This window comes from Dromiciops gliroides, chromosome 1 (genome assembly GCF_019393635.1).
Source record: "Dromiciops gliroides isolate mDroGli1 chromosome 1, mDroGli1.pri, whole genome shotgun sequence".
Classification (NCBI taxonomy): Eukaryota; Metazoa; Chordata; class Mammalia; order Microbiotheria; family Microbiotheriidae; genus Dromiciops; species Dromiciops gliroides.
The window spans coordinates 601,043,538-601,115,626 of NC_057861.1; the positions used below are offsets into that span (position 1 = coordinate 601,043,538).

The 72,089-nt window shown below is 42.6% G+C and overlaps 2 protein-coding genes and 1 pseudogene across 5 annotated transcripts in view; 1 reads left to right on the plus strand and 2 right to left on the minus strand.

The window, feature by feature from the left end:
* The window catches only part of DNAJB5 (DnaJ heat shock protein family (Hsp40) member B5), an 11,271-nt gene extending 10,099 nt beyond the window's left edge, over positions 1-1,172 (minus strand). The window contains exon 1 of one of the 3 annotated variants that reach the window (XM_043975917.1): positions 1,038-1,172. The gene's annotated coding sequence lies outside the window, so the exon portion shown is untranslated. The other 2 variants (XM_043975918.1, XM_043975916.1) reach the window with 2 other exon arrangements.
* A 22,497-nt stretch (positions 1,173-23,669) lies between these two features.
* PHF24 (PHD finger protein 24) lies at positions 23,670-52,614 on the minus strand. Of its 2 annotated transcripts, XM_044002714.1 has the most exons (9): positions 52,151-52,614; positions 40,919-40,973; positions 37,909-38,290; positions 37,136-37,321; positions 32,293-32,371; positions 31,618-31,823; positions 30,939-31,099; positions 30,485-30,586; positions 23,670-28,104 (listed from the first exon to the last, which is right to left on the minus strand). In XM_044002714.1, exons 3-9 carry the CDS (start codon positions 38,284-38,286, stop codon positions 28,008-28,010), a joined length of 1,209 nt encoding a protein of 402 aa, XP_043858649.1. In that variant the 5' UTR covers positions 38,287-38,290; positions 40,919-40,973; positions 52,151-52,614; the 3' UTR covers positions 23,670-28,007. The 2 variants fall into 2 exon arrangements, with proteins under 2 accessions (XP_043858649.1, XP_043858656.1); XM_044002721.1 differs by lacking the exon at positions 40,919-40,973.
* A 15,475-nt stretch (positions 52,615-68,089) lies between these two features.
* LOC122752559 overlaps positions 68,090-72,089 on the plus strand; it is a 17,574-nt pseudogene continuing 13,574 nt past the window's right edge.

Here is a 72,089-nt window from a genome sequence, read left to right on the forward strand (position 1 = left end):
TGAGACTATCACTGTGCTTGAGAATGGGTTAGTGTGTGTGCCCGTATATGATTATGAGTGACTGCCTGTGAGTGTGAGATGGAGAGGAGCGCGTGGAGCTCCTCAGTCACCGGGGAGAGCCTGACCCCAAATCACCAAGAACCTGCTCAATGAAGTCACTTGACGTGCAGTGTCTCCTCCTTAATTGGTCTCGGGGTGGGGCCAGCCTCAGACAAAAGGCGCTTCGGGAAGGGTGGAGGGAGGGGGTACCCTGGTCGAGAAAAGGAGGGGGGGATATAGGGTTCTCCCTAGATCTCTAAGTCCAACAGCCAGGGTGGGGGCACTGAATGGCTCAGTTCAGAGTGGTGATGTCACTAGGGGATGGGGGGGGTGGAGGAAGAAGGCGGGGCTGGAGGGGGAGGGGATGCTGGGGGGTTCTGTCAGTGAGGTGACCGCTCCCAGTCACCCCCCAGCCCAGGGCCAGTCCCTGGTTCTACCGCACCCCTCTTCGCCCTGCCTGCCCCTTATTCCCACCCCCATCGGGACCCCAGGGAAGGGCAGTGGGGCCATTTGGTGGGGCATATCTAGTCTTCAGTCCTCTAGGTCCTCCTCCCCCTCTCCTCCTTTCCAGCCGTCCCAGACCCCAGGCAACTGGACACTTCAAGGTGCAACCCGGGGTCAGCGATCAGCTGCCTGGCCTGAGAGGGAGCGTCCTCGGGGCTTTCCGTCCCTGGATGGACTCGGTAGGTCTTGGAACCCGAGATCCCCGCGGCTACGGCGCGGCGCGGCCCCCGGCCCCCGACCCTCCAGCAGCTCCCCGCGGCAGTGTGTGGCGGCGACGGTCCCCAGCCCCCCAGCAGCTCCCCGCGGCGCAGGTGCTTGGCCTCCCACCCAGCGTCAGGTCGGGTCTCTAGGCCCCCAGGCACAAGACCACTAATAGATACCCCCAGACCTCCTCGGCTCCCGTATCCAGCGGCGCCTCCGGCTCCTCTTTAGCCCAGACACCCTGGCCCTGGGACACCCCCGGCCCCCGCCCGGCCCCGACGCGGCGCCCTCACCGGTGAGAAGCTGCGGGCGCCGCCGCGGTCGGTCAGACTGAGCCGCTGTCCCGTCCCGTCCTGTCCCCTCCCCCCGGATTCACCGCTTCCACCCGGGACCGAAGCCACCGGCCGCTGACGGAGTGGGGAAGGGTGGGTGGACAGGAGGGAGACCCGCCCCCAGAGCCCCGCCCCCGCGCCGGCCATTGCGCGGCACGCCCGCCACTCAGCATGGTTCTTGACATGATTGGACGGTGCTGAGCGAGAAGGGGGCATAGGGAGGCGTAGGGGAACGGACGCCTACTTTCAACGGCGGTCTGCGAACGACCCCTCGTCTGCACAAGGCTCGCATTTCAGGCTTATGACTGGCGCTCTCAGTAGTCAATCAACCACGCCTCCTAGCTTACTACTCACGTTCATTGGTGAAGGAAGCTGAAGGTGGGATCCTCATCTGCCCTTATATTGCATTGGTCCAAATGAAGGGTTTGGCCCTACCTCAGGTTAGTGCTGGCATTTCTCCACCAGCCCAATTGACAGGCCTTTGAGGTGGAACAAGCCGGCTACCCTACTAGTCCCTAGAGAAGCTTCTGGAAGTCTTGCAACGTCACAGGAAGGACTTAAAGGGAACGCGGCTACCCCTGCCCTACGAGAGCGCCCCAGACCAAACTTTGGGGGGTGTTTTTGCCTCCTCCCCTCAAAAGAAACAGTAGCCTCTCCGGGGAATGGGGAAATGGGGGAAGGTCGCAGTGCATCCTGGGAACTGTAGTCCTTTGGGAGGGTTCAAGAGGTCGCCGATGGGAGGAGAGGAAATGAGGGAACTCCCCATTGGCTCCGCCCACAAATCCAGCCTCAAGTTCTCCCGCCCCCCCCAGCAGATGTCCAGGAAACCATGAGCTTCTTGAGGGCAGAATCTGTTTCCTTCCCCACCCCCCCTTCCCATCTCCAGAATATAGCATAGCGCCTGTCGCATAGTGGGCACTAAATAAATGTGTGATGAATTGAATTGATTGGGTGACCTGCCTGGGGACTCGAGGAACCCATAAAGAATGAGCTTATGATTAGAGACCTAAGAAGAGGGTGGGGGTGAGGGTACCCCTGACTTCCACTGATGGAGTCGGCAGCTCCTCTTAGCCTGTCTCCCTAAACTCCATCAAGAACCCAGCCTAGACCTACCACATCCCCAGTCAAAACCTGCCCCTACTCCGCCGACCCCCGCCTCCCCCGCCCCCGACCATGACCCAGTTTCAGATCCTCGATTCTGATCTTGACCCAAATGCAGACCCCAAACCCCACGTCCAATCCTGATCCCTATCCACAACCTAGTCCCGGATCCCCTATCTTGACCAAGGCTCAACCCCAGATCCCTCACTGACTCTAACCCAGTCCCTTAGATCCCTCTGAACTCGGACCCTGATCTTGTCCCACTCACTCCCTGGCTGTTACCCAGATTCAGTAGAGTTCTGTTATAGGAGTCATAGGAACTGGATTTAAATCGTGGCTTCGTAATTTACTACCTTTGTGATCTTGGGCAAAGCATTTAATTTTTTCTGGGTCTAATTTTTATTGTCTCTAATATCCTATGGCCCTCCACCCCTACCCAGACCTAGATTCTCTACCCTGACTCAAACCTAGATCCCCTACCCAGGTTCAAATGTAGATACCAAATCCTGACCCTGACGTTGCCTCAGATTCCCCCATTCCCACCTAGTCCCAGTCTCAACCTTGACTGTGATCCAGATCAGATGCATCATTATTGACCTTTACCCTCATCCTGTCTCCTTTCCCTCTGTCTCAGTCGGCCTTCCTCCAACCCTGTTTCAACCCTGCTTTCCTCCATCACCTCATTGCCCCCCAATCTCCCATCCTCCTGTTTCCTGTCTTCCTGTCTCTCGTCCTCCTGTCTACACCCCCCCCAAGCCCTGGGGCTTGGGGGAGTAGAGCTGCGGGGGTGGCTGCCATCGGAAGCTGCCTGAGCAGACACAGTGCCTGGCGCACACGTCACTGTCTCCCAGGGCCCATCTGTGCCAGCGGGAGATGGGGGCGTGGGAGGGGGTGGGGAGGTGAAGAGGGGGATGGAGGTACCTTGGGAGACAGAAGGGTCTTTAGGCAGACCAGGGAGATGGGATAGGGTCTTACTCCCCAAAGGTAGGGCCCTCTTCATTCTTTTTCCATCCTTTTCTTTCTTCCAGGGGCAGGAAATTCAGGCAAAAAATATGTCCATTAGACTGAGCTGAAACCTGAGATCTTAAAAGTACCCAGTGTTAGATTATATTGTAGAGATGGAATTAGGACCTGAATCCCAGGAGGTTTCTTCATTTGACCTTCCCTCATTCACCACCACCTATATCTCTGGGGTGGGGGGGAATTGGGGAGTGTGATGAAATGGTGCAGGTGGGGGGAAATTGAGGGGAAAGGGAAGATGGGGTGAGGGAACAAACACAGAATAGGGTAAGATCAAGTGAAAGGGAAGAGGAAATGAGGAAGGTAATGGGGTAAAAGGGGTGATGTGGCCAGAGGTGGAGGATGGGGAGGGAGACAAGACCTGGTACCAGTCTCTAGCTGTGGGTAAAGGTGATAACGAGTTGTGCTTGAATTGCCCATCCCAGCTGCTTCCTCTTTTGCTTGTCTCTCAGCCCCCAAATCTTGTAACCCTACTGCTCAACCTTTCTGATTTGGGGGCTTAATACTTGTGCGTGTGTGTATGTGTGTATGTGCATACCTTGACCATGTATGTGTGTCTGTGCTGGTGTGCTCTAGCCACCTTATATACATATATATGACATATACATATGTCAGTGTGTAATTACAGAGTAGGTCTCTTTATACCTGTGAGTATCTGGAAATGCTAATGTATAGGCTGCCCTGCCCTGGGCATTCTTCTTTGACAATCTGGGCAAGGGGCTTAGGTATAGACCTCGATAGGAGCTTTGGGAGAAAAAGGGCACAGGAGATGGGCTAGTAGTGTGGTATAAGATCAGGGCAGAAAGGTCAACTTCTAACTTGTTTGTTTGGCACACACTTGTCATTTGGCTGTTTATAGATAGGGCTAGGGGTTGAGAAAGAGGGCAAGTGAAAGAAGATGGGAACACAGGGATGATGGAGTGAAGGGGCAATGTGAGAGCAGGATTTGTGTGAACTTGTGTCTTTTTCATCTTTTTCCCTGATGAATTGGGTCTCTGGTTACCAACCCCACTTGACTCTGATCCTGTGTATGTGATTAAATAAATCTGCCTATGAGTATGTCTTTGTGTACCAGAGTGTGTGATTTGTTTGTGATTGTGTGATTATATCACTTTGTAATTATATGATTTTCTGTGCCTGTGTGGAGATTATCATCTCAGAGCCATCTGTGCTTGTGTGTGATTTGTATGATGTGATATATCAATTGATATATATCTATTGTGTCCCTGCCTGCTTATTTGGTGGTTTGCCTGTGATTTACTTGTTGGTGATTCTGTATGATTGTATGTGCATGAGCATGCAACTTTTATGTACAGTTATAGATCTATGTGAAAGGAGGTATGTGAATATGTAAACATGTGGCAACGATTACATGCCTGCTTTGACTATGTGATTGTGTGTGCAACTGAGTAGATATGTTATTATGTGTGATTCTACATATATGATATTTGTGATGCTGTATGTAATTGTAAGGGATGTCACCACTTCAGATCTCTGGGCACCCATTCCTAACCCCTTTAGAACTAGAAATGTTGGAGGTCTGAAGATAGGAGCAGAGGGAAAGCTTGAGCTTGGGACAAAGGACCAGGTCCATCTTTCTTCCCACTGCTTCCCCACGGCTTCCTGAGTCCACCCCACATTTGTCAGGGGGGGTCTGAGGGGGTGCCCAAGGGCTGCATCACCCAGCCTGTACTCAGCTTCCTATCCTGTTGCCATGGCAGCAGTTGCTGGGGGCTCCCACGGTTCCTAAGTTCTGGGGGCGGGTAGAGCAGCTGCCAAGGCCCTGGTTGCCAAGGGAGATGAAGCAACCATAGGAGGAGGGAGAGTTGCCTGTGGCATTTTCCTCCACCCATTTTTCTCTTAGCACTGGCTGAGGGACTATCTGTCCCTCCTATCTGTCCTTTTCCCCAGCCTGAGTTCCCATACACTGTCCTTACCTGCCCACTCTAAAAGAGGAATGAGGCCCAACTCCTTCAAAAGGAAAAGGGAAGAACTAGGGAGGAGGAAAAAAGTCAAGGGAATTCCTTTCCATCATTGAAGGGGCCATTACCTCCTCTGTCTTATATCTGACCTCCTTTCCAGTTCCTTCTTGTTTTCCTGTCTTCTCTTGCCCAAACTCTTCCATATCCCTCTCCCTTCCCATCCCTTTCTTTCCCACATCTGTCCTTCACAACCTACCTTACTCCCCCTCTCAATGCCTCCTGATCTTTTTCTAATGTCCCCAAGTTTCTTGGACTTCCTGGTAGATAGAGGGCTGAGATGTCAAGCCTGGATGGACTTGGAGATGTGAAGTCCTTGGGTTCAAATCCTGCCTCAGATATTAGCTGTGTGACCTTGCACAAGTAACTTAAGCTAAATGGGTCTCAGTTTCATCATCTGTAAAACAAGGGAGTTAAACTCCATGATCTTTTCTATCCCTTTTGCCTCTAAATCAAAGAACCCATAATCCTTTGGCTTCCCCCTCCCAACCTCCTCAGCCCTTAGTTTTATGTTTTTGGTTGTTGTTGTTTTGCTGCTACAGTGTTATAAGGAGCTCTATCTGGGGGTTTATGGGAGGGGCAGAGATATCTGTTAGATAGATAATAACATAAATAATGTTAATATGTGGTTTTCTAAGTCAGTATGTGCCCTCGTGTACATTTAGTGGCCCTCTGTTTCTATTTGAATTTGACATTGACATTCAGAGGAATGCAAAGGAGTGATGGGGTCCCAACTCAGTCCTGACCCAAGGTGTGATTGGGAAGCTCTGGTTAGGAAAGTTAAGGAGAAAAAGCTCTATTCTACCCAATTTGGTTCCCCTCCCCAAAAAGGAGTTAAGCATTAGGATTCTTGGATGCTGTACATGCCCCTGGCATTGGCTGAATCCCATTGCCAGCTGTTTTCGGTCTGTAATATGTCCCGTCTCCCTCCACCACCTATTCTGTTGCCACCTTCCTTTTCCCTCCTCCAATTTACCAACAGAGACTACATTGGGAAGGTTATAGGCTGACCCCTAACTCTGGCTTTAGGCTGATTTATAACCCCAGCCATAAATTGACCCCTCATCCTAGCTAACTCCTAATTTATGAATTTCTTCTTATCCTTTAGCCCCAGTCACAGAATAATTACTGAACCTACACAATATACTTCTAATTGTGACCAATCTAACTTGACCCAAAATTAGCCACCTAACATTATCTACACCCTAAGTCAACTCTAGGGACTAACTCCAAGCCTTGGCTACAAAGTGACCCATAAATTCAGCCCTAAACTGATTTTTGAGCCTATCATATCCCTGATCCTGGTAAGAGATTGACCCCTGAATCTGGCTACAACTTTATCCACTATCCCCATCTACAGATGAACTAAGCCATTTATTCAAGTCTAGGCACTATGCTAGGCACTGTGGATTTAAAGCAAAAATGAAAGTCATTTGCTTCCTGAAGGAGGGATCTGGGGGGTGGGGGGAGGGAGAAGGAGAGGAAGAGGGGAAGGAGGACGAAGGAATAACATGTATATACAACAAAATATATACCAAACAAGACACTAACACCAGGAGTATAATAGCATCCAAGACTTCAAACACTCAGCTACTTTTCAGGGAGAAGGAATGGGGAAGGGTGGGGGGCAAATTGGGTAGAAACTGGGGATATATCAGGATAGGCTTCCTCTAGTACAGGGCTCTTGAACTGAGCTTTGAAGGATTCAATGAGATAAGGAAGGAGTGTGTTCCGTGCATGGAAGACAGCCCATGCAAAGGGACAGGGAAGGGAGGAGGAATGTTGTTTACAGGAAATGGCCAGCAGACCCATTTGGCTGGAATGTTGAGTGAGGGAAGGAGAGCAATGGGAAATAAGTCTGGAAAGGTAGGCCAGAAGCAGATCGTGAAGGGCTTGAAAGGCCAAATGGAAAAGCTTGCATTTGATTCTACAGAGAAGAGGCAGCTACAAGAGCTTTTTGAGCAAGGGGAGGACTTGGTCAGACCTGTGCTTTAGGCAGCTGTGTGGAGGATGGAATGGAGGGTGGGAGAGACCCTCCCAATCACAGGGAGATCTGTTGGGCTATTGCAGTGGTGAGGGTGAAAGGTGATAAGGGTCTGAACCAGAAATTGTGACCATGTGAATGGGGAGAAGAGTGATATGAGCTATGTTGTATGGGTAGCATTGACAAGGTTTGGCAACTAATTGCCCTCATCTATCAGTCCAAAGATCATAAACAGGGAGCAGCTAGGTGGCACAGTGGATAAAGCACCGCCCTAGATTCAGGAGGAGTTCAAATGTGACCTCAGAAACTCGACACTTACTAGCTGTGTGACCCTGGGCAAGTCACTTAACCCCCATTGCCCTGCAAAAAAACCCCCACAAAACAAAACAACAAAACAACAAAGATCATAAACATCTGGATTTTTAGAGCCCAGATCTCAGTCATTTGAAGTGCGTTCAGACCCTGATGCTTTCAAATCAGAACAAGAAGATGCACAGTTACAGCTATAATATATCACACCCAATCATACAAATCATGCACTGTCCAGAGACAACTCAAAGACAATAACGCTTACACACAAACACATAAAATCATGCCCATTAATTACACTGAGGCACAGCCACACAAGCAGACATATTCTTTCTCCAAAACAATTGGTTGTCTTTCCAAAGTCCAGTGGAAAGCAGCATCTGAGCTGTTGCCATGAATTGCTTTGCAACTGAAAATTTGATCTCTAACCCTGGGCTCAGAGTAATCCCTAAGCTCACATACTGACTACTAGCCCCATTCACACTAATCCTTATATCTGGCCAGATGTCATGGTATTGGTCATAAAGGAACATAGCCAGAGATGTCTCAGCACAAATCTATTCCCAATTTTGAAAAAAACAAACAAAAAACCTAAATAATAACCATACTGTAATGGAACTCACTGCCCATAATTGCCTAGACACAATATTGATTCACAAAAATTAAATGTTGGCCCAGGATGAGATATACATTTTCCTAGAGGCAGCTAGGTGATACAGTGGATAGAGTGTTGGTCTTGAGAAGACCTGAGTTCAAAGATGGTCTCAGAGACTTAAGAGCTGTGTGACCCTGGGCAATTTCTTAACCCCTGTCTGCCTCAGTTTTCTCAACTGTAAAATGGGGATAATAATTGTGGCATCTACCTCCCAGGGTTGTTGTCAGGTTCAAATGAGATAATATTGGTAAAGTGCTTAGCCCAGTGTCTGGCACATAGTAGGCACTTAAGAAATGTTTATTCCATCTGTCCTTCATTCCCATTATCCTATCTGTTCCTGGAGTTATTCAGAAGATGCTTTCAGTGAACTTACAGAAAATGAACTCACATGCCACAACTTCATGTACCCAAAACAGCCATTGTGTCCACCTGTGCAATAGTCGGAACTCTAAATAAAAAAGAATAGCCTTGGGACAATGATTTGTGCCCAGGCCATTTTTTCTGAATTGTATTGAAAAAGATGAGGATGAGATGCATAATAATGATATCAATAGTACTTCAAGCACCTGTGATTTCATTGGTGTGAGCATTCTATCCCTTCACTAACACCACTACCTCTTCACACCCACATAAATGGTCTTCTTGACTTTCTGTGGCCAAAACAATTCACCACTTCATAAAGATCTTTGAGGAAATTTTTTTTTGCAGTAAATCCCTCAGCCTTTTGAAATAGGGCAGAAATTCATCCATGGAAGCTATGAGTATGTTAGCAGCATGTATTCCTTTTATGTCTCAAATTGGCCTCCCTACCCCCAACACTGACCCCTAGACATCCTCTGTCCTCCTTACCAATACCATCTGCAAAAAAAGGAACCGAAAGGAGTTCAAAATTCATTATGATCCTCATGGTAAGTCAGCTTTTTGAACTCAAGAGAGCAAGTGGAATCTAATGATGGAATCTAGTCGTGCTGAGAGTAGAAATAACAAGAGTCCAGGAGCAGAGTGGCCTACACCATGAGAAGAAGCAGAGGAACAAAGGACAAGAAGAACTTGAAGGTCATAAGGGTGCCTTTCAGGGGGAAATTATAAACTTTTCAGATGTATATTTATCAGTCTCCCAAAAAGATATACAATGAGCCCATATTTTTTTTCAACTCACATTTCTTTTTTGTTTATTTAAAATTTTCAGTTCCAAATTCTATCCCTCTCTCATTCCTTCCCCCCCTCCCTGAGGTGGTGAGCAATCAGATATAGGTTATACATGTGCAATCATGACCATATTAGTAATTTTACACAAAAAAAGAGAAAGCACAAAATAACCTGCTTCAGTCTGTGTTCCATCAATATCAGTTCTTTCTCTGGAGGTGGATACTATGCTTCATCATTAGTCCTGTGGGATTGTCTTGGATCATTGCATGGCTGAGAATAGTTAAGTCATTCACAATTACTCATAGAACAATAATGCTGTCACTGTGCACAATGTTTTCCTGGTTCTGCTCACTTCACATCAGTTCATATGAGTCTTTCCAGGTTTTTCTGAAATCATCCCACTTGTCATTTCTTATAGCACAATAATATTACATTACAATCATATACCACAGCTTGTTTCCCCAATTGATGGGCATTGCTTCAATTTCCAATTCTTAGCCACCACAAAGAGTTGCTATAAATATTTTTTGTACATTTTTTCTTTTCTCTTTTTCACAGTTACTTTTGTTAACTGTTTCCCTCCATCTTATTCCCTTCCCCATGATATTTACTCTATTATCTATCTTCTTTCACCCTATTCCTCCTCAAAAGGGATTTGCTTCTGACTGCCCCCTCCCCCAATCTGCCCTCCCTTCTTTCACCTTCCCCTTCCCCTCCTACTTTCTTGCAGGGTTAGATAGATTACTCCACCCAATTGAGTATGTATGTTATTCCCTTCTTGAGCCATCTCTGATGAGATTAAGGTCTTTGAGCCAATTCTGATGAGTGTGAGGCTCATTCACTGCCTCACTCCTCCCCTATCTCTCCCCTACTCCATAAGCCCTTTCCTGTTTCTTTCATGTGGGATTTCACCCCATTCTACCTCTCCCCTTCTTTCCCCTCCAATGCAATCCTCTCCCCCCTCAATTTTACCCTAAAGATGTCATCATAGGGCAGCTAGGTGACACAGTGGACAAAGCACCCAGCCTGGACCCAGGAGGACCTGAGCCCAAATCCAGCCCCTGTCACAAGACACTCACCCACTGCTTGACCCTGGGCATGTCACCCAACTCCAACCACCAAAAAATAAATGCTTTACAGATATCATGCCTTCATAATCAATTCCCACCTGTGCCATTTGTCTAAATTTATTTCTATCATCTGTCCTAATACTGAGAAGTTTCTTATGAGTTAGACATATCATCTTCCCATGTAGGAATGTAAGCAGTTTAACCATTTAACATCCCTCTTAATTTCTATTTCCTGTTTACCTTTTTATGCTTCTCTAGGGTCTTGTATTTGAAAGTAAAATTTTCTATTTAGTTCAGGTCTTTTCATCATGAATACCTGAATGTCCTCTTTTTCATTGAAGTCCCATTTCCCCCTGAAAGACAATGATCTCATATTAATCAACTGAATCTTGCCATCACCCCTGCTGCTGTGATGCTTTCTGGAACTCCATGCCTTGCTATCCATTCTGCAGTTCACCTTCTGCCCTGCAGTTGAATCCTCTTCCTCATTAGGATGTAAGCTCCTTAATGAGAAGGATTATCTCAATTTTGTGTTTGTTTCCCTAAAGCTCAACACAGTGCTCTGTACAAAGTAGGCACTTAATGCAAACCTTTTTCATTCATTCATGCATGCATTCATCAATCCATTCATTCATTCATTCATCTCTTGGTGGGAAATCTTTTGATGATGAGAATCTCTAGACATAGCTAGTCTGGCACTTAGATGACAGACATATAGAGTCCACTGCCATTGCTGCATCCATATTTGAAGTCTTTTCAGCTTGATTGGACCAAGATTTTGTGCTCTGCTGGCACAACCTCTGAGAACCCAGGACCACCTCCACTGACAGCATAAGGCATCAGAACTGGGCTTTGGTAGAACAAAATAATAACAACACACATCTTTTAGTTAGATGGTTTCCAAAGCATTTCAAGACACATTATTGAATGAATGTACTTCTCATTTTGAATATGCATTTCATTTTATTTCATGTCAATCCTGTGAAGAAAGCAGTATAATTATTATCCCTGTTTTACAAATGAGGAAACAGCCTCAGAGAGGTAAGTAATTTGCCCAACTAACACAGGATTCAAACCCAGGTCTTTTGGCTGAAAGTCCATTGCCTTTTCCACTCTAGCACTCAATGCCCTGCAGTCAAGCCATTCTTCCTCTTCAAAAGTCTCTTCTCCTCCAAGAAGTCTCTCCAGATTAATTTGAAGATGATCCAAATGTTCATTCATTCATTCATTGATTCATTCATTCAAGAAATAGTGATGTAATACCTACCTTGTGTGCTGAATATGCTATCATCACCCACTCTGTGTGTGTGTGTGTGTGTGTGTGTGTGTGTGTGTGTGTGTGTGTGTGTGTGTGTAGGTGTCTGCCTGTAAGTCTGCATCTGCTGGAGGTTTTACTCTCCCAAGCTTGTTACAGGGACGGTGGTTATTTTGGCAGCTCTGGACAAATCACCAAAGCACAGAACTCCTTGTGGCACTCCATTGTTTTGAACTCCACCAAAGCCCAGTTCTGATGCCTTATGTGGTCAGTGGAGGTTGTCCTAGCTTCTGCCCTATTTCAATCAAACAGAGAAGGATAAGACGAGGATTACTATTGGGGGAGGTCAGAATTGAAATGGGATGGTGTAGGGTGTACAATTAGTACTGACTTCAGAGATGGGTACTCTTTAATATGGGACGTGGAAAACTGAGAAGGTTCAGGATTACTGTCCACAGAAAGGGGATGGAATGGACTTTTCTCTCAAATCCTAGAAATGCAGATTTCTTATCTCCAGCCTCAGTCTCTTCCATGATACACACACATATACATGCATGCACAATACATGTATATCTGTATAAGTAAATGTGTGTACACACACATTCATGTGTGTCTATATAGGTGTGTATACATATACATATATGCATATATAATATGTGTATGTGTATAGATGGATATAGAGATATCCATCTCTATCTATCTCTATTTATATATATATATCTATCTCTATCTAATCTAGACCTATAGATCTCGATCTCTATCTAATCTAGATCTAGATCTCTAGATCTTTATCTATCTATGGAATTCAACCTACCTCAAGCTTATGATTTTCTTCCAGGCACATTCCCCTAAGTCTGCTTAGGTTGATGGAACTGCTATTCTCCCAGTTACCCAGGCTCGATATCTTAGATCCATTCTTGACTAGCCCTTCATGTTCACTTTCTACTCCATCTAATTAGTCACCAAATCTATTGATTCTCCCTCAAAACCATCTTCCTTTTCATCTCTTTCTCTCTACTCTTTTTTTTTTGCAGGGCAATGAGGGTTAAGTGATTTGCCCAGGGTCACACAGCTAATAAGTGTCAAGTGTCTGAAGCCAGATTTGAACTCAGATACTCCTGAATCCAGGACCGGTGCTTTATCCACTGTGCCAACTAGCTGCCCTCTCTCTCTACTCTTAATGGGACTTCCTCACTCTAATATCTCCCTTCTCAAACCTACCTTCCACACAGTTGCCAAAAGAATCTTTCTAATACCTGCTTGACCACGTGCTCTCTCTGCTCAGAAACTTTCAGTGGCTCACTATTGCCAACTAGGGTAAGAGGTTGAGATCTAGGAAGAGAACATTCTTTAGACTGGCCTTCAGAAATTTTCACTTCTGTCCCCAACCTATCTTTTCAGCCTTATGTCACTCTCCTCCCCTTCTGCATTCAACACTGCAGACACATTGGACTATGTGTTCATCCTTTATATTTCCCCGCCCACTTCCATGTCTATGTTTTTGTGTATGTCATCTCCCATGCCTGAACTGCACTGCCTCTTTTCACCCTCCACCCATTAGAATGTAAGTTCTTTGAGGGCAGGGACTGTCTTTTTTTGGCTTGTATTTGTATTCCAGTGTCTAGCACATATTAAGCATTTAATAAATGCTTGTTGACTTGTCTTGGTCTGAAGACCTCTAGGTCTTTCTTTTTCACCTATTTTACACAAGTGCTTTTGAAACTTGTATCACTTGTAAGTACACCTTTACCATTTTACTAGAATTTAAGGTAGGACAAAGACTATATAATATCTATTGTCAGTGCCCAACACAGTTCCTTGCATATAGTAAGTAAATGCCTAATAAATACCTGCCTTTAATTGATACTAGAACTGGGGTCAATGACAGTGCCTCCTTAAAATTTAAAGGTGGTCATTTCAGGACAAATAACAGCAAGACCTTTCTTTTTTCTTCCTTCCTTCCTTCCTTCCTTCCTTCCTTCCTTCCTTCCTTCCTTCCTTCCTTCCTTCCTTCCTTCCTTCCTTCCTTCCTTCCTTCCTTCTTTCTTCTTTCCTTTCTTTCTAGCAGTTACTTCATTTACTCATGCCTGAACAACTGTAATTTACTCATACCTGAGTTACTGTAATAGGTTTCCTCATCTCCAGTTTTTTTTTCATCTGCAATCCATACTCTATACTGCCACCAAATTAATTTTCCTAATTCAGATGTTAAAAGACAGCATAGCATCACAGATAGAGAGGTGGCTTAGAGTTAGGAAGTCCTGGATCCATATTCTACCTCTGAAACATACTGACTGTATATTCCTAGTAAAGTCATCTAACCTGTCAGGGACTCAGGTAATTCTCAAAGACTATACATTGGAGAGCAGGTAGAGAGAGCTTCCTCAAATGGAGGAAATCGAGTGAAATTACAGGTTTGGTTTACAAATGCATGCCACGGGGGCAGCTAGGTGGCACAGTGAATAAAGCACTGGCCCTGGATTCAGGAGGACCTGAGTTCAAATCCAGCTTCAGTCACTTGACACTAGCTGTGTGACCCTGGGCAAGTCACTTAACCCTCATTGCCTTGCCCTCCCCCCCAAAATGCATGCTAGTCCCTTGCTCAGAAACCTTCAGTGGCTTCATATTACCTAGAGGAAAAGACTAGTCAGGCCCCAAACTAACTTTCCATTCTTATCTCCTACTGTTTCCTAATGTAGACCCTCCACTTCAGTCAACATGGCATATTCCCTAAATAAATCTTGTGTTCTCTTTATGAGCTCTTCCCCCATGCTGTGCCTATAGCTGAAGTAGCCTTTCTCCTTTCCTTTCTCTATTGACCCCAATGCTGCCCATTCTTCAAGGTCCTATTGAAGTCCCTGATCACTCCAGCCAATACCACTCTCTTCCTCTGAAGTATTCTCTCTGTACCATTCATTAGCACTTACCATACATGGCTCTGTATTGGTATTTTACTTTCTGGGATTTTCTGTGCCTTGCCTCCCCTTCCCTACTAGACTGCAGACCTCCTGAGGGCAAGAGGGAGCTAGAAGGCCCAGTAGACAGAGTCCTGGGTTTGAAGTCAGGAAGTCCTGAGTTCAGATATGACCTCAGACACTTACTGGCTTGTGATCCTGGGCAAATCTCTTGGACTCTGTCTTTTTTAGTTTTTTTCAACTATAAAATTAGGATAATACTTAGCACAGTACCTGGCATATACTAGATGTAAATAAATGCATGTTTCCTTCTTTTTTAGTTCACATATTGCCAAGCTCAGTGCTTTGCCCACAGTAGGTGCTCCCTTTTTTTGGGGGGGGGGATGTCTTTGGGAAAACCCTCTATGTTCTTGGTAGGTTGGGTTTTTTTTGCAGGACAATGAGGGTTAAGTGACTTGCCCAGGGTCATACAGCTAGTAAGTGTCTAGTGTCTGAGACTGAATTTAAACTCATGTCCTCCTGAATCCAGGGCTGGTGCTTTATCCACTGTGCCACCTAGGTGCCCCCCCCAGTAGGTGCTCAGCAAATAACAGACTTAATGGATAAGATAGTGAAACAGTCTGAAAATACAAACATTTAAAGATATATCTGCTTAAATTAACAGATGCTGTTAGATACTCAATAGGTAATAGTCCAGGGAATATTGGGATTCTTATGAAAATAATATCATTGAGGGAAGCCACCACCCTTCCATATAAAATACCCTTGTCAAAAATCGGACTACTAGACTGGAAGGAACCCAAATCCCAACGTAGTGATAGTGAAGACAGTACCAAAGCTTGTCACCAGAGGGCACCCAGAGCCCAGCCCATAAATGGCTCTCTTCTGTTCTGAGGATTGGATGAATGATGAATTCTGCAAAGCCCCTTCTCTCTTATTTTTAAGTGAGGCAATTGTGGTTAAGAGACTTGCCCCAGGTCACACAGCTAGTAAGTGTCAAGTGTCTGAGGCTGGATTTGAACTCAGGTCCTCCTGAATCCAGGGCCAGTGCTCTATCCACTGTGCCACCTAGCTGCTCCTGAAGCCCCTCTCTTCTCTGGGACTGAGTCCTCTTCCCTGAAGGTCAAGCATAGGTGACTGGGAGGAAGTGGGAGCTGGGGAAGAAGGGAGAAAAGGAAAGTGTTGTCTGGACACTTTACTAGACCTGAGATTTCACTGGTGTGCAGAGCTCCAGGTGAGGAATTCCCTTTGCCAGTGGAGATTGACACTTTCTCAGAAATTTAGAGATTTCGTGAGTGGCCTGTGATGTGAAGAAATTAAATGACTTGCCCAGGGTCATACAGCCAATATGTGGTAGAGGTAGGACATCAAACTAGGTCTTCCTGACTCAGACTGGTTCTCCCCGATTTAGAACTAGAGGTGACTTCAGAGGCCATCTAGTCTAATTCCCTTATTTTACAGATGAGGGAGACCCTCACTAAGACCTGTAGATTCAGAGGTTAAATGATCTGTCCAAATTCACATAGGTAGTAAAAGGTAAGAACTAAGTAAAGATCTTCTAGATCCAATGCTCTTTCCACTGAACTTATCCAGTATGCATATTTCCTTTCAGTTGGGCACCTTTTAGGACACCAAAACCTCTCATGACAGAGAAAAGAACTGGAAACTGGGTTAGGAAGAAGGTTGAAAGGATTAAAATCTTCACCCTCCTGAATTTCTCCCCAACTTCTTCAAGAAAGAGAATGTGTCTGCCTAGCTCCTGCTAGCTCACATTTATTTAGGTTTACAAAAGAATTTTCTCACCACTGTTCTGGGAAGTATCTTTGGCTTTGGAGTCAGTAACTCTAGGTTGAAATCCTGGCCTTTCCATTTACTGCCTTGATCACTATGTGACTTTGGGCAAGCCACTTTACCCTCTCTGAGGGTCAATTTTCTCATTTATAAACTGAAAGGATTGGAATAGCTAACTTCTAAGGTCCCTTCTAGCTGTAATAGATTATTCTGTAGTCCAGTTCATTCATTTAAACCACAGTGGGTAGTGAGGGCCTCTACCGGGGTGGTGTCTATGGATGTAGAGAGAAAAGGATGGATGAAAAGAATCAGTGGCATGTGAGAACTGATTAGATGTGAACAGTGAGGGAGAGGGAAAAATCAAAGCCAACCTGAAGTTGAATGGGTGAAAAGGTGCTGCCGCCACAGAAACAGCAAAGTCACAAGGAGAAGCAAGTTTGTAAGGAGAGATCATGAGCTCAGTTTTATACATGACAAGCATGAGATATTAGTGTGAAATCCAAGTGGAGATGTCCTGCATTTTCTTGTGGACGTCAGAAGAGAGACTGGGCCTAGAGATATGGGTTGGGATTGGGATTTATTTTCATAAAAGTAGCATAAAATTACATCTCATAAAGGCAGTAGTTGAAGTCAGGACAGTGAATAAGATTGCAGAGGAAAAGAAGAGAGGACAAGGACAGACTCTTGACCCAAAAAAGGAGTCAAGATGAAGAGGGCAAAGGAGACAGAGAAGAGGTGGGGAAAATCAGGGGAGAGTATGGGGTCTCTGAATTTAAGGGAGAAGAGGGTTTTTGGCTGTGTTAGAAGGTACAAAGAGGTCAAAGAGGATGAGGACTGAAAAAGTTAGTGGTGAAACATGTTAGAGTGTTTTCTGGCATGCAGTTATCTTTGTTTTTGTTTTGTTTTGCGGGGCAATGGGGGTTAAGTGACTTGCCCAGGGTCACACAGCTAGTAAGTGTCAAGTGTCAGCCCGGATTTGAACTCAGGCACTCCTGAATCCAGGGCCAGTGCTCTATCCACTGCACCACCTAGCTGCCCCCTGGTTTCTGACATGCAGTTATCTTTAAGTGAGCACTGTAATAATTTCTTTCCTAGGCACAGGTCCTAGGATTGAAGCAAGGTTCCTGAAAGTCTTTGGAAGAAAGGCATTCATCTTAGGTGTTAGTGAATTGTACTTCTGTTATAGTTAGCATTATCTGCCTCCTAGGCATTCTACAAAGAGAAGTATATTTCTTTACATAGAGAAGGTGAGATACTTTTTTTTTTTTTAGTGAGGCAATTGGGGTTAAGTGACTTGTCCAGGGTCACACAGCTAGTAAGTGTTAAGTGTCTGAGGCCGGATTTGAATTCAGGTATGTGAGATACTTTTTTAATCTTAAAAGTATTTTATTATTTTCCAGTTACATGTAGAGATAGTTTTCAACATTTGTTTTTTAATAAGATTTTGAGTTCCAAATTTTTCTCCTTCCCTCCCTTCCCTTCCCCTTTCCCAAGACAGAAAACAATCTGATACAGGTTCTATATGCACAATCACATTAAACATATTTCATGTTGTGAAACAAAAATCAGAACAAATGGTTCAATCTGCATTCAGATTCCACAGTTCTTTTTTCTGGATGTGGAAAACATTTTCCATCATGAGTCCTTTGGAATTGTCTTGGATCATTGTACTGCTGAGAAGAGCCAAGTCTATCATAGTTGATCATTACACAATATTGCTTTTGCTGTGTACAATGTTCTCCTAGTTCAGCTCATTTCACTTAGCATCAGTCCACCTAAGTCTTTCCAGGTTTCTTTGAAATCTGCCTGCTCATCATTTCTTATAACGCAATAGCATTCCATTACATTCCTATACCAAAACTTGTTCAGCCATTCCCCAACTGACAGGCATCCCCTTGATTTCTAATTCTTTGCAACCACAAAGAGAACTTCTCTAAATATTTTCGTATGCGTGGGTACTTTTCCCTTTTTTATTATCTCTTTGGGATACAGACCTAGTACTTGTATTACTGGGTCAAAGGGTATGTACAGTTCCATAGCTGTTTGGGCATAGTTCCAAATTGCTTTCTAGAATCGTTGGATCAGTTCACAACTCCACCAGCAATGCATTGGTGTTTTTCCAATTTTTCCTTAGCTTCTCTAACATTTATTATTTTCATTTTTGTCATATTAGCCAATCTGTTAGGTGTGAGGTGGTACCTCAGTGGTTCTAATGTGCATTTCTCTAATAAATAGTGATTTCAAGCATTTTTTCATATGGCAATAGATAGCTTTGATTTGTCTGAAAATTGCCTGTTCATATACTTTGACCTTTTATCAATTGGAGAATGACTTGTATTTTTATACATTTGACTCGGTTCTCTTAAGTATTTGAGAAATGAGGCCTTTATCAGAGATTCATGTTTAAAAAATTCTTTCCCAATTTTCTGCTTTCCTTATAATCTTGGTAATGCTTTTGTTTGTGCATAAACTTTTTAATTTTATATAATCAAAATTATTTATTTTATATTTTTATTGTTCTCTATATCTTATTTGGTTCTAAATTCTTCATCTGTCCATAAATTTGATATATAAGCTATTACATGCTCTCTTAATTTGTTTATGATATCACCCTTTATATGTAAATCATGTACCCATTTTGACCTTATTTTAGTATATCGTGTGAGATGTTGGTCTATACCTAGTTTCTGCCATACTGTTTTCCTGTTTTCCCTGCAGTTTGTGTCAAATGATGAGTTTTTTTTTTTTTACAAAAGCTTGGATCTTTGGGTTTATCATATACTAGATTACTAAAATCCTTCATTCTTATGAGAAACCTAAAGCTCATTATTGATTCCATGACAATTTTGAAAAGTGCAGTATGGGATAGACTTCCAAAATATAACAAATTAAATTTAGTTTTATCTTTACAATTTTATGACATTCTTTGAAATATGGGGTGACCCATTGAAGATGTAAATAAATGTTTTAGACCCCTGGAAAAATGGAGCTGGGATTTGTGGGGCTGTCTCAATTGGCTTTTCTGGTTCCTTCAGCACCATGGACAACAGCCCCAAAGTATCTGCCGTGGGGAAGAATAACCTAATGTACCTTTCAAGCACAGAGAATTAGCTAGTAGGAAGAACATTTATTGTTCTGATTGTTAATGTAAGAAAAATCCATTTTTGTGGTTGTTGTTTTGGGATGGAGGTGTCATATAACTCTATTAAATGCTATTGATCCCAGCAGGGAGTTTAGGACAATCTCCCTTTAACCTGATTCCTTCCTTTGGGATGAAGAGGAATAGTAAATCCAAAAACTCTTTTCCAGCCTGAGACCCATAAAGCTCACCTGCAGTATACTGCCTCGGCTCTGGACACCTATCTTTTTTGGTAATCCCCCCCACCCCACCCATTCTTGCTTTCCCTGTGATTCCAGCATCAATTCCTAGTGTCTCTCTTACTGTGATGTCAGAGAAGAAAAATTAGATGCACCTAAGCAAGAACCAAGACCCTGTCTATAAGACTAATGGTGTTCTTGAGTGTCTCAAGAAGTTATCCTGTTGTGAAAATGGTGGGAACCCAAGATGTCTCATCAACTAGCGGTGAAGCAGAGAACAACTGAGTGTGCCAAATCCATGGGGATGGCCCCTGAAATATTATTCCAGAACCATTTCCTCTGCTTACCATGAGGGATTGAGGCTCTGACACGTGACCCTTGGGAATTGAGGCTCAGTTGTATCAACTCTGTCTGGCAACAGCAACCCAGTGATATCCTTTGTCCTAAATCCCTCGTTATTGGCTATTCCACTATGCCCTTGCCCCCAAGTTTTTTTTATTTTAAGTATTAGGCCTTCTCTTGGAAAAACGAGTTTAGGATATATGTTATCTAAATAAGATGTAGTGGGAAGAGGAGGTTTTGGGGAGGGACTTGAGGATCCAATTAGGTCTGAAAAGCTGGGAGAGTGCAACCCCCACCCTCAGGTTAAAGCTCATAGTAGAGTGTGTGTGTGTGTGTGTGTGTGTGCGCGCGCGCACACACGCACGTGCACGTGCATCTTGTTGCTTTATTTCTCAGGAAAAGTTTTTTTAAGTGAGTAGCAGCACTGGTCTATGGGTGATCGGAGATGTTGATTGTTTGCCCAGGTTCAGAGAGCACAGGATGAAAATTCTGGGAATAAAATGTGTGAGGTTAGTTTAGGACCTTTGTGTGCCCCATTCCATCTTTCCAACCTGGGCATAATACACCGTTTGTGATTCTAGGCTATTTTGTGTAGTTTGTGTGTGTGTGTGTGTGTGTGTGTGAGAGAGACAGACAGACAGACAGACAGAGACAGAGACAGAGAGACAGCTGGGGGGAGGAAGGGAGGGAGAGGTTAGACTACCTTTAATGGAAATTTCATTTTCCCTTTCTAGCTCCTTCTTAGTTCTCAAAAAGATTAAGACCACTAATACGAAGAAAATTCTTTGTCAAGTTTAAGGTACATTATTTAGGGTATGATGAACAGGATACTATTAGAAAAACCTGGAAAGACCTACATGAACTGAAGCAGAGTGAAATGCACTGTATACAAAATAACAGCAATAGTGTAAAATGATCTGCTGGGAAGCATGTGGTTATTTTCAGCAAGGCAATGGTCCAATATAATCCTGAAGGACTATGAAAATGGCAACCCATCTACAGAGAAAGAAGTGATAGTATCTGAAATAGATGGAAACACATTTTTTTTTCTTTTCTTTTTTTTTTTTTCTTTTTTGGTGAGGCAATTGGGGGTAGGTGGCTTGCCCGGGGTCATGTGGCTGGTGGGTGTTGGGTGTGTGGGGCCAGATTTGGGCTCGGGTGCTCCTGGTTCCAGGGCTGGTGCTCTGTCCGCTGCACCACCTAGCTGCCCCTGGAAACACATTTTTTTAAAAAATGTTTTTTCTCTTTGACAATTCCTCAGTCTGAAGTTTTGGGAGTTTTTTGACTGTTTTTTTTTCTCACAACCTAGCTAATGTGGGAATGTTTTCCATGACTACTCATGTATAATTTATTTTGAAATGCTTGAGTTCTAGTGGGTGGGGGTGGGAATATAGGAGGAAGAGAAGTTGGAACAATTTTTTTTTAATTGATGTTAAAATTTGTTTTTACATATATTTTGGAAAATAAAAGTCTATTCTAAGAGTGAAAAAAATCCCTCTGGAACATCCTTTTCACCTGTCAACCCACTACCCTATAGGAAAGAATCTCAGTAAAAGTGGTCATAGTTTATATAGGTCTAAACTTTCAGGTAGAGATCATAATTACCTTGAAAATGCAGAATTGTGTAGATTCAATGAAGAATACTTTACAAAAGCTTATCAGATATTTTTGCTGTATAGTACCCACACATGATCTGTCATGTTGCTTGAAATAGCCTTCTTCAATCCAAAGTCAATAAAGATAAAAATGCAAAAAAAAAAAAAAAAAGATTAAGACCAGAAATGTTCTGGAGAGGTCAGGCTCTGTGATTCCCTTGGGAAGGCTCAGTGCTTCATAGCTTCCTCTTCAATGATATAGAGGATTCTTTTCTTTCTGGGGACTATTGCTGTACCACTCCTAACTCAAAGGGACAAGTGTAGGCCAAGGTCCCAAGAACATGAGCACTCGAGGCACAGAAATGGGACCTGTAGCATGTGTCTGGCAAACTTACACACTGCCTAAGCTCTGACAAGGAGTTCTTAAGAATTTATGTCCTTCTAGCTGTCCCTTGAATTACCACACTCCCACCTTCCCATAAACACTGCACATGAAAGTAGTAGTGTCAAGATTTCTTTATTAGGATATCCTGTGTATGCCCAGACTTTGGGAGTACCAGCTCCATTTGGCTGTATTGCCCACAAGGGCTGGGCATGGGTAGAAGAAACATGCAACTATATAGTAAAGGGAAAAACAGAAGTTGGGGGTCTTACCCCTCAATGTCCAAGTTAGTGTTTGCAGAAAGGCAGTTACAGGACTTGGGGCAGATTCTTTTAAAAAAGGGCATGCCATCTCCTAACAGTTGAGAACATGGAGGAAGAAGGGATAACTGGAACCCATTGCTGCTCAAGTACTCCTAGAATATGTCTTCAGTGTTCTTCACAAGAGGATCAAAAGGGACACAACAATAATACCTCTTCAGGTATTGTGGCCAAGCCCCCACAACTGGGAGCCAGTATGGTTCAGTTCCATCCTCAACACTATCTTGCTTTAGTATAGAATATTGGGAAGTTCCTTTTGTTTTCTGTGCCCTGTTGCTGTTATCTGTGAAAGGATATGCCAACCCAATGCCTAGGGTTACAGAACTTTAGAGAACTATGGTGGGAAGTGACCACTTGAGACCAGTTCCTACTGCCTACATACACTTCTTGGAGCATACATCTTCCCAATATGAAACAGAACTGACTGCCCAGTAATACATACCTGGATCAGACAATAGGACCCACTCCAAAAAGCACAGGAGGAGAATGAAATTTTTCTGCCACACTGGATTATGAAATATGGTCCCAGGGGAAATGACTGGTCTTCTTTCATTTTTCTTTCTTTAAAAACCATGGCTCAATCCAAGGACTACTAGTGGGGAAAAAGATGGTAATGGTATGGCTGCTTCAAATGTAGGACACTGTTCCTGAGGGGCTGAATGAACTTGAACTGTTATGAACAGTCTGATGATGAGGAACTCTCAGTTCGCTGGGCTGCAGCAAGCATACAGTAATGAACTCATTCCCCAGAAGCTCAGAAATCCCAAGTGATTATAGGGTAAATGGCATGCAGAAGGCAGCAGCTGATTGATTCAACTCTAAGTCAGACAGCAAGTGGCTCTGGCTGTGTCTTCATGCTAACGGATGGTGTCTCCTGAAATTCTAGTTAAGGACTGCTTAGCCTCTTACTGCAATTATCTGCATCCTTCACATGATAAGCCCCCAGCTGAAGAGAACACTTTGGTTTTGCAGGGTCACAGGCCCCCACTAAGAATTCTGGTTGGAGAAAGCATCAGCATTCCTGTGCCATCTGCTATGGTGCTTCTGTCCTGAGGATGAGGGGGACTCCTAGTGCCTGCTGCTTTCCTAGTCAATTCCTACTAAGCTTCCATCTCTGCTTGCTGTCTAAGGTTCTGACATGCCAGTTCATTCACATTGGTTCTGGGATCATTATAGTAGGTCTGACTTTAACAGAGTGCCTGGAGATTCCAGGGGTCTCCCAAGTGAGACCTCCTCCTTTTCTAAAGTGGCACATCCCAGTGGGCAGTACAGACTGTGCTGTGCTTCCAGCTATAAAAAGGCAAGGGCCTGGGGTGAGTGGAGTTTCATAGTGGTCACTCCTACAAAGGATCAAAGGTTCTAGACCTTTTGCCATTCCATTCAGAGCCCCCCAAACCTTGGCTATCAGGAGAAACTTAGCAAGACAAGTGCATCTGAACAGAAATCACTCACCACCTTCAGTCACACTGGGTGGAGGGAGAAGGCAGTGTATTTGTTGTGTTTGTATGTGTGCTCATCATTTCCACTGGTAAAATACTTTTGTGTGGAGTTGAAGTCAAAATAGAGATGAACCCTTGAGAGTGATTTTGGTGTCTAGGGGATGAGGCCTCTTCTTGAATCTCAAATATTAATATTGCTCAAGAATCCAGGATTAGCTTTCAGTGTGTTCAGATAATTTTCTAGAACCAGTTCCTCAATGTTAAAAGAAAACAGGCAGGCAAGGAGACCACAGAGGAAATAGGAATGGCCCCAAAGTGCAATCAGTACCTCACTGTTGGTGGTGGCTGCTGCTTCTCCATAGCAGGTATTCTCCTCCAGGCCTTCCTTTTTCATCCAACCTGGGGGCTACACAATTTTAATCCGGTTTTAAGGAGACAGCCTAATGGGTGATGAGCAATTCTAGGGTAAGTAGTCTTCTCCAAAGATGTTTGATATAAAGTCAATGTCTCCCCTCAGGAGAAGGAAGAAGGTGGGGAGAAGCATTAGGATCTTATTGCGTAAGTCAATGAGAAGAAACCGAGGCCCTTTACTAGGGGAGGACATCTATGTTGAGATTTGAGAGAATTTAGAGTAATATCATAATTGAAAGGTCTTAGGATGACCTAGGAGGAAAAGTTAAAGGGGGATTATTTAAGAACATATTGGAGTGTTCGAATATTCCAAGATTTTTACAGAAGGGACAGTTTTTTATACAACTCCTCAGTGAGACACCAGAAGGAAACAAACTGCAGAAGACAGTACAGAATTTATGACAAAGGATTTTGAACAATGAATTACTAAGGTAGAGCTCTGGAATCTCCATCACTGGCTAATGGCATGTGTTTATGAAAAATAGGAGAGCTAGCCATCTGTCTAGCCTTGCCCAGAGGCAAGAAAGATGGACATTTCAAGGTTCCTTCCAGTATAGGGAATCTGGTTCCCAAATAAAGATCCATTTCTATTATATTCTTTTGTGCCTCAACCCCATCACATAGAGGGAAAAGGCTTAATGCTTTCCTTTGCTTCCCTTGAGAAGTGGAAGAGGAACCCACCTAAACCTCACAAGAGCACCAAGTTTTCAGACATAGTCAAGCACACCAGACAGCCAGTTCTGCTTGGATGGCCATATGATGTGCCTACCTTGCAAGGTGTGTCCTACACAATTTTCCCCTCATACTGAAGACATAGGGCTGTGGCCCTTTTTGGCATCAGTTTTCATCTAAACAGAATAAATGAACAAGAGCCTAGATTCATAGTCCTGGTAATTCATAAAGGCCATTAAATTCCGTGAGTCCAGAAGAGGAGGAGTTCCCTTAAGTCTTTGAAGCATCAAAGTGTGTGCCTCCTGGAATTACCTTGTGGAAATCAGATCTTGGAGAGGACCATTCTTTAGGGATCTCCTAGGCCTTTGACTTGACATGCAGTGAAAAAGAGTATAAATGCTTCTTGGGACAAGAGCTTATGATGGAATTCAATGTCGTTGATGCCATCATGAATGAGAGAAAAAGGCTTATTTTCTTTTTCCTTTTTGATGGGATTGACCAGAACCTTTAGCATCAGTCAACGTTTTGAGCACAGTAGAGGAACCTTTGCAAGTAGCTATAGTTTGTGAAATTCTCAGAACCACAAGTGGGTTCCACTCTGATCTTGGGTTTATTTGTTATTTCTCCAGGTTGATTCCTTAGTTTTATGGACCACCAATTTCCATGACTTCATTGCATGTACTGTGACATTCCTTTGAGAATCTCAGTATTTCACTGGACCTGTGATCTTATCAATATGGATACTCCCTCCAAAAATGTAGGTAGAAACCCATTCATGCCCTGTAATCTCGTGCACTTCTTGTCCATATTCTCCCATAAATCTGCCACAGGGAGTCCACCTAAAGTGCTGGAGGACTTCTCGTTCTTCTTACACTGGCATGGATGCCACCTGACTTCTTGTCCTTGCAGAGGCCATGACAAGTCCATCTTCTTTTCTAATCATAAATCTGATGATATCCTTTATTGTACTCTTTTTCTTGATTGCTTACATATTGTATTCTACTCATGCCCACCCTATGCCACTTTATTGCCTTTTGGGGGATTTTAATTCTTCAGAGACTGTGGTATACCATGACTTGAAGCCATACAACAGATACCATTGGAAGAAGAATGTTAAAAAAGATGGGCCATTGTTTTAATGAGAAATTTGGAGTCCTTAAAAGCATGGTGCAATTTCACAAAATCAATCTAGCCCATTCTCCTTCTCCTGTTCAATTCTGGGCTCAGCTCATTGTCAGTGATGCTGAGGATCTCAAAGTCCATCAAAAACACTGGGTCCTATTTCTCCATTTGATTGATAAGAGGTTGCCAAGGAACTTCTCTTCAGCACTTTCAGGGAAATTTGGGCTTACATATGACAGAGCTCATTCTTCTCCAGATTCTGTAGGCAGAGAAACTAAGGCATTGAATGAGAGTTGAATTTACCTAATCAAAAGTCTCTGTGAATTAGTAGCAGAATAAGAAACAGAAGCCAGGAAATTTGCTCCCTAGTTCAGTAACCTTCCCTCTCTGAATCTATTGTATCTATTTGGGCATTAGCATGAGGCTTCTATCTTTTAACAGCTATAGAAAGGACTTTGTGAAAATGAAGAGGGGTTCCTTTCATTTTTGCTCTGCCTGAAGACCAGCATTCACACTGCTGGGGCATGGGGACAGGCCATACTGTCTTGGGTGGCAGTCTAAGGCTCTTATTTGTACTTTAGTTCACTAAGGGTTATGCATCTGAGCTTTCTTAAACCAGGCCAGATTTAAAGTTAAAGGAGTACTAGACATGTATACCAGACACCATCCTCTATCTTACCAGACCCCAGGGGGATAAATATTCAGGCAATCCATACTATGCAGTGCCTCATGCTGATCCCAGTTCTCAATTGAGCAGTTTGAAGGGGAAATGATGTCACAAAATGGTAATACCTAGCCTAATGGGAATATGTGGGAAGGGCAATGAGAGGCCTTCATCTTGGTGTCAGTGAGAGATGGGGCTGCCTTCCTCTCTCTGAGTCATGTCCCCAAAAAAGCTTTGTTCCTCAGAGCACAAGGTAACCCCAAGTCCTCTTCCGAGTTCTAAAACCTCTTTTCTCCCACTATGTCTCACATATGGAAGATCACCTGCAGTACTAATTATCTGGAGGAATCCCTTTTCCCTTCCTAGAGATGCTAAAGACGACTCCTTTATTCTCCACAAGGATGGGATATCAATTACTCTGTCTATAGGAACTGGTTGAGATGGAGATGGGAGAACGTGAATAATGCCTAGTAAGGTCCTCTGAACTGCACCTGAGGCTGGTTGTCTATAATGCCCACTCAATCAGGCCTTTGGTTCCAGGCAGCCAGCACTGTAATCTACTTACAATACAATGACAACTTAGTATAGCCTTATCTAGAGTTACCAGCTTCATTTCAAAACCTAATCAGAATTCTATTGATTTTGCATGAGAGGATACCATTTTCCTGATTGGACTCAGGAGTTTACAGGCTAGTAAAGGGTGGATGTGGTAGGCTGGTTTTACCTTAGCCAATTAGAAATAAGAATTTCAAAGAACTATGGAGGTAAAGGACCATGGTCCTTTCTGATCAATTAGAAATTAGATGTCTGGCTAACTGTGGAAAGAAGAGGCACCCCGCTCCCCCTGCCCCAAGACAAATCTAGGGAGTTTTTGTAGAGGGACAGGACTAGGAGTCAGGAAACCTGGCTTCTCTTTCTGGTTCTGCCACTCACCCACCGTGTGACCTTAGGCAAGTCAGAACTTCTCTGGACCTCATTTTCCCCATCTATAAAATGAGAGAGTTGCACTAGGTGACCACTTAGGTTTCTTTCATCTATAATGATCTATAAAACCAATGAAGTTTGATCCTTTCTCAACTAATTAGAAACCAAACTTCTAGCAAGTTTAGAGGGGTAAAGAATCTTGAATTATCCTATCCGTGACACTGGTTTAGATGAGGAAGGAACACTGGGGGAGGGATCCTTTTCTTTTTTTTGCTAGCAACAGACAGAGCTGTTAGGGGTATAGGGAGTATTGCCTCTTCTCCCAGAACCTCTCCCCTAGGCTATGTACTTGCTACCTTTCCTATGAAAGGAGAAGTTACTAGATCCCCTGTGGCAAAGCTTAGTAACAAAGATACTGGGGTCTCCCCCCTCCCAGTCTTTTTCAGTGTCAAGTGCTGGGGAAGGAGGTGACCCCACACTGGCCCAGCTAGGGCTACCCCTACTTCTAAAGACTCTACCCTAGGGGTTTCAGGTGAATGGCAGCACTATTGGGGCGGGCAGCAAGGATGTAGATGACATTCTCCTTCAAGAAGGTGGGCCAATCCACAGACCTATAGTGGGAGTGAAAAAGCAGAAGATGAAGCACATCACATCTCATGACACTGAAACAGAATGAGACAATATAGGCTAGGGTGTGAGCTTAGATGAACACCACCTAAAGAATGAAGTGGCTGTAGATGGATGAGGACCTACCAGCTGTGACAACAATCATGCCACCACTGGATGCCTTCACTCCTACACATGTGCTATTGAACAAAGATAGAGAAAAATCACACAGCCATTCTTACTGGGTCCCCTACAAATTTATGTTACACAACTTCAACAGGGCCCTCACTGTGGCTAGGCAATCCTTCTTTACCTTCCTTATCAACTTACTATCCCATTCTCCATAGTGGCTCTTCCAAACCTCTTCCAAACATTCTTCCTCAAACCTCCTATGGCTCCTTCTCTCCCTACCCTCAAGGCTGAAAATCTTATCTCATATTTTACATAAAAAATTGAGGCCATTCACCGTGAACTCCCTCTTTCGAATCTCCTATCACTCTGGTGCCTTCTGCCACTCTCCCCTCCTCCACATCATGAAATACAAAGGCCAACCACTCTACTTGTTTAAGAGATCCCATTCCATTTGTCTCCCCTCCCCAAATTTCACCCTCTCTTGTCCCCCCTCTCTCTTACCTTCAATCTTTCAATTGCTTTACTCCTTATTGCTTTCCAAAAAGCCCATGTTTTCCCTATATCCTGAATAAACCCTTCACTTGATCCTTCCATCCCAGCTATCATCCTATTTCTCTTCTGCCCTTTGTAGCTAACCTCTTTGAAAAGGATGCCTACACCTCTGTCTCTTCTCACTCTCTTATCTCTTCCAATCTGCCTTCTGATCTTATCATTCCACCCAAACGTCTTTTTTCCAGTTACCGATAGATGCCAAATGCAAAAGCCTTTTCTCTGTTCTCATTCTCCTTGACCTTTCCATAGCCTTTGACGCAGTTAATCATTCTCTCCTTGATACCTTTTTCTCTAGGTTTTCAGGACACCCCTTTCTCCTGGTCTCTCTTGTACTGACATGACTGCTCCTTCTCTGCTTCCTTTGCTGGATCCTCTTCTAGATCATGCCATCTAGCCATACGTGTGTCCCTCAGGGTTGGTCCTGAATCCTCTTCTCCCTCTACACTACTTCACTTGGTGATCTCGTCAGCTCTCACAGATTTAATTACCACCTCTATGCTGTTGGTTCTCAAATCTACCTATCCTGCCCAAACTTTCTGCTGACTTCCAGTCTTCCATCTCCAACTGCCTTTCAGACAAGTCACACCGGATGTCTAGGAGAGATCTTAAGCCTAACAAGCCCAAAATGGAACTCATCATCTTTCCCCCTAAGCCCTCCCTCCTGACCTTCCTTATTAATGTAGAGGGAGACACCATCTTCCCAGTCTCTTGGGCTGTCAACCTAGGAATTATCTCAGAACCCTCACTCTCTCTCTCTCTCCTCCCCCATATCCAATCTGTTTCACCTTTGTGACATCTCTTGCATATATCCCCTTCTCTGATACTGCCACCACAGGCCCTCATCACCTCATGCCCCCAATAGCCTGCTGCTGGGTCTGCCTGCCTCAAGTCTCTTCCCACGCTAATTCATCCTCCATTCAGCCACTAAAGTGATTTTCCTAAAGCTCAAGTCTAATTATATCACTCTCCCTCCCCGACCCTCTACCCCCCATGTCACTCAATAAACTCTAGTGGTTCCCTGTTGCTTCCATACAAATACAAAATGCTCTCTTTGGCATTCAGAGCCCTTCAAAACCCTTCAAAATCCAGCTCCCCTTCCCTTTCCAATCATCTTCTACCTTACACAACCCTTTACCACACTCAAGTACTCTTTGATCCAGTGACCCTAGATTCCTGGCTATCCATGAAAAAGACCCTCTTATTTCTTTTCTCTAGGTATTTTCTCTGTTGTTCCCCATGCCTGGAATGTTATCCCTTCTCATCTCTGCCTTCTGACTTCCCTGGCTTCAAATCCCAATTAAAAGTCCATCTTTTACTAGAAACCTTCCCTAATCCCTCTTAAGTCTGGTGCTTTCCCTCTCTTATTTCCTATTTATATAGTTTGCTTTGTATATATTTATTAGCATGCTGTCTTCCCCATATAAGCAGGGACTGTATTTTGCCTCTTTTAGTAGCCTCAGAATTTAGTAGAGGGCCTGAGACATAGTATGCTCTAATTGGGACAATAACCTAAAAGGCCTCAAAAGTTTGTCAAGACCTCAATTTCCAGGGAGCAGGTCTTCTTCTTGGACAGTGTAGTAGGCCTATACCATCTTATATGGGAGCAACTAAGGCAAACCAGTAGAAATGATGGCATTCTGTGGAGTATAGAAATGATGGCTTTTGCCAAGAATGGAGTGAACACCTTGGGGGATCTCTCACCTGGGTTCCTCCTGTTCAGCTGTCTGCAGGGGCTTCTCCTGGCTCTTGGCACTGCTGTTGCTGGCTGGGCTGCTTTCTGACATGGGTCCCACATGGCTGATACTGTGTGGCACAGGGACATGTAGTTGGGAATAGACACAATCAAGAGGTTTGTTCTTCCCAGAGCCCCTATGAGTTGATGCATATCAACTTGTGGTAGCACTTAGCTTATGGCAATGACTTCCTGGACTCAAGGAATCATTCTATTCTGTTTATATGGAAGGTGTGACACATAGGAGAATTCCTTTTATTAAAGGGGGTTATGAATGGTGGCAGAAAGTAGTAAAGGAGGTGATTTCCTGGATTGGTTACAAATGATAAGGAGAGATTAGGCAATTACTGGGACATCAGAAAGGATTTGGGAAAGGTTGGTAGGGATTTTGAGAGGGAAAGTTAGGATGAAGATGAAGCATACCTAACATTGCAAGATGGAGCCTCCAAGGGTCGTTTTCGGAACCAAGTGTGTTGGGCAAGATGACATTCAGTTTCACTGATATAACCCCCGATGCCTCTGGCTAAGAAGGCTGTCCGAGCTCGTTCCCGCTCCTTAACTGTCAGTAGCCTTAACAGAGAGTTCTTAAGGAAGAAGGACATGGGAATCAATGAGTACTATAGACACTTTGTGCTGAAACTGGGGCTGTCCAAATCTCACATTTGCTACTTATGATCTGTATGACCTTGGAACAAGTCCTAAGCAGTCTGCGTCTCAGATTCCTCACCTGTAAAATGAGGTGGTTGGCCTAGATGATATCTAAGGCTTTTCCAGCTATAAATCCCATGATCCTAAAGTCTCTAGGTTCTATATATTTTGGAGTCTTGAGGTTTTTATTGTAGCCCAAAGTAAATTAACTTCCATTATCTCACTCCGCAGATTCCTTTGCCCCAGCTAGTTAGGGTACACTGGACATTTGGTCATTAATCAGTAGAAAAAGCCCTAAATCCCATTTTCACTCCTGATGATTCTTATATTTTTTTCAACAAGCCATTCATTGCCACAAATAGTTCAAGAGCTAGTGCTTTCTTGCTTCCTTAACCTCCAATTTCCCAATTCCCATTTCCATCTAGTGTCCCAGGGTCAGCCACCCTTGCCACACCTGTGGACGAAGTTTCTGCAGTAGTCGGAGGGACTCATGGGACAAGAAGTCAGGCCACTCAACATGGCCCCGGTGCTCAGGATCAAGGGCAGCAAATTGTTGAGCTGCCTTCTCTTCTTGCTCTTCACTCAGTGCTCTTTCACTTCCTCCTCGCCTTGCTGCCTGATGGTGGTAGCGCAGGAAATCCTCCAGTGTCAAGGAACAATCTGTAAGGAGAAAATGCCTTCAGAGTCACTAATTCCTTGTACACACTTACCAAGTTCTAGACCCAGCTCACCATTTATCCTCACCTGGCACCTCCTGTCTCCCCCCTACTTCTAAACATTATCTTTTGGTCCTGTAAAGTGGCCATAACCACTTACGAGTATCTCTCTTTTCTATCAAGGCATACTAAACTTCAGGCCTGGGGGAGTTTGAAGAAGCCACTTATTTGAGGGCCAGAAACTCCAAACAGAAATGTATAGATTTTCAAGGACCTCTGAAAAAACTGATCTGTTCCCTACTATTCCCCCAAAGACCACAGGTTATTTTCCTGATATGACAGGAAACCCCACCATACTTCAATTTTTAAAGTGTAGTAGGAGGGGTAGCTAGATTATACAACTGTGACTTCACTTCTGGGAGAACCTGCACAGTGTCTTCCTGAACCTCTGGGAGCCACTTGGTAGTCCTTACCGGGAATAATTTTGCATTGCTGGAAGGTCTCCATGAGGCTGTACATCTCTTCTTCTGTGAGAAGCAGGTTGAGGTTGTTCTAAGAGAAAGGAAAGAGCTGCAGATCAAGTAAACAACTCTAGTACTGGTAGGGGCTGCAAGGGCATTATGGCTCCAAAGGCAAGAAAAAAATAGAATTAAGGATTGATTTGGAGTTCTAATCCTAGATCTCCTATCACTTTCAGTCATTCTCCTAAAGTGCTAGAGGAATAAATGATAGACATCTGTATAACGAGCAAATGGGGTGTCACAAAATTGATAATAGTGTTCTGGAGTGTTGAATATTTAACTTCTAAAGACACTTTAGTTGAGGGCTACATTTGCCTGGAAGTAACATCAAGGAACAGGTGTACAAAGATTCTTGATTGGGGCGGCTAGGTGGCGCAGTGGATAGAGCACCGGCCATGGAGTCAGGAGTACCTGAGTTCAAATCCAACCTCAGACACTTGACACTTACTAGCTGTGTGACCCTGGGCAAGTCACTTAACCCCAACTGCCTCACTAAAAAACAAAAACAAAAACAAAAAACAAAGATTCTTGATTATAGAAAGCCATCTGTGAATCTCATGAGGAACCAAATGAGGCTGGGACAAGAACCTTCGGACCGTTGGAATGATGGTGGTGGAGAATTGATGGCTATTTCAATGTGGAGGCAGAGGATGGGCATTCAGTTTAGAGAGGGGAAACCTTCAACCTAATTATAAGAGGAAATTCTATAGCAGCGGAAAATCTTGCAGCAAAAATGTCAACAGGGAAAGAATAGGATAGAATTTGGAGGAGTGGTGGCTGACATTTGGGAGGAAAAGTAGAAAATTTGACTCTGTTGATTGAATTGGTTCTTCAGTGACTCCTAGAAGAGGAGGAGTTCCAGCTGGATAGTTCTGTATTTAGCAGGATCAAATATCATAGATTTAGACCTGAAAGGGAACTGAGGTGTCATCAAGTTGAACATAATCTTACAGATGAAGAAATTGGGGTCTAAAGACGTTAAACAACTTGCCCAAGGATACAAAGGTAGCAGATGACAGAACCGTGATTTACATTTACATCTTCTGGCTCCAGCATTCTTTCCATTGCATCATGTTGGAAGTGCCACAGAAAAAAAGATTCCTGTTTAGTAAAGAATATATGATTTTCATAGAAAAAGTTGAGGAACCAGGAGGTGCTTCTTAACCAGAAGGTTAATAATGAATATACCTTCCCTGGAACTTCAGATGAATAAGCCAAGAAATGCTAGCAGTGGAAATGGCAGATCACTTCAAGAATGGTTGTTATCCCAGCTCTCTCACTTATTAGCTGTATAGCTCTGGGCAGGTGAATTATTTTCTCTGAGACCAAGTACATCTAAGAATGGGTATGAGTATAAAAGAATGTAAACTTTAAGTGCCATGATGATGAGACTGAACTTTACCCATTTAGAATCAAATATTAGATGTGAATCTAAGCTTCAGTGAGAGTCCGAGAAGTTGTCCTAATTTAAAATGAGGGATTTATTTAATACTTTAAAAATAAGGTATTTACTGGTACTGACTTCTTAAAATTTCTAATTCCCTGTAATTTCCATTTCAAAGATGAGGACCTTGAGCTCCTGAAATGTCAAACTGCATGCAGAGGCTCACATAACAGGCTACTGATGAATTTGGGACTAAAGTCCAGAGCAAATGTGTTTCTGCTGCAAGAGCAATATATGGGGATAGTCCAAGGAATGATCTGTTTCCTCTCCCTATGCTCTGGTTCTCACTCAGGACTAAGATTCTCCCAGAAGAAAGCAATATACCTAGATTTAGTGTTCTGCCCCAGTCCAGAGATACAGGAACAGGGCAATCAAACTGGAACACATCTAAGCTCATAGTGAATGAAATCAATGTTGACTTATAATTAGAAATCCAAGCCCAAGTAGGCTAATAAACTTAGTCCAGAATGGTTTTGGGATAACATGGCTTGGTTTTAGGTCTTCCACAGCACGGTGAGAGAATGGGGTATGCGTGTGTTCAGCACCACTTTAGATATATTCTTCTTGCTCCAGGTTTGATTTGAGTCCCTTGACTGAAGTGGTTTCATTAGGAAGTAAGGATTGGGGTGGAGGGTGTGTGTGAGATAACTTCTGCTAGGATACTTGCCTACTAGTAGTAAAAGAATACTCAAGCATTTATATGATCAATTGTAGAAAGTAGCCTCAAAGAAGTACCAGGAATACTTTTTTGACCTTATGAAAGAATAGCTTCTAAAATTGTGACCAAAAACCCTACAAACAAACAAACCTCCAATCCCACTACAAAACAACAAAACAGTAGCAAGACTAGTGTGTATCAGTCAAGACTAGTGAGGCAAGGAAGATGTGTAAATGCAGAACTCTTTTTAAGCCAAGGCTTTGAATTGACCAAATCTAAAAGTTAGTCAGAAATGATAATTACTGCAAACTCTGAACCAAAACATTTAATGCGTATAAATTATGTGAAGAACTTTTTGCGCACATATCAAATTTCTCAGGTACTCTTGCAAAAGAGGCATTGACCATTACCATCTTTACATGGGAAGCAGAGTAAAAAATTCTTGGCATTTGGCACTTAATAGGCTATAAACTGCCTCTATAGGCATGGCCATAGTTTGAGATAGCAATGAAAAGAGAGGGCTGCAAGGTAAGTCTCATTAGGAGGCAGCACTGTGCAGTGGAAAAAGCATTCAGTATGAGTCATAAGCCCTGGCTACTCTCCCAGCTCTGCCATTTATTAGCCACGGGCTCTTGGGTACATTGCATAACTTTTCTGGATCTATTTCCTCATCTGTAAAGTGGGGATAATAATATTTGTCCTGTCTACTTCATAGGGCTTCTGTGAAGATAAAACAAGTTAACACATGAAAGCCCAAATGATATAGAGATAGCAGGGGTTATTTATTATTACTGACTTCAGGGAAACAGTATTTCAGGAGCCCAAATCCCAATAATTCCTCTTTTAACTGCACCTATCTCCCATGGGTTTTTACCAAGCTTCAGTTTCAAATGAGGTAACATATGTGAAGAGCTTTGCAAGCCTTAAAGCATTATATTAAATGGTAAACTATTATTATTGTTGTTATAAATCTAAGAAAGTGGGAAGAATCTGTCAGGAGTCTCTTGCACACAGTAGGCTTTTAATGGATATTTACTGATTGTTGATTCTGTAGTTTCATGCCCAATCAAGGGCCTGAGTAGGCCTATTAACTGCTTCTTCTGATGAATTAATTATCAAGTATTTATGGAGCTCCTGTTAGATGAGCGGTATTGTGCTGAACACTGTGGAAGAAACAAAGATGTGTAAGACATAGTCTTTGTTATGGAGTTTATACTTATACATGCTAAGAGTTAAATAGCAATATAGGACTACATATACAAAATGCCAAATGAGTATTGCCAATAATAAATGCAGTAGAGTGAAGGGAAATGCTCATTGTGTACTTCAACAACCAGGAAAAGCTTCAACATTAAGATTTTAGGTAGACTCTGAGGGGAGGGTAGTATTCATACAGATTGCAAAGAGGATGGTGAGGAAACACATGTACAAAGAAAATCTTACATTGTAGAAATCTGATGTTAACTTAGAAGGAGGTTTTCAATAGAGTGCCCCAGGGGATCTGTCATTGGTCTGGTGCTATTTAATATTCTGATTAATGACTGCTATAAAGGCAACAATGATAAGCTCACCAAATTTACAGATGACAAAAGCTGGGCAGTAGAGGCAACATGCTGGATGACAGAGTTAAATTCCCCTCAAATGATTAAAGGCTGGAATATTGGGTAAAATCTAATCAGATAGAATTTAAAAGAGTAAATGTGAATTTTCATACTCCATTTAAAAAACAACAACAATAACTGCCTAAGTCTGACGTAGGTGAGGCATGGCTGAGGGTTTTAGTGGACTGAAATGCAGCTTGAGTAAAATGTCACACGATGGCTCAAAACGGAATGTGGCCTTCTGTTGCATTAAGGGGGAGACACCATAGTAGACTAGGACTAAGGAGGGAAAAATTCGACTACAGTTTGCCCACTGGTGAAGTGCAGTGTTTAGTTCTAGGCACTCTATTTTAAGGATGACATTGATAAATGGCAGTGCATCCACAACTGGGTGCTGAAGATAGAGAAGGATTGTGATATGTTAGAGGAAGACAGAATGAAGAAAGTGATTCTGTTTAGACTGAAGAAGAGGAGGTTTGGGGGTAGGGTGGGAGCCAGACATGCTAACTATCACATAGAAGGGGAGTTAGATTTGTTCTCCTTGGCCCCAGAGAGTAGAATGAGGACTAACATTGCAAAGAGGCAGCGTAAGCTGGAGGCAAGGACAAGCTTCCTAACAATCATAACTATCTGAAAATAGAGTTGGCAGCCTTGGGACAGGGTGGGTTAAATCTCACTAAGGGCTAGGTGACTATTTAGTGGGGATATTGCTGCCCAGGACTCAAAACATCAGCCTTTTATCACAAAGTCACCTATGAAAGAAAGCCATCCCATATGGAAAGTAACTTTGTTGAGGTTCTGTTGGGCTTTAAACTGTATACAATTTAGTGTTTGGATATAGCTTTATGATGACTAGAAACCATTACAGAAATCACTGGCACTACCAAACTTCCTTCTGGGCTGATTTGTGGGCCAGCAACTAGAGGATAAAGGCTTAATGGAAATAGACATCCCTGCTATTTCTTCTCAAGACACCCTCTGAATCTACTTTAAATGTGTAGGGCCACTGACTAGAAGGATCCCATATGACACAGCCTCTTGTGGCTTTGCCTTATCTTGACATCCTTACCACCACAAGCCTACCAGACTCACACAATAGTAACAGCTCCAGCCTGTTTCAGTGTGTGCCATTTCGGTCACTTCCACTGCACTGTCTCCTTGTAAGTAGCCCATGCGTCGCAAGCAGCCATCATGAAAAACCCTGGTACAGATCCGACATGGGAAGAGACTCTCAGCAGTCCATACCTCACAAATCTCACACATCTCATCATTGATGACCTGAGGACAAAGTAGGAGTGGAGAAAAAGGATGCTCAAACGCATGAAACAGGATCCCCACTTCGATCTAAGCAAAGCTTTGACTCTGACACCTACATTTCTTGGTCAGGCCATTAAAGAACACACACTTTGGGTATATATCCAATATCAGTCAGTGTCAAGGCAACTGAGATTAGTCTTGGAGATGGGAGCCAAAAATCTCTGGTATTTTGAACCAGAAGAGGGGAACACTATTCCAGCTGACATGCTATCATAAGGTAGAATGCATAGATGAAGATGCCGTGGCTCTCCTATTTTACCCTTCTCTCCATGTCTCCCCCTGCCCCCTGCCCAGCTAACTTTCCTATGATGAGAACAAGTTCAGTCAGTTATATCTGGATTCAGACAGAAAAGGCTATCAGTTTGTTTTGGATTAAGGACTATAAGCTGGTTAAATCTTTTCTTTTTCTTAATGCTTCTTCATTGACATCCCAGGGCTCACTGCCCTGCCTCTAGGCAGCCTACTAATTACTCTGTAAACTGGGGATCTCTTCTTCCTTCTGGATCTTGCCCATTCTCCCTCCTCCTCTGCCTCACTCTAGAACTCACAGATTCTCTGGGTTCCAAGCAGATATCAAGTGGCTTGTCATCATGTAGCTCCCGAATGGGTCGGATAAAGGCAGGTGGTGTGAAGCGATTGGCACGATCAAACTCCTCAGGTTCTACCCCACGGCCATCCCTTAGCCGTTCCCAGGCTGCTTTGTTGATGCTGTTCTCTTCCCGGGGGACAGCAGCACCAGTCTCTGGATCATCCTCCTCTTGTATTTCCTGGACAGAGTGTTCTACAGTTCCCCTCCGAGACCCAGCTGATTCACCTGTGCGCCGGAGAGAAGGTCTATCCCGTAGCCCATCCTTGAAAGCTGACACAGCCAGGCTCACCTTCTGAACCTGCTCCACAGTCTGCCGTTTAGACATCAACACTCCCATGATTCTATGAACAAGAGCAGACACAACCAGTTATATGGCTGGGCACACTCAAACAACAAGTATTTATTAAGCACTTACTATGTGGACCTACTTACTATATCTCTGGCACTGGGGTTACAAATCTAAAAGCAAGACAGTCTGTACTCTCAAAGAACTTACATCCTTATTAGAATTATATACTCAGCCACCTGGGCTTCAATGTGGTATCCAAAAGAGATCATCAATCAGTGAAAGGGACACATGCCATCTGTTACTGAAGTTGGTTCTCAGCTGACTTCAGTTCCTGCTCCTAAGTCTAACTTAATTCAGAGTTCCAGAGTTCTGTTTTGTGAAAACGGGCAGAGGCCTCAGGACCTAAGACCAATTTCTGCCAAATGAGAAATTCTCTGGCAGAAATGGCATGGTTTCTCCTTCAGAGTTCCATAATTGTAGGCACAGAGCCCATCTGACCAAGAGAGAGTCTCACTGCTACTAGGGAGAGGGTACACATATTTTTTATATACCCTTAGAAAGAGGGAGTCCCTGAGCTTCCTTCTTTTTTTAAATTTTATTTTATTATTTTCCAGTTGCATATTACATATAAGGATAGTTTTCAATATTTGTTTACACTGGATTTTTAGTCCCAAATTTTTCTTTTCTCCTCCCCCCCCCACTTCCCTCCCTCCTCCCCAAGATGGAAAGCAGTCTGATATAGGTTGGTACAAATATTTTTTAACCTATCTTCATTTGAGAATCTAAAGTCAATGGGTTCTTCCTTCTTTAGGCAGACTCTTGGATTAGTCAGAATCTGTCATTCCTACTTCTTATCCAATGTACAGTCCTACCCTTGGCATGGTTTAAGATCACTCATGTACAAAACAATACTTTTAGTCAGTAGTTGTATCTCTGATTACTTCCAGCAATCCCTCTTACACCCATATACATGAATATATAGCTATGAATGTATCTTATTTGTTACTTCTCACCTTGGTCACATCATTCCCATATCTGTTGTTTTCATTTTTCAAACTAGTCTAGTTTGGTTGATTTAAGGTAAGAAGTAACCTAACAACTACCATTTTCCCTTGGTACTAATGATGTTAAATTGAAATGAAAATAAAGACATTACATTGCACATCTCCACTGATTCTGCCACTTTTTAGGCATTATTGTCTAACACACCAGCCAGGAGAGGCTGTTCAGCTTGATATAGAGAAATGAAAGAAAAGGAGGTGGAAATTCATTTTAGCCTTGGTCTCTAAGTTTCTTTGCTTTTTGTGAACTGATCCATCATGAACTGTTGAATATAATCAAATGGCAGCTGAATCTTCTTTGCATTATGTTAACTGTTTCATTCAACTCATGGAAAATGCTAATTCTCCAAATACCTGGTGGGACTAGAGTGCATAAATCAGAAGTTTCTGTGCTTTCCCCAGTAACAGATGATGACATCACCTGCGCAAAAGTGATGCAAATTTCTGCCTTAGTGTTTTCACTGCTATCAGTTGTTACCAAGGAAACCCAGATTCCTGAATTTGGGATCTTGGCAAGAAGAAGAAGAAAGATTTTTTCCAAGCATTCTGTTTTTAAAATAGATAATTTGAAGTTGTTTCTTTTTAGAACTGGCTAAGGGAGATTTACCAAGCATAAATAGCATTGACTTTTGTAGACTGTACATGTTGAAGAAAGATTTAGGAACAAATTCAGGGATGCATTTAGGAGATTCACATCTCTGGAAACTGAATCCCTAAAAACAAAGCAAGCCTCAAAATATCTTCCTTCTGAACATGTAAATGCCCTTAATGACAACTTAAAAATTCGGTTACAATATCTATGTAGTTCAAAGGAGATGCCCTAACCAGTGGAATGAATTTTGTCAACAACTCTCACCTGCAAGGGCATTCAAATGAATGAGTGTTGGCTCAATGAAGCACTAATTCACTTACTGGATTCATAATTATTAGATACAATGCTCAAACACATCTTTAACGAAGCAATTACCCATCTTACAGGGGGGGAAACTGAGGCACTGAGAGAGGTAGTCACCAAGCAGATTGCAAATGAAATGTAGAACTAGAAATGAAACCCAGGACTCTTGACTTTGGGGGTCTATATACTTCCTTCTCCCAGTTCCGAAATGCTAGAATTGGGTTTTTTTTTTTGTAATCTTAGATTTGTCAGTCTCATGCTTTTCTTCAGAGAACTTCAATGCAGTAGGGAAGACAAAGTACAGACAACTTCAGAGAAACATACCAAATTCACTTTTTAAAGATTGGCTCACTGGGGTAAAATAAAGCCTGTGCATAAAAGGAGGTTCTTATTGGCTTTGTGGGAAGGCATATTAAAATTTATTGAACAAAGCCCAGCCAACCAAAAATGGATGCTCTCAAAAGTTATCTGACATTAACATTGTATCAGCATATTAAATGTCCTAACCTCTCAATGCCCTCCTTTCTTTCTACAGTCTATTGTTCTTTATAATTACAAAAATAATCACTATTTAAAAAAATCTCAATTGTTAATAATACCCCTGTAATGATCTTTGTAGTACCTTTTTAAAAGGATTCTGATAAAGACTGGAGCAAGTATTCACCAGCACAAAGCCACCTTACATCTTGACTAAGCTTTCTGTGAGATTCTGTATTTTTCTTACCTGAAATAGCTCAATTTCCCTGGCCACACTAGGTTTGTATGTGCAGCTACTAGTACTGTAAGAAAAAGAAAACCATTAAAATTAGAATCTCTGGGTATTAAACAAGCTCCTTTTAGAACTGACATAGCTTTGATTTTGAAGGGAAACTGAGGATGCAACAGAATTGGATTCCACTAATGATGCTAACTTACTTGCAGTTTTTGGTATGAACAAATTAGAAACTGTGCATAAAAGGTACCTTGATTAAATGTTGTTTTTAAATCACCATGATTTATGCCTGGGATGCCTTGGGAAGTTAGCAAAACCAAGCTTAGTTGGAGGACAACTGGTTGTGATTAGTGACTGGTTAAAACAAAAGCAGAGCGTGACAGAGGAGAAAGGAGAGAGGAAGAGAAGGAGGGAGAGAGCTAGGGAGGAAGGAAGAAAGAGAGAGAGAGAGAGAGAGAGAGAGAGAGAGAGAGAGAGAGAGAGAGAAGAAGAAGAAGAAGAAGAAGAAGAAGAAGAAGAAGAAGAAGAAGAAGAAGAAGAAGAAGAAGAAGATTCATATATGCTTAATAGAAAGCCTCTGGTTAGTGCAGTATGGTTGGTGGTGGTAATGTGGGACAAGCAATGGCTCTGCCAGGCCTCAGAAACTTCATGACTGATTCTTTGGCTTGTAGATAAAGCTGGGGTCACTTGTTTACTTGCCTAGGAGATTACCAGGAACCAGACTTTGGGGTAAGGGGAGGAGAATCCTAATGTTAGAGAATAAGGACCATTTTGGAAAGAACAGAAAGGATTTGAGGTGAGGGATGGAGGGTGGGACAAGGAAGAAGAGCATGTTGGGAGGGAGGGAGAAAGTGATGAAGAGCAGCTTGGACAAAAGGATTTGAGTCAACTAAAAGTGAGAGATGAATCTGTCTGAAGTGTCTGTTTGATAGCAAGAGAGTGTTGGTGTAGGCAGTGGAGGTGCGTTACACACCCATTTTCTCTTGAACACCTGCTCCCAATGCAGATAAATTATTTACAGCAGCATGCAAGCAAAAAAGCTGGGGTGGGGCCTGGTGAGAGCTCGGTGCTCTCAGCAAAAAAAAAAAAAACTAGGGGAGAACCTACAGTGAGTATAGATGTGCTTGTTGGTTGAGATTGCCCAGGCTCTCAAGGGGAAAGGACACCCACTGGGTGTGTGTGGGGTGTCTCAGGGAATCTTACTCTAGTGCTATAGCCTTAACAGCTGAGTGAATAGCTTAATGGCCAAGGCTAGAACCCCTTGATCCCATATTTCTTTAGAATATTCTTGGGAAGAGAATGAAAGGCAGGAGAACAGTGAATAAAGTCTTGGAGTGAGAATGACCTGAGTTCAAATCTCACCTCTGACACTGAACGACTGTGTAATCATGGGCAAGTGACTTAAGATCTCTCAGTTTCAGTTTCTTCACTTGGAAAATATTGTGGGGTTCAAATGATATAATGAATGTATGGAAAGTGCTTTGCAAACTGAGGTGCTGTTTCTTGCTCTCTTGTACAAAAACAGTTGTTGAACGAATGCTATGGGAGACTGTCATGGCCCTCTCCCTCAATAATAGCAATGTACATTGATATAGCCCTTTACAGCTAAAAATTGTTTTCACATATATTATCTTGTGTGATTCTCATGAGGACTTTTTGGGACAGCCTGGATATGTATTCATGACTTCTAACTTCAAATCCAAGGGTTCTTTTTATACCACATTTAAAAATTCCTCAAGATGGAGAAGTAAGGGTCAGAGAGACTAAATACCAAACCTATACCATTACTTACATCCATCTTGCTTCCCCAGTAGTTAGGCTGTCTAAGAAGTGAAATCAAGGTCAGCAGAAAAGAAAGAAAATCAGCAACTGATGGCAGTGTGGTGACTTCTCTGACCATAGGACACAGCTAGCTAGGTGTGAGTTTTGGCACTCATCTAATTACATAAACCACACTGGCAGAACAAAGGAGACCAATACTAAAGTCAGTATGGCACCCAGTGTTGGGTATCATGTGCTGTAGTACCCCGTTCCCCAGCAAAAGAGACCACCAAAGGAGAGCTCTTGGCCTATGACAATATGATGAGGTTTGATGTCTATTCTCTCAGTCTAGTAGAGGAGTATATCCTGAGTTCCTCCTAATACATGAGGATCACGGCACTTAGGACTGGTTGGTGATTAGTCCAAACAGTTACCAAACAATATGTCTGAATAGCCAGGAAAAATCTGTGCTTCACATAGAATATAAACACACATGACTATGAAAGTACCATAACTTCCAATAAGATATATTGCATCCTATAACTATATAGATTATGTGTTCACTCTATAACTTATGTTTGCTCTTGTTAGTGATATAAATCTAAGTTTTGAGCCTTTGAGGAAAAATAGTCAGAGTTCTCTTATTGTTGACTGTAAAATATGCAATGTCCATGGGCTGAGTGGGCTTCCATGCAACATAGGGACTATGTGATCTGTAGGCATATCAATGACTGTTGCACTGAGAATCCAATATATGCTACAGTACCACCTTCCCTGCTGTGAGTTCTGTTCTAGCTATTTGGTCTCCTGGCAATATCCTGGGGGGCTAATCTTAGATTTGATTTGTTCCTAGTCCCAGAAAGAGATACACCCAGTCTATGTTTTTCACCTCTGTTTCTCCAGGGTTGCAACAGTAGCTTAAACGGCATCTAGAGAACACCAGTCACCAAAATTGCTCTCAGTGCTATATAGGTTCCCAGGGAACAGGTAATATAGCCAAGGGCTGAGGCTTCTTGACCACCACTCAAAAGCACCAGGGATTAGGTAGTCATAATGCACTGAAAGTAATTAAAATAAAGTATGACAATGGTTTCTGACTTTACGGAAACTAGGTCCATTCTCTCTGTTAAGTATAAACTTTTAGCAGCAGCACAGCACAAATCAAAGACTCTATTGTTGTTTGTTTGTTTTTGTGACCCCATTTTGGGATTTTCTGGATAAAGATACTGCAGTGGTTTGTCATTTCCTTCTCCAACTCATTTTACAGATGAGGAAACTGAGGCAAACAAGCTTAAGTGACTTGCCAAGCCCACACAGCTAGTGCATATCTGAGGCCAGATTTGAATTCCTGAAGATGAGTCTTCTTGCTTCCAAGCCCAGTGCTCAATTCACTGAACTACCTAGCTTTGCCCTGGAAGAACCTGTTGATGTGTTGCAATTAGTAAGTACATTACTCAGAGATGGAGGAAGAGAAAACCCAAGGCAAGAGTATTTGGTGAGCAAAATGTCATCAGTTCTGTGGTTTATTTTAAGAAGTCAGATAGATTGGAAATGAAATGGTGATTCAAATGGTTAAGTGCTAAAACTATCAACATAGTTTTTGCAGAGAAAATGAGCTTTTGCAGAGAAATGAATAAGAAGCCATGGATACCTTTTTTTTTGTTTTGTTTTGTTTTGTGGGGCAATCGGGGTTAAGTGGCTTGCCCAGGGTCACACAGCTAGTAATTGTTAAGTGTCTGAGGCTGGATTTGAACTCAGGTCCTCCTGAATGCAGGGCCAGTGCTCCATCCACTGCGCCACCTAGCTGCCCCCATGGATACCTTTTAAGTAATGTTTTATCTCCATATTTCATACCTATAGCTCAAGCAGCTAAGTGTGAGGAAAGGAATAATGGTCTCCTTTCAGTAGGACACAACTGCCACATCAGTACTGTTCACATTGTACTCATCTGGACCTGTTTGAGGACTTAGGTATTGGTCTTCCTCCCCTTAGGCAGACAGATCATGTGATTAGAGTAGCCCTGAGCTGGTCTCAACTAGGTCCTCTCTCAACTAGGTCCTCTCACAGTCTGTTTCCATATAAGGGAGGATTGAAGGAATGTCCCTGTGTCACCTCCCTATTAACTAAGAACTCAAACAATGATTATGGAAATTAGAGTTAAGAATATTTCTATCTGACTAGCTAGTTTTTGAGATTAGATTATAACCCTTAAGTAATCAGCCAATGATGAACAAAGGGAGGGTCCATTTCACGTTAGGGACTAGGTATAAAAGGAGCCTGTGAGCCTCTAAGCTTTGTATTTGCTGGCTGTAGCACTTACTTGCAAGTGCCCATTCTAGAGAGAATGAAAATAAAAGAGCCTTTGACACTTTGCTGCTGAGTTCCAGAGGAGTATTGAGCAGGGGTCATTTTTTTTTCTCTCATAAGCATTTTATACCTCCTTATACCAGAAAAGTGCTCTATTAGGAATCACTCATCCCAACTATCCTGATGTACAGGTTTGTTTGGTTGGTTTTAGATTCAACACCATACTGCATAAAGTATTTATTAAGTTCCTAATTCTGGGTGGTTTTATGCAGCAGGATGGTATACAAGCTAACAAAGACACATTTAGCCCCATCTAAGTCTAATAATGCCTTTCATATCCATTCCTGTTATTCTATAGGATCTTTTCAATTTCTCTTTTTTTCCATTCATGTGTTTACCACTCTACTTCCAATTCTAAAACAACTTCTTACCTAGACCATTACAAAGCTCCTAAATTGGTCTTTCTGCCTCTATTCTTTCCCTACTTTATACTACAGGCTAAAGCCAGAAGGTATACTCCTTGTTCACACATTACTTCCCTAAATCTGCACCCCCCCCAGTAAAACCTATGGCACCTCACTGCCTATCAAATAAAGCAAAAACACCATAGTTTTACAGTCATTTACTTAAGATCCTCCAACTTCCCTTTCATGACTTACTATATTGCTCTCCTTGATTCACTCTAGAACCAAACTAGACTACAAATCATTTGCCAATCTCATCTTGTTCCTCTCCTCCCAATTCCATGTTTCTTCTTGTATAGTATGCCATACTGTAAAAGACACCCCACTTTCCATTTCTGCTTTTTTAATGATTTCCCTTCTTGTAAGGCCCAGGTTAACTGCTATCTTCTACAACTACTATCTCTGAATAATATCCCCACTGGAAGTAATCTCTCCCACTAGAACTTTGGACTTTTTTCTATTTCTATTTATTTTATTTTTGATATTTTTATATTTTACTCATATTCAAATTTACTTTATGGTTATGTATATATGTCTTATTTCCTCTATTTTGGCATATCTTAAACTCACTGAGACCAGAGAATCTTTTAGTGAATCTTTGTATCTTTAGCACCTGGGACAGTACCTTGTACATGGTTCTCCCCTATCTATTCCTCTGTCCTCCATCCTCACTTTTGTTACCATTGTTGGACATTTATGCTTACTTACAAATGCCACTCTTTTCTAACTGGCTTTGTGACAAAATAACCTGGTCTCAGGTATTTCTTGAATACTATTCCTGAGTTTCAGTGTCACCAGAAGTTTGGTTAACAGACCACAGTACCTTTTCTACACCTTTCACAAACTCTTCCCAGGGCCAACCTGCTGGTGCTACTGCTTTCTCCATGTTTAATAACTCCACCCATTTTGCCAAGGGTTCAACATATTTCCTCTCCTCCGTGTCTCTTTCTTTTTCTTTTTTTTCCCTTGGTGAGGCAATTGGGGTTAAGTGACTTGCCCAGGGTCACACATCCATGTCTCTTTCAATAGATGATCTTTTAATCTACATTTGATATTATGGCTCCTCCAGCACTCTAGATATTTGTGCATTCCTTTCTCATTCTGCTGTGCATGACCAGATCACAATCTTGGCTCATCTCCACCTCTATCAATCACTTCTGCTTTCATGCTCACATAGAGGAACATCTTTGGAGCCAGACCAAGCCCCATGAATTGTTGCTCTGATATTCTAATGGGGAGCTTCAGACATTTTTCCACTCCCTGCCTCTGGTGTAGTGGAAATTACATGAATCTGAGGTCCAAGGATCTGGGTTGGGAAACTAGTTCCACAGTCAGCTCCCTGTGTGATCTTGGGCAAGCCATTTCATCTGAGACTCCGTCTCTTTATCTGTCAAATGAAAGGACTGTGCATCTGAATTTCTTTCTAATGATAAATTCAATTCTTTTTTCTATGCTGCATGTGAAGATGAGCACAGAAATAAGTGGAATCACAGGTTTGGGCCAGGATCCTGTTTATAGGGGAGTTTACACCTCATTAAAAGAAAGAACCATACTGAGTACACCAGAAAGAGGAACCAGAGGATGGAGCTACTAGGTTTTTTAGTTTTGTTGTTGGTTTGTGGGTTTTTTTGGGGGGGGGGGCAATGAGGGTTAGGTTACTTGCCCAGGGTCACACAGCTAGTAAGTGTCAAGTGTCTGAGGTCAGATTTGAACTCAGGTCCTCTTGAATCTAGGGTCAGTGCTTTATCTACCTAGCTGCCCCCTATTTTTGTTTTTTAATGGGAAGAAGATAAGTTGGTTTCAGTGTTGGAAAGACCTGGGTTCAAATCTTGCCTCTCACATACATTGGCTATTCAAGTCCCACCTCTTACATGACTGAAATACTGTGATCCTGGGCAAATCACAATTTCTCAGGGCTCCAGGAAACTTTCAGACTATCAATTGCTAATCTGAAATGGGAGTGGGAATGTCCTCGCTGGTGGTCCCCTACCCCAGTGAAATCACAGGTCTAGAGCAGGACTTCTGAAACTTTTTTCACTTGTGCAACCCCTTTTTGCTTGAGAAATTTGTATGGGACCCCGGGTATATAGGTATATAAAAGAGGTATACATAACCTTTTACTGCTGCCAAATTTTGCTCAACTCTCACATTCAGTTACTCGACCCCACAAAGGGAAGTCTAAGAAGCTTTGGTCTAGAGCACTGCTTCCCCTTTGACCATCATTCAATAAACATTGATTAAGCATCTGTTCTGTGCAAGGCACCTGGAGACCCAGATGCAATTCCTGCTTTCAAGAAGCCTAGATTCTACTGAGAGATACAAAGCAGCAAACATAAAGGCAAGACCATTTGAGGAGCTGAGACTACTAATACCTTTGGGGGGGGGGTGAAAAAAGCTTCCTCTAGAAGTTGTGTGATGTGGGTTTTGAAAGAAGCTTTGGATTCTAAAAGGTGGAGAAGAGGAAGTACATTCCAGGCACTGGGGAGGATGGCTTGTGCAAAGAAGTGACAGAGAGGGTGTCAAATTTAGGGATAGCAACTAGGCCAATATGGTTGGAATGTAGACTTTGTGAAGAGCAGTACTGTGCAATCAAGCTGGGAGGTAGGCTGGAGACAGATTGTGAAGGATAATAGCTAAAGTGAGGAGTTCAGAGTTTAGCTTCTACTCACTAAGATGCTGCTAAAAATTCTTGAGGAGAGTGACAGGGTCAGGCCTGTGCTTTAGAGTAGGAAGATTCTTGGCAGCTGTGTGGAGGAGACACTGGATATTGGAGAATCTTTCTCAGGATAGTCAAACAGTGAAGATATGGTGAGCAATGGCTACAGATTGTGATACAAATAAAAATATGGGGGCCACCATGGTATACTAGAGAGGGTATACCTGGTACCCAGGTAAGTAATAAGTAATAACCTCGCATAATAATTACAGCCAGCTGCAAGAATGATAGAGTAAATCACAGAATCTCAGAGTTGGAAAAGATCTCCTAAGCTCATCTAGTCCAACCCATAACTGAACACAAAATCCCTCTGCAACACAAGCAGTTATCCAGCAGTTAACCAACAAAGGTTATCCAACCTTTGCTTGAAGATCCCTACTGAAGGGGAACCTAGTATCTCTCATGCTAGTCAATTCAAGTTTAGGATGGTGTAAATTGCTGGGAAGTATTTTCTTGTATCAAACCTAAATCTGCCTCTCTGTAAAAATATCTACCCCATTATGTCTAGTTCTGCCTCTAGGGCCTAGAACAAATCTAACTCCTCTTGTTAACATGTTCTTGATGATACCATGCTGTCTCTTTGTAATCACTACCTACCTCTGTTCCTAGAATGTTTAGAGTATGGATAAGATAGACTGACGAGAAGAGAATACCCTGGATCAAAGAAGAAAACAGGGGAGAACATGTTTCTTTAACATACTAGGCTGAGGGGGCAGCTAGGTGGCCCAGTGGATAAAGCACTGGCCTTGGATTCAGGAGGACCTGAGTTCAAATCCAGCCTCAGACACTTGACACTAGCTATGTGACCCTGGGCAAGTCACTTAACCCTCAATACCCTGCAAAACAAAACAAACAAAACAAAAAAAACCCTACTAGGCTGAGACAGTGGAGGAAGTCTTTAGCGGGTCTTAAAGAACCTTATAAATGAGGGGTTCTGCCCCTAGCTGTATGCTGTGAGTGAAAAATGTTATAGACTTCCCCTGGATAAACTGGAGAGGTAGAAGCCATAGTTTCCTGAATTGTTGGATTTGGGGATATTATGGAAGAGATATTTCAACTCAATTCAACAAACACTTATTAAGAGGCTACTGTATATAAGGCACAGGAGTAGGAACTCAGAATATAATAAGGAATGCAAAGGAAATAGTCTGCCCTCAAGGATTTTAGAATCCAGTCTGAAGAAATGAGAGGGACACAAATGATAATACATATTAGCATATGTGATCTGAGAAGGGAGCTATAGTATACATACATACATGTCTATATCTTTATCAATATCTATATCTATATCTATATCTCCAATGGGAGTGACTCAGGAAAGACTTCACGTAGGTAGTACCTGAGCTGTATAGCAAAAAAAACCTTTCAACATATATGGAAAACCTGCAGCCATGGGATGGCATGCACAAGGCATGGAGATGGGAAAGGGCTAGATGAGACCCAGAAACATTAAGTGGTCCAGTTTAGCTGGAGTATAGGATGTAGGAAGAGAAACAGTATGAAATAAGGCCTGGAAGAAGTTTGGAACCAGATTATAAAGTGCCTTGAATGCAGGGCTAAGGACTTTGTACTTTCACTAGTAGACAGTAGGGAAACTCCTCAAGATATGAGAGCAGGGGAATGATGTAATCAGACCTGTGCATTAGCAATATTATTTGGTAGCTGTGTAAAATGAGTGAATTGGACAAAGGAAAGCATAGGAAGGAAGGTTTCATTTTCCTTGTGTTGAGAGAGTATCTAGAGGAAGAAGAACTGAAATAGAAGTAAGAGATTAGTCACCAACATACCAAAAGAATTGAAACCACTAGCATAAATAAACTCCATTAGAAAGTGGAAAGGGGTGTCTGGAAATCAGCCTGGGAGGTCCTAGTATTAATGGATTGTAGAGAGGAGAAGGAACTATTAAAGAACAATATGAGTGGTAGGAGGAAAAGCCTAAGAGTGGTCAGGAGCACAGAGAGAAGAGTGTCAAAAGCAGTAGACTGAGGGGAATCAGGGCAGTGGAAAAAGGTGGGGGGCTGGGGAAGTGCCATCTTTGGTTCTGTGGAGGTGGGAAGACTACTCACTCTACATGGTCCTTTGATGAAGTGGATTAAGTTGAGCAGAGTATTTGCTTAAATGTCCGAGCCAGGCTTTTCACTTCCTTTGCCTGGCTCCTGATTCCTATCTGTCTCCTGATTATTATCTGACCTTATCTTAGGTATAGGTGCAGATCTGTAGCTCTGTGCTTACTGGGTTGGAACCCTGGTTCTGAAGTTACTAGCTCTGTGACTGTGGTTCTCATAGTGGGGTGCCACCCAGCCTGAACCCCAACTTCTAGTGTTAATCACTCTCCACATGACTGGCTGTAAGAATGGGCCTGCTGAATGGAGATGGTCAGACACAGTTAGATTAATAACCTTTCATTAAACTCAATTAATTTGCAGTTGGTAAGGTCACTTCTCTGTCACCATCATATTTAGCTGTGCTTCCCCTCACTTCTTATGAGAAGCCTTGGATCACACACCATTTCCAAACTGCCTCTTCTTGCCTACTGATTTAAGGTCTCCCAAATTATGTAGAGATATCACAATGCTTATGATGTAAAGGGCCACGGACCAGAAAGAAACCCTAAATTGGGAGTCTGGAGATCTGGGGTCCAGTTCTAGCTATGACATCAACTAAGAATTCTAAGAACTGTTTCTTCATCTCTAAAAGTGTTTTCTAAGGTTCCTTCCAATTCTCTCCTTTTAACTAAGTTGAGCTCTAGATAGGCTGAATAATAAAAGGATTTAGTGGAGCTCAGTCACAGGGTACCATCCCTACATTTGACTTGCCACCCTTTTGGGAATCTGATGAAGTCTGTGAACCACTTCTCAGAATGTCCCAGAATTACGAAGGAAATCAATTGTATTGAAATAGAAGTGTCATTTTTCCCCCTATCCCACCAACCGGTCCTGTGGACCCCAGGTTAAGAACTCCTACCTAAGTAGACTATCTTTTCATCCTTGGGATCTTAATGTACCATATCCACAAACACATTCTTTCCTGTCTCTGTCTTAGACTGCCTTCTCTCTTACCTTCTCCTAACAACAACAACAAAAAAAACACTAAGCAGCTTTCAGCATCACTAACTAAAATCCATCTACTTCCCTTTCTCCTTGGTGACCCCCTTTCTCTCCAAGCTCAATACAAACCAAACTAGGAATGCACACACAGATACACCACCTACATGTAAAGCAGCATAGAATCTTAAACGGCACTTCGGAACCTGTATACTATTCCTAAAGAACCTAAACATCTTTCTGGAATGCCTATGTCCCCAGACCAAATACTCCCCAGTTCGAAAATCTTTCCCCTTTCAGAATCTTTCCTTTCTGCCCAATGTGACCGCCATGCCAAGTGCTTGCATCTTCCTTAGGCATCCCTCTTAGTGTGCCTCCCCGGACTGCAGAGCTCCAACTTTCACTTTGAGTCCTGCCAGGGCCCTTTCCCCCACAGTTCCTTCCCACGCTCAAGTTCAGGGGGAGCTCCTGCGGATGGGATCCCAAAGCGCCTTCTGGGTCCTGGCGGGGTCAGACGTTTTGCCGGGTGCAAAAGGCAACGACCAGTCCTCTCCCAAGTCAACAAGTATTGATGAGGTGCCTCCTGTGTACCATGCGTGGCAGGTGGTCAGTCTGCAAGACTGGTAATGCTCAAGGCCGGACGCCGGCGTAAGGCAGGCGAGGGTGGGCTCTCGAGCAGCCAGGGGACCTCCGCCACCAGACGGAGTCCCACGTGTGCCCTCTTGGTCCTCACCTCCTGGGATGCGGGGGCGAAGGCAGCCACGCCCCGGGGGCCTCAGGGCGGGGCGAGGCCAGGTTGCGGGGCGAGGGGGGCTGCTGGGCGTTGACGGCTGCGGGTAGCCCCTGGACGTGATCGTGCTTAGCTGGGGCCCCATTGCCCTGCCCTGCCCCCCAGCCCGGCCGCGCCCCAAGCTCATACCCCATCACCTCCCTCCGCCTCCCTGCCACTTACCCGGGGAATCGCCTCCGGCTCTAGTCTGGGACTTACGACGTGACCCTCGCCCTGCACATCCCCGCCTCCTGCTCGGGAGCCTGGGCAGCAGCGGCACCTTCGCCCCCGGGGGCTTCGGAGGTAGGGTCCTACCTTTGGCTCCCTCCACCTGCCCCACCCGAGGGCCGGACCGAGGAGGGCTGGGCTAAGGGCGAGGGGGCGGCAGGCCCCAGTCCGGGGCGAAGCCCCCCGCCCTCACCCGCAGAGGGAGGCTCGGCTTGGTTTGTCTCCCGCGGCCGCGGCTGTTACCGGCTGTGGCAGCTTCGGCCCCAGGGTTCCAACCGCCGAGGCTACTCCGGCCCCGCGCTGGCAGAAGCGCCCTTAGCTGGTGGGCGGGCGGGGGGCGGGCCAGGAGCTGCTGCGCCCTCTCCCCTTCCCCCTCCTGGCAGGAGCACGGGCGCGCGCTAGGGGACTGGAGTGGGGGTGTGGGGGGGAAGCAGCGCCGCAGGGACAGTTACGAGGCTCAGCGCGCGCCGCCTGGTGGAGGGGGAAGGGAGGAGGCACACCGGTCTCGGGGGGTGGGGTGGGGAGGGGGGACGGGTGAGCCAGGAAGAGCGCGTAGTTTTCTCCAGAGAAGAGGGCGGCGGGCTGGCTGCCTGGGGCAGGAGTCGGGGTGACTGGGGGGAGCAGTGTAGCAGCTCTGGCCTGACGCAGGCTAGCTGGGGAATACCAATGAGCGCCCCCCCGCCAAGACCGGGGACTGCAGAGCCTGGGACTGCACCAGCCAATCCGTCCGACTGGCACCAGCAAGGTCAGTCACTAGCCGAGCCCTCCCTTACCAGGCCCCTCAGCCCAGCCCGGAACCGGGGGCGACTCTGTGCATGCATGCATTCATTCATTCCAGCTGCAGATTGCTGGGAGTTTGTGCAAATATGCATGCATGTATGCATTCGTTCATTCATTCATTCATCTGTTCATTCATTCTTCCATCCATCATCCATCGTCCATCCATCAGCCAGCCAGCCAGCCCGCCAGCCATTCTTAGTCCCTCATCAGCTTCCCCTCCGGACTCAAGTCTCTGGAAGCGTCTTAGAGGGAGGGGGCATCAGAGGGACTGTGGGCTCCGAGAAGAGCTGCCAATCCAATCCAATGTGAGCTTCCATTCTGAGGATCTCGACATAAGGAACCTGATACAACCCAAAAAACCAGAAACTGAGCTCAGGAGGGTACTGCTGTTGGGGGTCGAGCCTGCTTCTCCTTGGGCTGTGGCTTGCATTCACTCTCACCCTGCCCCTAGGGGGTGCACAGGTATCTTACAAAGCACTCCCACTTGGACCCAAGCAGGGAAGTGTGAACCTGCAGGGGAGCCAGATGGACAATTTGAGAGATAGAGTGAGCCTCTGCATTGCACACCTGTCTGGGGAAACAGGAATGACTGGTTAGGAGGTTTAGCTCCAGCTGGGAGATACTTTCTAGCCCTTCTAGGCCAACCCCTTGCTTTACAGGGGAGGAAACTGAGGCCCAATGAAGTTGTGGCTTTTCCAAGGTCAAGAAGGCACTAAATGGATTCAGGACCAGAGTTATTGTCCCCCACCCTTTCCCTTGCAAAGTGTGGGGGAAAGTACCCTGATCTTCCCACTTACTTTGGGACTTTGCCCTTCCCTTCCTTGGCTTGATTCAGGCAGACCCTTCCCATCACTGGAGCTCATTTTCAGTAGCTCTATCACTGTTTTTAAACATGCCATGTGTTAGGTTGCTTGATGCTACCTGTTGACTAGTCATATTAATCCATCAACAAGCATTTAATATTAATCACCTGTTATAGGGCAGTCATTGACCTTGAGGATGGTAGTCTGGGGAAAGAGGAGGATGGCATGTACATTTGTAGGAATATATACAAATTAGACACCAGATAAGTTTAGGGAACTGACAGCTTCTGAGATAGGAGAAAGGCTTCATGTAGAAATTGATGGCTGAGCTGAGCCTTGAAAAAAAACAGAGCTTCTTAGAGGGAGAAGTGAGGAGGGAATGCATTCCAAGTCTGAAGGGGCAGCCCATGCAAAGACATGAGGGTGGGAGATCAAGTGCTACGTGCAAGGAACAGTCTTGGTATTCCTTAAGAGGAATCCTATGTAATAATGGTGTTTGGAGAGGCAGACTGGGGCCAGTCAGCTTGTGAAGGGCTTTTAATCCCAAGAAAAGGTGTATATTTTAACCTAGAAGTAATAGGGAGCCAATAGAATTTAGAGACTAAGGGAGTGACTCCTTGCAGACCTGTGCTTTGGCAACTAACTGTGTGGCGTGGAGAGAGACCTGAGGCAGGAAGACAAAATAAGAGAATGGAGCACTAGTCCAGTCAAGAGATGATGAGAGCCTGAACTAAGCAAGAACTGTTGGGGAGATAGGAACAACACAGCTAGGTGGAATTGGTGAGGTCTGGTAACTGACTGAGCATGTGGTGGGAGGGGGACTTAATAGTTGAAGATGACAACAGCCTCAAACCTGGGGGGTGGGGGTGGGGGCTAAAAGAGCTGTAGTGTCATCTGTAGGAATAGGAGAGTTTGGAGGAGTGTTAGGGGAGGGGGGAGGGAATCATGAGCTCTGTTTGAGTTTGAGAGGCCTGGAATTGATTCATTTGGATCTGGGAGTCATCCTCCTGGAGATAATTAGGCCCATGAGATCCAATGGCACCAGCCCTCTGTGTACCATTTCCTGTCTGAGGTAATTAATAAGACTAATTTTTTTTTTTTTTTTTTTTTTTGCGGAGCAATGGGGGTTAAGTGACTTGCCCAGGGTCACACAGCTAGTAAGTGTCAAGTATCTGAGGCCGGATTTGAACTCAGGTACTCCTGAATCCAGGGCCGGTGCTTTATCCACTGTGCCACCTAGCCGCCCCAAGACTAATATTTTTTAAGAGCAAGGTCTATTCTGCTCTCTTTACACACTTTCTTGCCTATGTACCTTTGATTATGTTGTTTCCTATATGAGGAATGTCTCTCTCCCCCCTTCACTTGTTAGATTCCTACCTGTCATTTAGCAATCAGGGCAAATACCATCTTCTCTGTGACTCCTTCCCTGATCTGTAATGACTCTCCCTCCCCCACTTGAAATTCACATGTCATTTTGTTTGTCAAATCTAATTTCTCATGTAATATCACATATTGTAGTTCATTGTAATTGTGTTTTATCCTTCATTAGGCTGCAAGCTCTATGAGGGTAGAGATTGTGTTTGAACTAAATTTATATATCTCTCAGTACCTAAGACAGTGGCTTATACCCAGTGGACACTTGATAAGTGTTTTTGAGTGAATGAATGAATGCCTACTTTATGTCTAGACTCCTCAAGATGCTTTTGACAGCATTTACCCAGGAACCTTACACAACTGATTAATGCACTGGATTTTTCTATTCACCTAGCATACATTCTGTGAATACCAAAAGATTATACCAAGATGGAAGGTTTTGCTGAAAAAGAAATTGATATTTGCCTCAAACAAAGAATTACAAAGAGTTATGAATAATTGCCAATGATATTCAATAAATCCCCTGATTTATCTTATGGCAGTTTACTTTTCCTGATGTTCAATTTCCTATGTGAATAATGTACTGAGTTATGCAACTCTCACTCCTTTCTCAATATGCTTGATAAATAAGCATCCACATCATTTGCTGTGATAGTCCTGACAAGAAGATAGGCAGTGGTGTTTGGGACCCCCTGCCCAGCCTAATTACTCCAGTAACTCTGTAGGCAGAGGACTCTATAAAGGGTGATGGCCCTTAACATTTTTGAGCTTCTTTCTGGGTTGAAACTAGAACTCTCAAGGAAGAAGAAGAAGTAACAAATCTCTGCTGACTTCTTGAAATAGAATAACAGATTTATTAACTGCATAAATATATACATTATTGCTTATCTAAAAGTATTACAAGCCATAGCTTAATTTATTTATACTTTTCTGCTCTTTACAGCATTTTTCTCCCTCTGCCCAAGTGATTTTAGGATACACATATGATTGATCACAGTGGGCTAAGGATAATCAGGGAAAACTTCTTGAAAAACCTGAACTTTGAGCTGAGTCATAAAGGAGAAAAAGGGTCAGGCAGCTTTGAGAGAGGAAATGGAATGAACAAAGCCCTATAGATGAGTGTGCAAGATTTGTATGTGGTTAACTTGATTAGAAAAGAAGGGATGTGCTGGGAAGGAGTTTGTAATATATTCTTATATCATTTGTTCTTTTGTTGTTTTAGACGTGTAACAATAGGAATCAGCTGCTGGGCCCTGCAGGCTGGGGTGCTGTGCACTCTCCCTCTCCACAGCGGGTCCCTCTCAGCTCTGGATCCATAAACAAGGACTAGTTTCAGTCCTGGGGGAGCCTGACGATTTAAGAGAAGGGCCAGTCTTTTTCTTACACTCTTTGGCTCTTTACAATCCTAACCTGCAGCCCTGAAGAGAATTGCTTACGGCTTCTGTTTGGCTTCATGCCTAAGGTCTCCTCCAAAAAGTGGGGAGTAGAAAGGGACTCAATCTATAATGCACATTAGGCCAGCTATTTATTTCCTCCGAAAGAAATGTTTAACACAAAACTCCACAAGATTCCATTGCCAGGAGAAGCCAGTAATATAGCTGCTTAATCTCTTTCATCTCTTCTCATTGCTGTTCAAACAATTCTCACTATGTTCTTGTCTTCTGGAAAGCCTGGCCAAGGGTTGCTTGATCTTCTTCCTGTCACTGGTCATCCCCCCAAGGTTAGACACGTCTATCTCAGGAATTACTTTTCATAAACCTATATTCAGGAAAGAAATAAAACAGAAGCAGCAGTCAGGAGCCCAAGTCAGCCTCAGTCACCTAAGCCCACACATGCTTGAGCTGCCATGTACTGTTTGCTGTTTCTTCAGATTACCAGCCCTACCCAAACTCCTTCAGGGAGAAGCTCAAAAACTACTGACATCTCCAGAGATAAGAGTAAAGAGGTAGAGGAAGGAGTAGCTTCCCTTTTAAAACTAACTGAGGCTGTTCTTGCTCAGCTGTCAATAAGGGGACTGTTTCCTCATTCCAAAGGGCCCAAGTCCTTCCCCAGAAGTGGTTACTACATAGACTCAGCATTTCCATGGAGTGTACTCCAATACGCCTCCTGCTATATGTATGTTTTCTCTCTGTTACCAACCAGACTGATGCTTTTCAAAAGTCAGGATCTGTGTTTTCAATTACTTTTTCATCTCCCTTGGTGCCTAATAGAGAACTGTGCATACAACAGATAACTGATGTTCAATGAATACTTATTGAGTGAATGATTGACAAACAAAAATGGGGCCAGTTATAAATGCTTGGTGAGAGAAACACTGTATTTTCTTAAGCAGGTTAATACTTCACTGGGCCTATGGTGTCCATCTTCAGTGTAGGTATTTCCTTTAGTGGTACAGATCTCAACCTATCTGTGCATGCTTTCCTATCCTGTGTGACTTTTTTCCATTTGTTCACATACATCCTCTGTAGAGTATCTAAAAGTAAAATAAAAAGCAGGAGAATAATATGGTTGAAACAGCAAAGTGACTCGGAGATAAAGGACTAAGTAGTAGTTCATATTTTTTCTTGCATACTATTTTAAAAAACATTTTTATCTAATTATAAAAAGGAGAGACACAGCTTAGGTATCAGTCCTTTAATTTTATGACAGTTCCTTGTATATGGGAGAAAGAGAAACATGGAATCTCATTAATTTCTGCTCTTCTCCCATCTTAATCAAGTAGATTATTAGCTTTTAGAGATAGGTACCTCACAGGAACATCTTTCCTTCTTTCCTAAATTGGTTTTGGGATACAGTTCATTGAGGAGGTGCTTAAGATGCTGCCTGCTTATGCTAAATGCCCCTGTTTACTGTTGAAACACAGGCTCCATGCTTCTCTTCTTACTTGATGACCTAGAACGAAAAATTACTATGGCAACCAATGAGGAACCACTGGCTTTTCTTCAGAGAAGTCCCAGGGCTTTTCCATATGGAATTTCTAGACTGCTCCATTTACTCTTTATCCACCAAGAAAATGACAGGCAGAGTTTCCCCATTAGATATTACTCCCATCAGTTGTCCCTTTTTTGTTTTTGCCTGGGGAATGAGGGTTAATGACTTGCCCAGGGTCACACAGTAAGTGTCAATTTCTGAGGCTGGATTTAAACTCAGGTGCTCCTGAATCCAAGGCCTGTGCTTTATCCACTGCATCACCTAGCTGCCCTCCATCAGTTGTCTCTTGGTGCCATTGTCAGAAGTTGAGATGCTGAGCTGGATAGTTTGTTGGCCTGACCAACTATGTAGTGTCCTTTTATGTTGTTTCTCAGAAATGAACCATTATTATCCAAGGGTGGCATAGGTATATTTCTCATAATTAATTGCTCAGAAATGGTTAACCCTTAGGGGATACAAATAGGTCACTTCCTTGGGTCACTGTCTGGTTTAAGCCAGCAATTAACTCTCTCCATGTGAATTTTATTCCATGATTTATGTAGTTTCATCTAATTGTTTTGCCTCAATCTCTTAAATGGGGTGTTTTATTCCTCAAAGACTCACCATAGCATTAAGAACCATGACAAGCAGGGGGCAGCTAGGTGGCACAGTGGATAAAGCACCGGCCCTGGATTGAGGAGGACCCCAGTTCAAATCCGGCCTCAGACACTTGATACTTACTAGCTGTGTGACTCTGGGCAAGTTACTTAACCCTCATTGTCCTGAACCAAAAAAAAAAAAAAAAAAAGGAAAAAAAAACAACCATTACTAGCAGATAGTAGATGCTTTATTAAGGTCAATTGATGGACAAGGTTTTGTTATCCTTTTATATAGCCTCTCTAGCCCTACTTTGTAAGTGTTATTTTTAAAAGCTTTGATGGGGGGGGGCAGCTAGATGGTGTAGTGGATAAAGCACTGGTCCTGGATTCAGGAGGACCTGAGTTCAAATCCAGCCTCAGACACTTGACACTAGCTCTGTGGCCCTGGGCGAGTGACTTAACCCTCATTGCCCTAAAAAAAAAGCTTTGATCTCCAAATATCTTCTTATGCATTCCTTATCACTGGGTTATCTCAGTAATTGTTTAGAGAGGTGAGGCTAAGTTTTCCCAGCAGATAGTAAGCACAGGATGTTTTTTTATGAAACCAATATTTCATAGTATTTTCTCCCACAAATAGAACCTTGGTACAAAGTAAAACAATTGAACAAAACCAACTAACACAGTCACCCTCTCTAATATCATTTGCAACATTCAGCATCCATAGCCTTCCATCTCTCTCTCTTTTTTTTTTTTTTTGGTGAGGCAGTTGGGGTTAAGTGACTTGCCCAGGGTCACACAGCTAGCTAGTAAGTGTTAAGTGTCTGAGGCCGTATTTGAACTCAGGTCCTCCTGACTCCAGGGCCGGTGCTCTATCCACTGTGCCACCTAGATGCCCCAGTTTTTTTGGGGGGGAGTTGTTTTTTTGTTTTGGTTTTTGGTGAGGCAATTGGGGTTAAGTGACTTGCCCAGGGTCACACAGCTAGTAAGTGTCAAGTGTCTGAGGCCAGATTTGAACTCAGGTCCTCCTGACTCCAGGGCTGGTGCTCTATCCACTGTGCCACCTAGCTGCCCTGCCTTCCATCTCTTAACTAAGAAAAGGGTTATATGTTTCATCATCTATTCTCCAGGACTGAGGTTGGATATTGCAATTAATCTCAGTTTGACTACTGTTTAGTGTTATTTTGAGAGGGCAGGGCAATGAGGGTTAAGTAACTTGCCCAGGGTCACACAGCTAGTAAGTGTCAAGTGTCCGAGGCTGGATTTGAACTCAGGTCCTCCTGAATCCAGGGTCAGTGCTTTATCCACAGCACCACCTGGATGCCCCCTGTTTAGTGTTAATTATATTGCTGTACTTTGGGGGGATATTGTGCTCCCAGTTCTGCTTGCTTCACTTTACATTAGTTCATACAAATCTTCCTATGTTTCTCTGAATTTTTCATATCCATTGTTTCTTATGATACAATAATATTCCATTACATTTGTACACCATAGTTTGCTCAGCCATTCCTGAACTGATGGGTGTACATTTTCTTTCTAGCCTTTTGATACCACAAAAATGCTGCTATGAGTATTTTGTGTATATATGAGACCTTTCTTTCTTTGACTTCCTTGGGATGCATGTCTAATAATAGGATTGCTGGGCCAAAGGATGTGAATAGCTTAATAAGTTTTCTCACACATTTCCAAATTGTTTTCCAAAATGTTTGGACCAATTTACAGCTCCATCAATAGTGTGTTAGTGTGTCTGCCTTTGCACAGCCCCTCTAACACTATTTCTTTTTTCATCTTTGCCAATTTGATAGGTGTAAAGCAAAACTTCAGAGTTGTTTTAATTGGCATTTCTCTATTAGCTATGTGGAACATTTTTCATATGGTTGTTGATGGTTTGCAATTCTTCTTTTGAAGATTTTTATTTCTTGCTAATGGCTCTTAGTCCTTTTTGTTGTGTCAGTTCCCTTTGAAATCAGACTTTCATCTGAATGAATATTAATGGAAATTTTTAAATAAAACACTAGCAAAGAGGCTATTGTAATATATTAATAATTATTAGTTGTTCAGCTGTACTTTTCACAGAATCACACACTCCAAGTAGCAGAGGTGCCATCTTATCCAATCTGTACCTAGCTAAAAATTGCTTCTACAACATCTCTATTCTCTGCTTGTGAAATATCCCTTCTAGTGAAAGGGTGCTGATTCTCTCTCAAGGAAGCTTATTCTCCTTTTGGATATTTCTAATTAAGAGGGAACATTCCCTTAATATCAAGTTGGAATTGACCTCTGTATCTTCCAGCCATTGCTCCTAATTTACCTTATGAGGCCAAACAGGGTAAGCCTAATAACTGTTTCATATGCTAATCTTTAAATACTTGAAAAGAGCTACAATGTCTCCTTCCTTCAGTCTTCTCATCTCTAGCCTAAAATTCTAGATTCCCTTCAACAGATGGTGTATTCTCCAATCTTCTTGCCATCTTGGTTACCCTTCTTGGGATATGCTCCAGTGTCTGTATGGCCCTCCTAAAATGTGGTATCCAGAACTGATTAGTAGAGTTGGTCAAACCAGGGCAGAGTATTATTTTTGCCTTTATCCTAGGTACCATACCCCACTTCATGCCCTCTAGAATACTGTTACGTTTTTGGACCACCATATCAACACCATTGACTTCATATTGATTTTGCAGTCCACCAAAACCATCAGATCTTTTTCATATGAATTACTAGCCACAACTCCCCTTTCATGTACTTTTGCAAGTGACTTTTTTTTAGCCCAAATGAAGTTTTAAATTTATTTGGAATTTCATGTAATCCTATTGAATTCGACCCATCTTTTTAGCACACCAAGGTCTTTTAAAATCTTGATTTTGTCTTTCAACATGTTAGCTATCCCTCCCAGCTTTATCACATCTATAAATCTGACAAATATGCCTTTATCCAAGTCATTGATAAAAATGATAAATAGCACGGGGCCAAGGTCAGACCCTGGAGTGTTTCCTTCAAGGTTAATTGACTAATTAATGACTACTTGTTTGTTCCAGTCATTAAAAGCACTCTGAATCTACCTAACTGTGATATCATGGAGCCCATACATTTCTCCCTTCTTCACAATGATAGCATTATAGATCTTGTAAAATGCTTTTCTGAAATCTAGATACACTATATTTATAGCACTCCCCTATCCTAAGAGTATAGTTTTTTGTTCTACAGCTGAGGAATCAAAAAAAGGGCAATGAATTAGTTTGGCATGACCTGTACTTGATGAACCACACTGACTTCCAGGGATTATTGCTTCCCCTTGTGAGTATTGAAACATATATTTGATCATTTTTTTACTATAAAAGTGAAGCACATTAGTTTACTTTAGAGACTTTATATTCTTCCTCTTTTGAATTTGCTTTTCTCCACTCCTGTGGCCCTTCTGCTATTCTCTGTGATCACACATATGAGTTCTTTTAGTACCTTAAGATATAATTTATTCTCTCCTTGTGACTTAATCTCACTGAGGGCAGCTAGATGCTATCTTGTGGACTCTTCACTTCTCTTGGGCTGTTCACTCTCTGCTTTGGAGAGCAAATGCATCAAGTAAGAGTTGATAACCTCCTCTCCGTCATCTACTCAAAATAGCAGTTCTGTTCTTTTTTTGATTCCCCCCTTCCTCTCAAACAGCTAAACCCTTTTGTTTTCATTCATTGCCAGCCTTGGCTCATTCTGTGTTCCAGGATACCAGACACTCTTCTGTTCATCCTTAGTTACTTGACAATTTCCATCTTCTATACATTTAGTGGTGTCAACAGGAGTTGTTAAAAGGGAGGGTGTTAATTTGACTTGGATGATAAGTTCCTATAAACATTTATTCTTTCATTCTTTAAAACTTTCCTTTCCCTTGAGTCACCTTTTCTAACAAAATATTATACTATTGAATTTTCTCTCTTTTCTCTGAATGATTTGAAATCTTCTCTCTCAAAATGTAGCCTGGATGTCAGATTATGCTAAGGCTTTTCTCTTCTCTCTTACTCACCATTTGATGGTATGTTCACGCCCAAAGTTCCTATCATTTATGTTTCAACAACTGGTTCTTCCTTGTGGGTTAGAATAAGGTCTAGAATAACAGTTTTCTATGTCACTTCCTCTACCTTTTAAAGGATAAAAATGTCATTAAGGCAGAAATTTATTTTATCAGCTGCTCTACCTTTCTCTAGGATCCTTGTCCAGCAGATCTTTGGGTGCTTTCCACATCTTATTTCTGGCAGTCTTTGGCTCCACAACAACATCATGCTTCTGTGACAGATTTGTGATTTGCCTCTTGATTGAAATTCTTTTTTTGTTCAGGTGGTCTATCATGTAGTTTCAAACAATATCACTTCTCTTTCTCTATTGATCTTCACTCAAACAACTTTTACCATGCTTTCCCTTCAGGTTCTTAATTTTTCTCACAAGTATGTGCTTTTAATTTAATACTCCCCCAAATGCCTCCTTTATATCTAATATTAGGCAAGTATCCACAATACAAAACTATCTTTATCTTCAATGAACATTAGTGATACCACTTTCTTTGTCTCTAAAGTCTTTACTGTTCTTGCCAAGGACTTCCTAATCTAAGTTTCTTCTTGTGGTATTAGTGTAATTTGTCCTCAAATGTATCAGCAGAAGTGGATTTGGGTTCTGATGAAGAAATCAAAGCTATCTATTGCTATATGGAAAAAAGTTCTAAATCACTACTGATTAGTGAAATACAAATTAAAACAACTCTGAGGTAGCACTAACACCTATCAAATTGGCTAATATGACAAAAAAGGAAAATAATAAATGTTGGAGAAGATGTGGAAAAATTGGAACACTAATATATTGTTGGAGGAGTTGTGAACTGATGCAACCATTCTGGAGAGCAATTTGGAACTATGCCCAAAGGGCTATGGGATTGTGCATACCCCTTTGACCCAGTAATACCACTACTAGATCTGTGTCCCAAGAAGACCATAAAAAAGGGAAAAGGACACACATGTACAAAAATATTTATAGCAGCTCTCTTTGTGGTGGGAAAGAATTGGAAATTGAAGGAATGCCATCAATTGGGGAATGGCTGAACAAGTTGTGGCATATGAATATAATGGAATATTATTGTGCTGTAAGAAATGATGAGCAGGCAGATTTCAGAAAAACCTGGAAAAACTTAAGTGGACTGATGATGAGTGAATTGAGCAGAACCAGGAGAATATGGTACATAGTAGCAGCAACATTGTGTGATCAACTGTGATAGACTTAGTTCTTCTCAGCAATACAATGATCCAAGACAATTCCAAAGAACTCATGTTGGAAAATGTATTCCATATCCAGAAAAAGAACTGTGGAACTGTGTATTTTAATTTTTTTCTTTTTTGAGATTTTCCCTTTTGTTCTGATTCTTCTTTTACAACATGACTAATGTGGAAATATGTTTAATGTGATTGTAAATATATGACCTATATCAGATTGTTTTCTGTTTTGGGAAGGGGGAAGGAAAGGGAGGGAGAGAAAATTGGAACTCAAAATCTTATAAAAATGAATGTTGAAAACTACCTTTACATGTAACTGGAAAAAATGCTATTAAGATTGAAAAATAAAAATAAATGTTTAATTAAAATATACAGACATTAAGAAGACAGACAAACCAGACAACTTTGAAAGTAACACGTTAGACTTGTTAAATACTTTTTTAAAAAGTAAACTGTATATACAGGGGAGTTATAAAATCTCCATGTGTAATCTCATTTTCTGTAGAACTTATATATGGAATGTTCATTTTGTTGGTATTCATTAAGTTCATAATTTTACAAATAATCTTTAAAATAAAATTTAAACAAATTTTAAATAAAAAAGGAAGTAATTTTGGTCATAAGGTTTGACAACAGACCTCTCAGTTTACATCATGGCAACAAATGACTTTTTATTTCTCAGAAGGAAATCTACTACTACTACTACTACTACTACTACTACTATTATTTGTCTTTACTTCTCTGACCCTCATTGAATGATGTCTCATGTGAATTCTCATCATCATTCATGGGAGAATTAGAAACTATATCCTCCAGAAATGATTCAGCTCCCCAACAAAGGAGGATCTTATAGCTAGGGGGATCAAACACCAAATGTTTGGTAGTCTTTCCATTTCTTCTCTGTAACATTCTTCCATATTCCAGCTTTGATGCAGGTGAGAATTCTCCATATTTTCATCTCCTTTTTGTTCATGAAGCACTTCCGTTCTTTCAAGGAATGCTTCACATCCAACAAGTTATAGATTAGACCTGTTTCTCTGACCTTTTCATATGGTCTCCTACGATGGATAGCAACTTTAACTTTGCATGGACATATGCATCTTAGTGAGAGAAATATAAACTTCACAAACTCTCTGAAGGCCTCTGCAAAATGTTCCTTGTCTGTAATACTTGCTTGATTCAAGAACCACTATCTTTTTCTTCTTTTTCCTTTTTTTAAGTAACACATGGATTACCACATTGCTAATTGCTTTTGTGATCTGTCTTTAAGACAGAAAACTGTTTGATCTTTTGGGGGCTCCTGAACAAGGTTTAATTTACTGAGGATGGGCTTTCTGTCTTTTCTGTTGATATGAACCTTCAATCTCTTCAGCTTTCTATAATGGACAATTCATTCTATCCCATAACATAGACAGAAGCAAACAAAAGCTGCCTCGCAAGCAAAAATCCAATTGTTTCTCATTGCTCTTGATCTGCAAATATCTTTCTATATATTTCTGGTCATTAGGCTCTCTCACTGCTTTGGGGTGGAGTGGGGAGGGGGAGGGGGGAAAGGCTAAATTTGCTTAGCACCTAACTAAGCAAGGATTTAAACACAATGTATATGCGAACAAATAGAATCTGTTACCTTAGAACTATAGGCTTGGGTTTGAATCCCACCTCTCTTGCTTATTACAACATGTGTGACCTTGGATAAGTCACTTAACCTCTTTGAGGGTCAGTTTCCTTATCTAATAAAATGGGGGAAGGTTGGACTAGATGGCCACTTAAGTGCCTTTCAGCTTTAAATCAATGCTCCTATGCTCTTCTTTCATTTTGCCATTGACCTTCAGATCTTCCTCTATTTCCTTGGCTATAAATAAATCTCTAAATATATCACTATCAGTCTATAAATAAATTAATGTTCAACATTCATTTATTAAGCATACATTTTGTACCTGTGCAAAGTGCTGGGGATAAAAAGAAAAGGCAAAACCAGTGCCTGCCCTCAAGGACTTTATATTTTGATGGGGGAGACAGCAAATATGTCAAAGCATACAAGAGAAATACAGGGTAGATGGTAGGTAAGCTTAGAAGGCATAGCTGGGGGTGGGGTACATCAGGGAACCAGGAAAGACCTGGAGGAGGCGACACTTGAGTTTAGTCTTAAAGGAAGCAGAGATTCAAAGAGTTGGAGTTTGGAAGAGAGGGCATTCCAAGTATGGGGGACACAGAGATGGGAGATGAAATAATCATATGTGAGAAACAATAGCTAGGACAGTATGGTTGGATCATAAGATTCATGGAGGGGAGGAGAAAAGAAGATTAGAAAGAAAGGAAGGGTCCAGGGAAGTTCTTTGAGTGGCAAACAAAAAACTTTATATTTTACCCTAGAGCTTATTGAGCTTGATGGGGAAGTTGGGGATAAGGATATGCTGACACGGTTAGGCCTATACTTTAGAGAAGTTGCTTTGGCGGCTGAATGGGATGGATTGGAGTAGGGAGAAATTTGAGGCAGAGAGAGCAATCAGAAGTGTTGAAAGTGGGTTATTGGGAGAACATAACCGATTCCATTTTGTTCTGTGTTTGCCATTTTTCTCTGCACCACCCCTTCATGAACTACAAGACCAGCTGCCACAGATGGTTCCCTTTAGTGTCTTCTTTGCTCCCCTAATTGGTATAAAAAGATCAAATGGCTAAAAACAAACAAAAAAAAGCAGTCTTTGTAATGCCCTCCTCCCTCATCTAGCCAGACAGGTAGTTCCCTTTGATTTAGTGCTTCTAGCTATACTGACAAGGATACATCTCTTCTCTAGCTCATGCAGCTAATGATATACATTCTCCTTAAAATACATATTTTTCTCTGTGTTATAATAAGCAGCCATCTTTTGTCTCCCTTAATATGTGAGTACTACTAGCTGAATCACAAATGACTGTTGAACATAATGAAACCCATTTCTCTGATTTGTACAGACTTATTGGTGTCAGTTGAATCCATGTAACAGAAGACTATTGCAGTAGTCTGGGCAAGATGTAATGAGGGCCTTCTGAACTAGAGTGGTAGCTTTGTGAATAGAAAGAAGGTTATATATGGGAGAGATGTTATACAGAAAGAAATGGCAAGATTTGGCAACTGATTAGATGTGTGGGTGAAAGTTCACAAGAGGCTTAAGTGATTAATAGGATGGTGGTGCTTTTTGACAGATATAGGAAAGTTCAAAAGAGGGAAAGTTTTGAGGGGGAAAAGATAAGTTCTGTTTTGGACATGTTGAATTTGAGATGGCTGTGGGATATCCAGTCCGAAATGTCCAATAGGCATTTGGAGATGTGGTACTGACACTCGGGAGAGAGACAAGGACAGGATAAACAGATCAGTGATTTATCTGCATTGAAATAACCATTGAGGGGCAGCTAGGTGGCTCAGTGGATAGAGCACTGGCCCTGGATTCAGGAGGACCTGAGTTCAAATCCGGCCTCAGACACTTGACACTTACTAGCTGTGTGACCCTGGGCAAGTCACTTAACCCCAATTGCCTCAACAACAACAACAACAACAAAAAAAAAAGAAAAGAAAAAAAAGAAATAACCATTGAATCCATAGGATCTGATAAGCTTTCCAAATGAGTGAATCTATACAGAAGAGACACAAGGGCCTAGCAAAGAGCCTTGGGGGATATCCACAGTTAGTGGGAGTAACAAGGATGAAAGTCCATCAGAAGAGACTAAGAAGGAAAGGTCAGAAAGGAAAAAAGGGAATCGAAAGAATAGTCACAGTGTTCAGGAGAAGTTGGTCAACAGTGTTAAGTGCTGCAGAGAGATCAAGAAGGATGAGGGTTGAGAAAGAGCACTTTCATTTGAGAGGAAATGGAAGCTCTGAATGCAGACAGTTTTTTCAAGTTTAGCTTTTAAGCCAAAAGTCATCTTGCTCATGCAACTTAAATGTGGGGTTTGTAAATGCTAATTTGCTGAAGAGAGGAAACTCTGAATGACAGAATCAGGACGATGGCAGAAACGAACATCTGGAGAAATTGGAAACTGGAGGACTCTCAGGGCCAGGGACAAATAGCCTCTGAGTAAGGAGGTGATTAATAGGGGAAGACAGGAAGTGTGACCTGGGCTTAAGAAGAAAAGACTTGGGAGATGAAGAATTCATTGTGAAGGAAGAGTGTCAAGCTGGAATCAAAAGGTGGCAACATTGCAGGCATGAAAGGGGCTTCTCAGACCATCTGGTCCAAGATGCACCTCAACAAGAATCCCACGTACATCAAAGCTGATGAGCGGTTGCCCATCCTTTACCTGAAAGTTTTCATGAGGGGGAATACACTCCATCTGTAGGCAGTTCGTTCTACTTTTGCACAGCTCTGGTAGGAATTTTTTGTTGTTGTTTCCATTAAGTCTAAATCTACGTCTGCATCTTTTACTCCTTGTTCTTAGTTCTTCCATCTGGTCAAATGGAACAAGTCTAATTTTTTCACACAATACCTCTTCTAATATTTGAAGACAGCCGTCATGCCTTTCCTAAGCCTTCTCTTGTCCAGTTACATATCCTCAATTCCTTCAGTTGATCCTTATACAGAATGACCTTGAGAACCTTCATCACCTCTGGATGATCTTCAGGTTATCGATGTCTTTCCTGAAATGAGCCAAGAATTGAACACAATATCCAGATGTGGTTCTCGCTTCTTGTCCTTGGTGCTTCAAGAGGACCAAAATGGCATCTTTATGTCAGGGCCAAGGTACAGTGTGTCTGGCTGTGGCTGATTAGACCAATACCACAGGTCAGGCACAGATAGTTCATGTGAATATTTTGAGTGTCTTTAAATTTGTGCATCTCACATTTCTTTTGAGCTACTACAGTTCTGCTTCGTTCATTGAGCACAGTGCATTCTTTCAAACGGGTGCGCTATTCTGGGCGGTCCTGTGCCAGTGTCTCTTATATCTCACAATCAATTCCAGAGTTCTTCAGAGAGACCTTGAGAGTGTCCTTGCAATTGCCTTTTCTGACCTCTTTGTGAATGTTTGCTTTGTGTGAGTTCTCTTTAAAATAATGTTTTAGGTAAATGTACTTTGGGCATTTGAGCAACACAACCAGCCCATTGGAGTTGTGCTTTCAGCTTGAAAAAGAACCTCAGTGTCCAGCACCTTGTCTTGCCAGATGATGTTTAGACTCTTCCTAAGACAATTCAAATGGGAGTGATTCAGCTTCCTGGCATGGGACTGGTAGACTGTCCAGGTTTACAGGCATATGAACAATGAGGTCAGTACAACAGCCTCTGTAGACCTTCAGTTTGGTAGGCAGCCAAATACCTTTTCTCTCCCACACTTTCCTTTGGCGTTTCCCAAACACGGAACTAGCTCTGGCAATGCGTGTGTCAACCTTATCATTTATGTGTGCACCCCTGGAAAGTATACTGCCAAGACAAGTGAACTTATCTTAAAATTTTTCCATTTGCTGTAAACAACGGCTGTTTTCTGGGTATAAATTGTCAGACCAAAATTAGCACAAGATGCAAAGAATCAAACTGTGCTCTGTTGTATCTCGGCCTCAGAGGCTACATAATCATCTGCGAACAAAAAGTTGTGCACCAATTCTCCCTCCACGTTAGTCTTGGCCTGTAGCCTTTTCAAGTTAAATAATTTACCATCATTTCAGTAGCTGACCTTGATGCCATTTTCATCCTCATCGAAGGTGTCCAAAAACATCATGCTAAAAGGCACAGGAGCAAGTCCATGGCCCTGCGTCACTCCAATGGTGATTGGCAAAATATGAGAACATCAGCCACTATCCAGAACCTGTGCAAGCATGCTGTCATGGAACTGGCATACAATACTGATGCACTTCTCTGGGCAACCACATTTTGCTATTTTCCACTAGCTCTCATGACTGACAATACGAAAGGCCTTGGTCAGATCAATAAGCAGTTCTGACTAGTTCAAGTATGTGATACTATCACCTCTTTATTGTGGGGTACTACTCCTGTACCCCCCATTACTTGGCCTCTCCTTCCCTAGCCACTCCATGGGTGGAACTTTCCTCTACCTGACCCTGCTGCTCCTGGATGAGGATTCCTCCATCCCTTTCCCTAACCACTCTGCCTCTTAGTGGAGCTCCTTGCCAAGAGAGTGAACATTTCAATCTAATCACAGTCTAATTCAGAGCAACTGAAGCATTCCCTATGTCTAGTCAAGTCCCCCTACTTATTACTCTGTCAATTACTGTGATATATAATTGTCAGATACCTAAGAGTAAACCACCTAGCTTCAGTTTCCATTTCAGGTTTTGTTTCTATCCTCAACTATACCCCTCCCATGGACTGATCCAATTCTGTTAGTCCCCTCCACTGTGCTCTTTGAAATTCCTATTCATTTTGTTCCTCTTCCCCTCATTTCTTTCATCTTCTGGCATTCCTGGATTCCCCCCTCTAGAACTAGCAGTACTTACTCTTATACCTCTGTAATATTGTTCCTCAAGGAGAACTTGGAATACTCCTTGCTTCCCCTGCCCCTTTAAGACTCTCTCCTTGCTATCATCATTCAGCAACCTCTTTTCCTTTGAAAGTCACTCTATCAAAAGTTATTAGCAAATTTAGATCAAGGCAGCTATTGCCTATTAGAGCCCAAGGTAATTACTTTCTCTTTTCGTAAGGAGTTCAGTACCTAGCTTTCTGTCTTTCTCTTCTCCCCAATTCCTACCTTTATACTATGGAACTCCATTGGTGGTCTCTCAAATACCCTAACCTCAGGGGCAGCTAGGTGGTACAGTAGATAGAGCACCAGTCCTGGAGTCAGGAGGACCTGAGTTCAAATCCAGCCTCAGACACTTGACACTTACTAGCTGTGTGACCCTGGGCAAGTCACTTAACCCCAAATGTCTAACCAAAAAACCAAACCAAAACAAAACAATCAAATACCCAGCCTCTTAATTTCTCAGTCTTCTTAAATACGATGACCTTTTCCACTCTATCTCTGCCATACACGAGGATGGTTATACCCCACATCTTGCCATCACCCACAAATGTTCCATTTTTACAATAAAAACTCTGACAATATTTTTGCTGATCATAACTCAATACCCCTCCTAAACCTATTTTTTATTCTCAATGTGACCTTGAATCTCTCTACCATTCAGTATTTTCTCAAATTGTTACTCTTGCTCTAATTTTTCTTTTTTTTTTCCAACCTGAATTCTATAGTTAACCAGTTCACATGTACACTTCTTTTACACTCAGGTAATTTGCCCTTGTTCTATTGCCACTCATGCCTGAGAATCTTCTACTCTGGATTACTCTCACTAATAGCTTCCTCCATTTCTACCTATGTGCTGCTAAAGACAGCTGGAAAGGGTGCGCAAAATTTCATGATGTTTTTTTTTTTTCACCTCAGTTGGGTCCTCCATACAGCAAGACAATCCTTTTATTTTTTCCTAACTGATTCTCTATCATACTTCTCACAGAAACTGTTATAAACCTTTTCTTGGCTCAAAACTCACATGCCTCTTCTTTCCTCCACTCTCTTGGTTAAGGACGTTGACTTGTACTTGCCTCAGCTTTTACATGTGTACAGAATAAATACAAAATGGTTACGAGGTAGTTTGGGGGAGGAGGGGAGGACAGTAGTAGGTGGGACATCAGGAAGGGGTTCATTTAGAAGGTGGTACTCAAATTGGGACGTTGACTTGTACTTGCCATTCACCTTGACCTCCCTCCTTCCCCCTTCTTAAAATCTCTTGATATCCTCTATTCTCCCTCTTTTAATCACTAATAATGAGGTGATCTTTTTCCTTGCCAAGTTCAGCCCTTCTTGATGCACCTTGGTTCTGACTAATCTGGTCTTCTTCAGCAAATTGCTTCCTCAAACACCTCCTCTTTTTCTTGATTCTTGAATCTCTTCCCATCTACTACTGTCTTCTTCCCTGATGCCTATAGATATGTCCAAGTCTCCACCTTTTCTGCACCTTTTCTCTTCTCACTATTCATATATCTTCCACTGTAGTTCAGGCTCTCATTTTTGCCGGGACTATGGCAATAGCCTCCTAATTGATCTGACTACCTGGTTTCTCTCCATCCTCATAGCTGACAAAATGATGTTCCTTAAGCGCTTGGCCTGAGCACGTCACCCCCCCCCAATTCAGTAGACTCTTATAGCACCCTTTTGCATCAATGACAAAATAGAGAGCCCTGTGGCTTTCAGAGCGCTTTATAAT

What these genes read in the sequence shown, in the direction of transcription:
- PHF24 (XM_044002721.1), bottom strand. Translation starts at nt 38,286, where the DNA reads ATGGGAGTGTTGATGTCTAAACGGCAGACTGTGGAGCAGGTTCAGAAG. An exon ending in GCTTGGAACCCAGAGAATCT is followed by an intron (nt 37,322 to 37,908) that starts GTGAGTTCTAGA and finishes CTTTGTCCTCAG; the next exon opens with GTCATCAATGATGAGATGTG. An exon ending in GCAATGCAAAATTATTCCCG is followed by an intron (nt 31,824 to 32,292) that starts GTAAGGACTACC and finishes TTCTCCTTACAG; the next exon opens with ATTGTTCCTTGACACTGGAG.